Source organism: Oncorhynchus mykiss, chromosome 25 (genome assembly GCF_057628025.1).
Source record: "Oncorhynchus mykiss isolate SJ-2025 chromosome 25, ASM5762802v1, whole genome shotgun sequence".
Lineage (NCBI taxonomy): Eukaryota > Metazoa > Chordata > Actinopteri > Salmoniformes > Salmonidae > Oncorhynchus > Oncorhynchus mykiss.
The window spans coordinates 124295-196383 of NC_143046.1; the positions used below are offsets into that span (position 1 = coordinate 124295).

General features: G+C 44.8%; 2 protein-coding genes across 4 annotated transcripts; both read left to right on the forward strand.

Moving 5' to 3' along the window:
- The first annotated feature begins 10236 nt into the window (after positions 1-10236).
- LOC110504350 (cyclic nucleotide-gated cation channel-like) lies at positions 10237-38638 on the forward strand. Its single transcript, XM_036970113.2, has 11 exons — positions 10237-10352; positions 13251-13361; positions 13807-13986; positions 14199-14306; positions 26252-26358; positions 26631-26890; positions 29898-30107; positions 36214-36492; positions 36851-37065; positions 37175-37406; positions 38150-38638. Exons 1-11 carry the CDS (start codon positions 10237-10239, stop codon positions 38369-38371), a joined length of 2040 nt encoding a protein of 679 aa, XP_036826008.1. The 3' UTR covers positions 38372-38638.
- Positions 38639-43388: 4750 nt separating this feature from the next.
- si:ch211-274f20.2 (calnexin) lies at positions 43389-52981 on the forward strand. Of its 3 annotated transcripts, none has more exons than XM_090220775.1 (12): positions 43389-43519; positions 43822-43883; positions 44492-44565; positions 47087-47145; positions 48877-49018; positions 49489-49570; positions 49750-49942; positions 50800-51065; positions 51282-51401; positions 51572-51683; positions 51759-51832; positions 51925-52981. In XM_090220775.1, the coding sequence occupies exons 2-12, from the start codon at positions 43824-43826 to the stop codon at positions 51931-51933; spliced, it is 1191 nt and encodes a 396-aa protein (XP_090076901.1). In that variant the 5' UTR covers positions 43389-43519; positions 43822-43823; the 3' UTR covers positions 51934-52981. The 3 variants fall into 3 exon arrangements, with proteins under 3 accessions (XP_090076901.1, XP_090076902.1, XP_090076903.1); XM_090220776.1 differs by having other exon boundaries at positions 43447-43519; positions 48810-49018; XM_090220777.1 differs by lacking the exons at positions 43389-43519; positions 43822-43883; positions 44492-44565; positions 47087-47145; positions 48877-49018 and adding an exon at positions 49368-49402.
- The last annotated feature ends 19108 nt before the right edge of the window (positions 52982-72089 follow it).

Consider the following 72089-nt stretch of genomic DNA (forward strand, 5'->3'; position numbering starts at 1 on the left):
GAGCCTTACGGTTGTGGGCGGAGCAGTTGCCGTACCAGGCGGTGATACAGCCCGACAGGATGCTCTCGATTGTGCATCTGTAGAAGTTTGTGAGTGCTTTTGGTGACAAGCCGAATTTCTTAAGCCTCATGAGGTTGAAGAGGCGCTGCTGCGCCTTCTTCACGATGCTGTCTGTGTGGGTAGACCAATTCAGTTTGTCTGTGATGTATACGCCGAGGAACTTAAAACTTACTACCCTCTCCACTACTGTTCCATCAATGTGGATAGGGGGGTGTTCCCTCTGCTGTTTCCTGAAGTCCACAATCATCTCCTTAGTTTTGTTGACGTTGAGTGTGAGGTTATTTTCCTGACACCACACTCCGAGGGCCCTCACCTCCTCCCTGTAGGCCATCTCGTCGTTGTTGGTAATCAAGCCTACCACTGTTGTGTCGTCCGCAAACTTGATGATTGAGTTGGAGGCGTGCATGGCCATGCAGTCGTGGGTGAACAGGAAGTACAGGAGACGGCTCAGAACGCACCCTTGTGGGGCCCCAGTGTTGAGGATCAGCGGGGTGAAAATGTTGTTGCCTACCCTCACCACCTGGGGGCGGCCCGTCAGGAAGTCCAGTACCCAGTTGCACAGGGCGGGGTCGAGACCCAGGGTCTCGAGCTTGATGACGAGCTTGGAGGGCACTATGGTGTTAAATGCCGAGCTGTAGTCGATGAACAGCATTCTCACATAGGTATTCCTCTTGTCCAGATGGGTTAGGGCAGTGTGCAGTGTGGTTGAGATTGCATCGTATGTGGACCTATTTGGGCGGTAAGCAAATTGGAGTGGGTCTAGGTTGTCAGGTAGGGTGGAGGTGATATGGTCCTTGACTAGTCTCTCAAAGCACTTCATGATGACGGAAGTGAGTGCTACGGGGCGGTAGTCATTTAGCTCAGTTACCTTAGCTTTCTTGGGAACAGGAACAATGGTGGCCCTCTTGAAGCATGTGGGAAAAACAGACTGGGATAGGGATTGATTGAATATGTCCGTAAACACACCAGCCAGCTGGTCTGCGCATGCTCTGAGGGCGCGGCTGGGGATGCCGTCTGGGCCTGCAGCGTTGCGAGGGTTGACACGTCGGCTGCAGTGAAGCAGAGTCCGCATGTTTTAGTTGCGGGCCGTGTCAGTGGCACTGTATTGTCCTCAAAGCGGGCAAAAAAGTGATTTAGTCTGCCTGGGAGCAAGACATCCTGGTCCGTGACGGGGCTGATTTTCTTTTTGTAATCCGTGATTGACTGTAGACCCTGCCACATACCTCTTGTGTCTGAGCCATTGAATTGAGATTCTACTTTGTCTCTATACTGACGCTTAGCTTGTTTGATTGCCTTGCGGAGGGAATTCGTATTCGTTCATGTTTCCGGTCACCTTGCCCTGATTAAAAGCAGTGGTTCGGGCTTTCAGTTTCACGCGAATGCTGCCATCAATCCACGGTTTCTGGTTTGGGAATGTTTTAATCGTTGCTATGGGAACGACATCTTCAACGCACGTTCTAATGAACTCGCTCACCGAATCAGCGTATTCGTCAATGTTGTTGTCTGATGCAATACGAAACATATCCCAGTCCACGTGATGGAAGCAATCTTGGAGTGTGGAATCAGATTGGTCGGACCAGCGTTGAACAGACCTCAGCGCGGGAGCTTCTTGTTTTAGTTTCTGTCTGTAGCAGAGATCAACAAAATGGAGTCGTGGTCAGCTTTTCCGAAAGGAGGGTGGGGCAGGGCCTTATATGCGTCGCGGAAGTTAGAATAGCAATGATCCAAGGTTTCTCCAGCCCTAGTTGCGCAATCGATATGCTGATAAAATTTAGGGAGTCTTGTTTTCAGATTAGCCTTGTTAAAATCCCCAGCTACAATGAATGCCTCCGGATAAATGGATTCAAGTTTGCAAAGAGTCAAATAAAGTTTGTTCATGTATGATACAATGTTTAATTAAGTTAAATCAACTCCTAAAACAAACCTTTAATCAGCAATCTAATAATGTCAACCTGTTGATATAAATTTAGTAAAAACGATCCTGATTTTTTTTAACAAATCTAAAATCTTTCAAAAGTCGGCGCTGTCTCATCAGCGTAAAAATCAAAACAAACGTATTATTTTTTCCCACTCATATCCACAAAGCTTTCATTCCCCAAAGGTCAATACTGTTCAGCACATCCATTAATGATCTTCCTTTAGTCTGTACAGGGTCTGAAATTCCAATGTATGCAGATGATACAGTGATAAATTCATGCAAATAACAAACTACACAAGAACTCACCACTATAATGGTTCAGATGACAAAATTGCTCAGAGACTCATGTTTACATCTCAATAAAATAAAACACAGTCTGCGTGTTCCTCACAAAACAACTACTGGTGGAAAAAACTCCTGGTGGTATCTGATTTTAAGTGCTAAGGCATCATACTTGATTCCAACCTTTCTTTTAAAAAACAAATAATAAAGGAACTCAAATAACCAAATTCAACCTAGCTAATTTCCCAAAACATATGAAATTGTTTTGACTATTGCGGTAACAACACTATAATTAAAATCTATGATACTCCCCCACTTAACATATTAGTTTACTAGTTTGGCCCAAGCTTGCTTTTCAACATTCATACCCATTCAGTCTTCTGCCAACAGGCTCTCATACTACTCAATCCAGCAATCACCTTTAATGACCTGACATTGTTCCACATAATGGAAACATACTATAATGTTAGATTACATGAACTTTCCTGCTCAAATGAACTGGTGTTACTTAAACAATCAAACCAAGAATCAATAATCATCAGAATCCATTCTCACAATGTCTTACTCACTCACAACTTTCAGATCTCTCTTTCTTACAGCCAAATAAAACCCAATCAACATCTGGCAATCAAAATTATACTGCTAGAAGTACAGAAAAAGAGTGTACCTGAACAACGGTCAAAACAATTAGAGTAAGGTTATTGTATATTCAAACTAATAACGCAAATGTACGTTATTCTACAACAATCTACCTGCATCCAGCAACTTACCCTGACAATTAGTAGCCAACATAGCAACTAACTCTCTTCCATACTTTCTTTTTTCCCATTGGGCAAAAATATATAACCCCTCTCATTTCAACGTTTTTCCTTACCTCTATGTAAGATTAAAAGCCCAACTTTATAACTTCCTCTTCTCTTTGCTCTTCACACTTATGAAATGTATCCTATTTCTTTAAAAATAACACACGCAGCGCCAAAATTATAACATGCGTCAGTCAATCTATAAGAATGAAAATCCTTTCGGTAATCACTTCCTATCGCCATCCTCTCCCCGCTATTATTCAGAATTTCTTTAACTTAGGTAACTGTCTTCTCTATTGATACAGTAATTTAAATACGACTCAATTCTCAATACATTATTCCAGCAGATAATTTAGTGAACAGACATCGTCTTGCATCAAAATTCGCTTCGTTATTATTTTAAGTTGAATTAGTCTATCAATTTAACCTAAACAATCTTTTGAAAACGTTCAATTGATCTCTTATACAAACACTAGCGACCATAACTTTCCAGGCAAAACATACAAATAGATTATTTACAATCAAAAACTCAGAATTCAGTTAGCACATTAACTGGGAACGGAACCCCGGCCTCCCGCGTGGCAGGCGAGAATTCTACCACTGAACCACCAATACCATGCGAAAAACTGAGATTCTCCGCAAATAAACCCAATTTACAAGTAAAATCAAAACACGTCACTATCGGCAATTCCCAGATGAAAAAATAGCCCAAATCTAAATGTACAAGCGTTACTCCAGCTTTGATTCTCAAATGCCAAATGAATAGATTAGCAATCAAAGAATAAAATCGACAGATAATGACTAGGAAACAGATATTGCGCCTTTTAATAAAAGTAGATTATGTTTACTTATGCAACGTATTTCAATTACTTTACTACATCACATTAATCACGCAATGATAATTAGTTTGATGGAAAACCTTAGGCTTTGTACGACATTATAAATTACGTCGAGATTCCCTCTTAATTCTCTCTAACTTTATTCAGTTTATTCAATAAATCCCGCAACTTCTCTCATATTTGGGAAGAAAAAATATAACATGTTCAGACCTTAAGGGCAGTTTAATTTCAAATGTTTCACCCAGATGGAGATAATCCAATATGCGTTTTATAGTTACATCGTTAGGGTAAAATAACCAAAAGTGGACACACTCTAATCAGTTTCTAGAGCTCAATTTCCCAGATTTTGTAGACTATTTTAATAGTGCTTAAAACCTCATCTTTATCAAATTATCCATTTAAGATACCAACTCAAAACCTACGTACGTCTACGAATGGGTGGTTTAAATTGTATCTAATTATTCTCAGCATTACTTTATCAAATCTCTAGTAATTGATTATACACACATACAATTTATCATAATTTCAAATAATTCACAGAATCCATGTAAAACTTAAGAAATCTTAGGTACTCACACAGAACTTTAAGGATCACCCACACAGGATTGGTCAGAAGTTCACACAGAACTGGTCAGACGTCCACACAGAACATCAGAACATATTTGAAAGGTACTCACACAGAGTTAACCCTACCCCGCTCACACAGAACGGTCCGACAACTATTACCTAGTGATCCCATAACAAAATACTCACACAGAGTAACCCAGGGCATACCTGGCTAGCACATTTAAAATAATTGGAATTCACCACCTCTGAAGGTCACTTAGACAATCACACAGACGCACAGAATGAGGTCCTTCTTCCAATAGGGCTTCACCAAATGCCGTGTTTTCACCTAGAATACACAGTCCTCTTGGCCCCTCACCCCGACAGACCGCATCAAATCCCCACTGTGATCAATTCAGTGTCAGGACGGCTCTTGGTCACTCGCAACCGGACAGTGGCAGAGTATCTTTTGAGTCCACAAACCCTCAGATTACTCTCCCCTGACTCAGCCCTGCTTACACCGCCAAGGTGCCTTCCTTACAAAGGAATTCACGCTCAGAGTATACGTAACAGGCATGATAAAAAAACTCGACTTCAAATCTGTGTGTGGTTCGCTCACCTTTTTCTTTAAAAAAAACTCAGTTCGAGATGTGGTATCCACTCGGCTCGCTTCCTCTCAGAGCAAAGGTTGGTCCATCTGATTCGTTCCCGAAGTGTGGTTTCCCTAAGATCCCAAGTTTAGGGGATCCCTCGTGCACGATTTATTTACCTAGATCGTCAGGAACGGTCACCGAGTGAAGATTCACATCCCCTCCTCGTTGCCAAATGTCATGGAAATTTCCTGTATTTACCAAATCATGAGAGCAAACCACACACAAGTCAGAGTTATCATAAAGTCCATCTTTAATTATATGAGCTCCATCACAACCCTGTGATGTCATTCACCCGCAGATGGATGGGCTCATCGAGCACTTCAATAAAATGCTCAAACAAATGCTGTGGAAGGTTATCAGGCAGGACGGGAACAACTGGGACCAGCTTACTACCCCACCTAATGTTCTCAATCCGAGAAGTACCCCAGTCCTCCACTGGGTTTTCCCCTGTTGAAATCCTCTGCGGGAGGAGGCCACACAGCCTACTGGCCGTCGCTAAGGAGGTGTGGGAAGCCCTACCTACCCCATTACGCAGCGTGGTAGAGCACATGGAGACGATGAGGGAGCGGATGACAGCCATATGGCCAGTCGTGAGGGAACATAAGGGGAAGGCCCAACTCACCAAGCCCAGGTCTACAATCGGGGAGCCCAGCCCTGAGAATTCCAGGTGGGAGACTGGTTGTCGGTCTTAATCCCCACGGCCAAAAGTAAGTTCCTGGCAACATGGCACGGGCCATATGAGATGATCGAGAAGTTGGGACCTGTCAATTACCGTGTACAGAAACCGAGGAGATGGAAACCCTAACAGATTTACCACGTGAAACTGCTGAAGAACTGGCACGAGAGGACAGCCTTGGCCGTGTTATGGCCGGGACCCAGGACGCCAACGGTACCAGTGGTGGTCCCGAGCAATGAGGACCTTGACCCGGCCCAGAAGCAAGAGCTCAGGGATTGATCGGAACACGCCAGGCCGCACAACCCTCATTGAACACCACATCCGTACCCGGCCCGGGGAAATAGTACGAAAGAGGCCATATCAGATACCATTGGCCCAAAGGAAGGCCGTGAAACAAGAAGTGGAGGCTATGCTGAGGATGGGGGTCATTGAAGAGTCCTCGGTAGCCTCCGCTTCTGTAATGATTTCCGGGGTGTGAACGACATAAGCTTATTCCACGCCTACCCCATGCCGAGGGTGGACGAGTTCATCGACCGATTGGGAAAGGCCCGGTACATCAGCACCCTTGACCTGACCAAAGACCAAAGGCAGGTACCATTGGCAGCCTCCTCCCAGGAGAAGACGGCGTTTTCGTTCGGTCCCCACGGAGTCCCGCCCACATTCCAGCAACTGATGAACAGAGTACTTCAACCCCACCAGCAGTACCCAGCGACCTATCTGAATGATATCATCATCCACAGCTGTTACTGTAATTGAATTATTCCAATATGTTTTCATTAATTGAATTCCCTTAATCTATTTTATGAGAATTTGTAAGATTCTTGTTTGCATAAAATAGACGGAGACCAGTCTTATCAATAATAGGTAACAGAATTTATTCTTGGAGCGCGCTGCCACGTTACCACGAGCAACAGTTTATATACAATAACATGATGTCATTTCATTGCTTCTAGAATGAATCCCCTCCTCCCGACCTAGAATTAAGTGAGTTTAAAAGTTCATTCCAACTCACTAACACACTCACAGGTCATACAACATAACTGAATTAACTCTTGATCCCTCACCATTATCGATCACCACTTAGCTGACAGTTCTAATTAACAGAAAACCTAGGAATGCACTCACTGCCTTATCTAAAACACCCCAGAGCTCAGTTTCGTCGGTTCAACCATAGGTTAACAACCCTATCTGCTTACTTAACCCACTCCTCTCCAGACTAGTTTGGAATGGTAATCGTTATATTTAATTACTCCCTGTTCATGCCACATAATCCCTTATTATGAACTCATATTGTTAATCAAATATAATAAAACAGAGTATAAGTTTACTTAGTTTACAGTTCTATTTAAAATGAGGATATTGTTTAGTAATTTATTCATAATATTCCTAACAACAGCCAAGGTCGGGAGGATGTGCCAGGTCTCGACGGGCTCACCGGCCAGGACTAATTGGGACTGATTGGGAGTTGGTGAGTAATCAAGGGAAGATTGCTCACCAGCTGTGCAAGGCCCATAAAGCTGCCAGAAGGGCAGCACACAGGGAGAGTGGGGGAAGAAAGGACTCCCGTATAGTTGGGGACGGCTGCAGAGGTATGAGGAGGGAGTTCAGTTTTTGTGGATAGAGCAAGACACGAAGACGGTATCCCGGAGAGGGTCTCATGGGGGGACCTATCCTTTTCTTTTTTATTTATTATTTAAATAAACACCCTTGAAACTGAGCTACTCCTACTCTGTCCTTGTCTGATCTGTGTAAACGTCTTGACCAAACCCCCTGGTCTGCCACAATATGTAACTACTACTATATCCATATATACCTACCACTATATCATATATACTACATATATAACTACTACTATATTCATATATACCTACTACTATATCATATATACTACATATATAATGTCGTGTCTTTGGCTATGCCGGATTAATTGCTATGACATGCTATTCTATAAAATAATTTCTCCGTAATTAATATCACCTGATTGAGCTAATCATGTAAATGTAATTAACTAGAGAGTCGGGCACCACAAAATAATATTCATAGAGCTGTTATCTTCCGAATAAACTATAAAGAACTAATAATATTTTACATCAATAGCAGTCAACATTAATCCTCATTTTACTTCAGTCTCATAATCTGAAAGTTGTAAATTCTTGGTTATCTGCAAGAATCCTGGCTAACAAGTTGAATCAGCAATACAAAATTGGGTTTAATTATTTATTTACTAAATACCTAACTAATCACACATAATTACATATACAAAGAATTAATTATACCTGGATAATTCTTTACGTCATAGGAAAACGTCACTAGCGGGCGGAACAGATATGACAGCTTGTTACACAAAGGAAAAGGGGCGGGGTTTGAGTGAAAGAGCGGGAGACTGGGGAACAAAGGGAAGAAGCTGTGCTATCGTAAATACAGTATCTTATGCATTCTAAATTACCGCCCATTTGGAAAAGGAAAATGCAATAAATATTTACTCTGAGCTGCGCTTCAGTAGGTTGGTGGTAGATGGAAGGCCGTGTTGCCAAACCGAGTCCTTTGTCCTTTGAAGAATGTCTCTGATGGTCACTTGGATAAGTTGTAGTAACGTCGTTGTGTGGTAGATGGGATACTCTGTCTGTTCCTTCCTAACCTGCGTTTGCAGCTGCGGCCGCTAACTCAATGGCTAGGAGGTATCACTTCTGTCTTGAAATAAGAGTTCAAAGTTCATTCCATTCGCAACCAAAGCTCATGCTGATGTTTATCAGCTACCTGTATCTCTAATATAACCATGTATTTATCAGCTACCTGTATCTCTAATATAACCATGTATTAATCAGCTACCTGTATCTCTAATATAACCATGTATTTATCAGCTACCTGTATCTCTAATATAACCATGTATTTATCAGCTACCTGTATCTCTAATATAACCATGTATTAATCAGCTACCTGTATCTCTAATATAACCATGTATTAATCAGCTACCTGTATCTCTAATATAACCATGTATTAATCAGCTACCTGTATCTCTAATATAACCATGTATTTATCAGCTACCTGTATCTCTAATATAACCATGTATTAATCAGCTACCTGTATCTCTAATATAACCATGTATTAATCAGCTACCTGTATCTCTAATATAACCATGTATTAATCAGCTACCTGTATCTCTAATATAACCATGTATTAATCAGCTACCTGTATCTCTAATATAACCATGTATTAATCAGCTACCTGTATCTCTAATATAACCATGTATTTATCAGCTACCTGTATCTCTAATATAACCATGTATTTATCAGCTACCTGTATCTCAATTACAACCATGTATTAATTAGCAGATCTGAACATGAAACAGAACACACTGAATGGAATTTCTGCACTTAGTCCACACACACATACACATTACCAAACGTTCTCCGCACTTCACACACTTCAAACAAGCTTCCTGAATAATGATGAGCTCATGGTACAATAGGACAGGAGCTGGGAGGGGGTTGAACACACAGACAGAACATTGGAAGACCACCACTCAAAGGAGATGGAGCGATGGAGAGAGACGGATGGATGGAGGGAGAGGGAGGGATGGAGAGAGAGAGAAAGCATTTGTCTTAGTTGAACTGAGATGAAGGGAGGCGTGTGGTGTGTTTCGGTTTGGAGTGGCATATGATTACCCTCTCATTTCCTCTCAGCTCTTCCCACTCTCTCCATCTCTCCGTTTCTCCATCCTTCCATCTCTCCCCTCCTCCCTCTCATCTCTCCCCTCGCCCCTCCATCTGTCTGTGTTTGGATTTCACAGAAATAACCTGTTGCATTCAGGGGCAGACTGACATATAGGCAGACCTCTATAGCATATACACACATCTAAACTGACAGACTTTTTCAACACACAGACACATTCACACAGCTATGGAGAGAGACAGATGATTTAGTCTGTGGTTTACTACTCAATGTTAGTACACAGTGAGTTGGTTTTGAGGTTGTGTGGCTGGTTGACTGGCTGGGACGGGACAATCTAGTGTCTAGCATTCTACAGGGACGGAGGACAACAGGAAGGTGAAGCCTGAAAAAGACCAAATGTGAAGGTATTTGTCTAGGGTTCCTCACTTCACACTTCTCCTCTCTTCATCCCACTAGTCCTTTCCTCTTTACCTCTGTCTCTCCTTCTCTCCTCTCTCCTTCTCTCCTCTCCTTCTCTCCTCTCTCCCTCTCTCTCCATCTCCCTTTCTGTCCCTCACGCTCTCTCTTTCCTCTCTCCCTCTCATTTTCTTTCCTCTTCTCTCCTTCCCCCCCCCCATCTTTCTCCTCCCTCTCTCTCCTTCGTTACTCATCCCTTTCTTTGTTTCTGTGACCAGGCGGTTGCTATGGTGGCCAAGGTTGTCTCCATGGTGATGGCAGCTTGTTGGTTACGTTTGGTTATGTTTCTGGACAATCCATGTCCTGGCTGACCTTCACACTGTGTGTCTAGATGACGGGGCAGGTGTTGGGTGAGGGTACTGAGCTGGCGTCTCAGAGGCTGTCAGTGAAGACATGGCTGGACGAGGAATGCGAGAGAGCAGACAGCAACCTGAGTCACCTGAGTCGGTACGCACGCACGCACGCACACACACACACACACACACACACACACACACACACACACACACACACACACACACACACACACACACACACACACACATTTATTTTCAAGCAGCACACCATCCTATTTTCCACCGCTGGCTTGCCAGTGTTCCAATATTAAAGTGACCTGTGTTCCATATCTATATACAGCATCAGCCTCTGAGAGGCAGGGTAACTGGGTGTTTACCATAGCTACTAACAGGATGTCTGTCAGGTCAGGTGTTTAACATAGCTACTAACAGGATGTCTGTCAGGTCAGGTGTTTAACATAGCTACTAGCATGATGTCTGTCAGGTGTTTAACATAGCTACTAGCAGGATATCTGTCAGGTCAGGTGTTTAACATAGTTACTAACAGGATGTCTGTCAGGTCAGGTGTTTAGCATAGCTACTAGCAGGATGTCTGTCAGGTCAGGTGTTTAACATAGCTACTAGCAGGATGTCTGTCAAGTCAGGTGTTTAACATAGCTACTAGCAGGATATCTGTCAGGTCAGGTGTTTAACATAGCTACTAGCAGGATGTCTGTCAGGTGTTTAACATAGCTACTAGCAGGATATCTGTCAGGTCAGGTGTTTAACATAGCTACTAACAGGATATCTGTCAGGTGTTTAACATAGCTACTAGCAGGATATCTGTCAGGTAAGGAATTTAACATAGCTACTAGCAGGATATCTGTCAGGTCAGGTGTTTAACATAGCTACTAGCAGGATGTCTGTCAGGTGTTTAACATAGCTACTAGCAGGATATCTGTCAGGTCAGGTGTTTAACATAGCTACTAGCAGGATATCTGTCAGGTGTTTAACATAGCTACTAGCAGGATATCTGTCAGGTAAGGAATTTAACATAGCTACTAGCAGGATGTCTGTCAGGTCAGGTGTTTAACATAGCTACTAGCAGGATGTCTGTCAGGTGTTTAACATAGCTACTAGCAGGATGTCTGTCAGGTCAGGAATTTAACATAGCTACTAGCAGGATGTCTGTCAGGTCAGGTGTTTAACATAGCTACTAGCAGGATGTCTGTCAGGGGTTTAACATAGCTACTAACAGCATGTCTGTCAGGTGTTTAACATAGCTACTAGCAGGATGTCTGTCAGGTCAGGTGTTTAACATAGCTACTAGCAGGATGTCTGTCAGGTGTTTAACATAGCTACTAACAGGATGTCTGTCAGGTGTTTAACATAGCTACTAGCAGGATGTCTGTCAGGTGTTTAATGTCTGTCAGGTTCAATGTACATATTCCCAGTGAACATTTGATTAATTGTTCAGCAATCGGATGGCTTGGGGGTGGAAGCTGTTCGGCAGTCTGATGGCTTGAGGGTGGAAGCTGTTCGGCAGTCTGATGGCTTGGGGGTGGAAGCTGTTCGGCAGTCTAATGGCTTGGGGGTGGAAGCTGTTCAGCAGTCTGATGGCTTGGGGGTAGAAGCTGTTCGGCAGTCTAATGGCTTGGGGGTGGAAGCTGTTCGGCAGTCTGATGGCTTGGGGGTGGAAGCTGTTCAGCAGTCTGATGGCTTGGGGGTAGAAGCTGTTCAGCAGTCTAATGGCTTGGGGCTAGAAGCTGTTCAGCAGTCTGATGGCTTGGGGGTGGAAGTTGTTCAGGAGTCTGCTGGCTTGGGGGTGGAAGCTGTTCAGCAGTCTGATGGCTTGGGGGTGGAAGCTGTTCAGCAGTCTGATGGCTTGAGGGTGGAAGCTGTTCAGCAGTCTGATGGCTTGAGGGTGGAAGCTGTTCAGCAGTCTGATGGCTTGAGGGTAGAACCTGTTTGGCAGTCTGATGGATTGGGTGTGGAAGCTGTTTGGCAGTCTGATGGCTTGGGGGTAGAAGCTGTTTGGCAGTCTGATAGCTTGAGGGTGGAAGCTGTTCGACAGTCTGATGGCTTGGGGGTGGAAGCTGTTCTGCATTCTAATGGCTGGTGTTAGAAGCTGTTCAGAAGTCTTATGGCTTGGGGGTGGAAGCTGTTCGGCAGTCTGATGGCTTGGGGGTGGAAGCTGTTCAGCAGTCTGATGGCTTGGGGGTTAGAAGCTGTTTAGCAGTATAATGGCTTGGGGGTAGAAGCTGTTCAGCAGTCTCATGGCTTGGGAGTGGAAGCTGTTCTGCAGTCTAATGGCTTGGGGGTGGAAGCTGTTTGGCAGTTTGATGGCTTGGCGGTAGAAGCTGTTTGGCAGTCTGATGGCTTGGGGGCAGAAGCTGTTTGGCAGTCTGATGGCTTGGGTGTGGAAGCTGTTTGGCAGTCTGATGGCTTGGGGGTAGAAGCTGTTTGGCAGTCTGGTGGCTTGGCGATAGAAGCTGTTTGGCAGTCTGATGGCTTGGGGGTAGAAGCTGTTTGGCAGTCTGATGGCTTGGGTGTGGAAGCTGTTTGGCAGTCTGATGGCTTGGGTGTGGAAGCTGTTTGGCAGTCTGATGGCTTGGGGGTAGAAGCTGTTTGGCAGTCTGATGGCTTGGGGGTGGAGGAGCCTTTTAGACGTGGACCTGTGCTCTGATATGGCTTGCCGTGTCGTAGCACAGAGAATTATGACGGGTGACTGGAGTCTTTGAACATTTTGGTGGCCTTCCTATGAGTGTGCAAGCTGTCATCAAGGCAAAAGGTGGCTACTTTGAAGAACCTAAAATCTGAAATATATTTGATTTGTTTAACACTTCTTTTGGTTACTACATGATTCCATATGTGTTTTTTCTTAGTTGTTATGTCTTCACTATTATTCTACAATGTAGAAAATTGTAAAAATAAAGAAAAACCCTTGAAAGAGTAGGTGTGTCCAAACTTTTGACTGGTACACAGGATGTTTAATAGGATGTCTCTCAGGTGTACACACACGCACGCACGCACACACACACATTTCTTAATCCTTCATGTGTGCGTGTAGAGGCCAGTCTATTTGTGATGACACGTCGTCAGAACTACAACGGATGGCTGTCATTGACCGGAGAGGACTCACCTCCCAGAACTCCTTCAGAGGGAGAGGAGCCATGTCAAGGTGACACAAAACACTGCCATGTTGTCTGTTATATTCACATATAACGTTTATGCAAGGAACAAAATTACAGACGCAACATGTAAAGTTTTAGTCCAATGTTTCATGAACTGAATTTTAAAATCCTGAGGAGTATTTCTGTCTGTAGTAAAGCCCTTTTTGGGGGAAAAACTCATTCTGATTGGCTGAGCCTGGATCCCCAATGGGTGGGCCTATGCTCTCCAAGGCCTACCAATGGCTGCGCCCCTGCCCAGTCATGAAATCCATAGAATCGGGCCTAATAAAATTATTTCAATTGACTGATTTCCTGATATGAACTGTGTTTTATAATTTTTGCTTCGGTATAAATAATATGCCAATATTTTCTAACATAGTACAATACAATGTTATGTCACAATATCCTAATATACATGTGTGTTTGTGTGTGTGTTTCTGTGTGTGTTTCCAGGTTGGTCAGCATGGTGGTGACTTTGAGAGAGTGGGCTCATAAGAGTTTGGTTGAGGAGCAAGAGAGACCTGATTCGTTCCTGGAAAGGTTCCGAGGCCCTGATCTGCAGGCTCCGCCCAGCAGGATCAGCCAATCACGACCGGATGCTGAGCCCACTGACCACAACGACCACATACACACGTATGATACTCCGTATGATTTCCTAATTTCTGATTTACTACAAATAGTGACAATTCATACCACCAGTCAGCTGACAAACACAGCAAAGCAATTCCACTCTTCCCCTCTCTCTCCCACTCTTTCTTTCTCTCTCTCTCTCCCTACCCCTCTCTGTCACTCACTCCCTCTCTGTCACTCACTTCCTCTCACCCCTCTCTCCCCCCTTCCTGCAGTAAGAGTCCAGGTATGTTGATATTATCTCCAGCTGATAATATCTATTACCACTGGCTCCTGATCATCTCGACTGCTGTGCTCTACAACTGGTGCCTCCTGGTGGCCAGGTATGGCAGCACACTTCTTTTCTTTTATACAACATCATTGCTGTGAGACTTCTGAGTCGTTTTACTTAGGTCAGGAATTAATCCAAGGCAATTTTTCAGAGCAGCGCGCTAGACAGCTGACAATCAAGGCATTTTGCTCCACCTTTAAAAGTCTGTTAGGGACGTTATTTATACTGAAAAAAAATATAAAAGCAACATTCAACAATTTCAAATATTTTTCACAGTTACAGTTTATATGAGGAAAGTCAATTTATATAAATTCATTAGGCCCTAATCTATGGATTTCACATGATTAGGCAGTGGTGTAGCCATGGGTGGGCCTGGGAGGTAGCCAGACCCACCCACTGGGGAGCCAGCCCCAGCCAATCAGAATTTGTTTTTCCCCACAAAAGGGCTATATTTCAGCATTCACACCCCCCTTCTTGATGATCACGCAGCTGTGTGTAATTATCATGCTGTTTAATCATCTTGATATGCCAAGTGGCTGGATTATCTTGACAAAGGATAAAATGTTCACTAACAGGAATGTAATCACATTTGTGTACAACATTTTAGACAAATAAGCTTTGTGCATATGGAAGATTTCGGGGATTTTTTAAATTTCAGCTCATTTAACATGGGACCAGCACTTTACATTGTAGCAAGATCAAGGGTGTGGGGTTTCCACGTCACCAAGTTCAATAACAAAACAGGCACCAGTCGCACAAATAGAATGCAAAGGGGAAGTTTATTAGGGATTTTGGTACTGTGATCACCTGGTTTAGATGTGCCTCCCACTCACTCTCATGGATCACAAAATCATCAATGTACGCCACCGCGTACTTCCGATAGGGTCAGAGAACCATGTCCATCAACCTCCGGGGCCCTTTGCAGTTCAAAGGGCAGCTTCTTATAATGGAACAGACCATCCGGGGTGGCTAAAGCAGTTTTCTACCATGCCTTGAGAGCTAAGGGCACCTGTCAATAATCCTTTGTCAGGTCGAGCGTGCTGATCAATCGGGCGGTCCCTAGCCATTCTATTAGTTCATCAAGTCGGGGCATGGGGTAGGCGTCGACCTTTGAGATTTAATTTACCTTCCTAAATCATTACAGAATCGATCATTTCCGGCACCGACAGAGATGGCCGCCTCGCTTCGCGTTTCTAGGAAACTATGCAGTTTTTTGGTTTTTTTACGTGTTATTTCTTACATTGGTACCCCAGGTCAACTTAGGTTTCATTACATACAGTCGGGAAGAACTACTGAATATAAGAGCAACGTCAACTCACCATCAGTACGACCAGGAATATGACTTTCCCGAAGCGGATCCTGTGTTCTGCCTTCCACCCAGGACAACGGAATGATCCCAGCCTGCGACCCAAAACAAAGACGTCGTAAAAGAGGGAATCGTAGCGGTCTTCTGGTCAGGCTCCGGAGACGTGCACATCGCGCACCAGTCCCTAGCATACTACTCGCCAATGTCCAGTCTCTTGACAACAAGGTTGATGAAATCCGAGCAAGGGTAGCATTCCAGAGAGACATCAGAGACTGTAACGTTCTTTGCTTCACGAAAACATGGCTCACTCAAGAGACGCTACCGGAATCGGTGCAGCCAGCTGGTTTCTTCACGCATCGCGCCTTCAGAAACAAACATATTTCTGGTAAGAAGAGGGGCGGGGGCGTATGCTTTATGGTTAACGAGACATTGTGCGGTCACAACAACATACAGGAACTCAAGTCCTTCTGTTCACCTGACTTAGAATTCCTCAATATCAAATGTCGTCCGCATTATCTACCAAGGGAATTCTCTTCGATTATAATCACAGCCGTATATATTCCCTCCCAAGCAGACACATTGATGGCCCTGAACGGACCTTATTTGACTCTTTGCAAACTGGAAACCACATATCCTGAGGCTGCATTCATTGTAGCTGGGGATTTTAACAAGGCTAATCTGAAAACAAGACTCCCTAAATTGTATCAGCATATCGATTGCGCAACCAGGGCTGGTAAAACTTCCGCGACACATATAAGGCCCTCCCCCACCCTCCTTTTGGAAAAGCTGACCACGACTCCATTTTGTTGCTTCCTGCCTACAGACAGAAACTAAAACAAGAGGCTCCCACGCTGAGGTCTGTCCAACGCTGGTCCAACCAAGCTGACTCCACACTCCAAGACTGCTTCCATCACGTGGACTGGGACATGTTTCGTATTGCGTCAGATAACAATATTGACGAATACGCTGATTCGGTGTGCGAGTTCATTAGAACGTGCGTTGAAGATGTCGTTCCCATAGCAACGATTAAAACATTCCCTAACCAGAAACCGTGGATTGATGGCAGCATTCGCGTGAAACTGAAAGCGCGAACCACTGCTTTTAAATCAGGGCAAGGTGACTGGTAACATGACCGAATACAAACAGTGCAGCTATTCCCTCCGCAAGGCTATCAAACAAGCTAAGCGTCAGTACAGAGACAAAGTAGAATCTCAATTCAACGGCTCAGACACAAGAGGCATGTGGCAGGGTCTACAGTCAATCACGGACTACAAGAAGAAATCCAGCCCAGTCACGGACCAGGATGTCCTGCTCCCATGCAGACTAAATAACTTTTTTGCCCGCTTTGAGGACAATACAGTGCCACTGACACGGCCTGCAACGAAAACATGCGGACTCTCCTTCACTGCAGCCGAGGTGAGTAAGACATTTAAACGTGTTTACCCTCGCAAGGTTGCAGGCCCAGAGGGCATCCCCAGCCGCGCCCTCAGAGCATGCGCAGACCAGCTGGCCGGTGTGTTTACGGACATATTCAATCAATCCCTATACCAGTCTGCTGTTCCCACATGCTTCAAGAGGGCCACCATTGTTCCTGTTCCCAAGAAATCTAAGGTAACTGAGCTAAACGACTACCGCCCCGTAGCACTCACTTCCGTCATCATGAAGTGCTTTGAGAGACTAGTCAAGGACCATATCACCTCCACCCTACCCGACACCCTAGACCCACTCCAATTTGCTTACCGCCCAAATAGGTCCACAGACGATGCAATCTCAACCACACTGCACACTGCCCTAACCCATCTGGACAAGAGGAATACCTATGTGAGAATGCTGTTCATCGACTACAGCTCGGCATTCAACACCATAGTACCCTCGAAGCTCGTCATCAAGCTCGAGACCCTGGGTCTCGACCCCGCCCTGTGCAACTGGGTACTGGACTTCCTGACGGGCCGCCCCCAGGTGGTGAGGGTAGGCAACAACATCTCCACCCCGCTGATCCTCAACACTGGGGCCCCACAAGGGTGCGTTCTGAGCCCTCTCCTGTACTCCCTGTTCACCCACGACTGCGTGGCCACGCACGCCTCCAACTCAATCATCAAGTTTGCGGACGACACAACAGTGGTAGGCTTGATTACCAACAATGACGAGACGGCCTACAGGGAGGAGGTGAGGGCCCTCGGAGTGTGGTGTCAGGAAAATAACCTCATACTCAACGTCAACAAAACGAAGACTGGCGGCTCTGGCTGCTCCATGCAGACTGGCGGCTCTGGCTGCTCCATGCAGACTGGCGACTCTGGCTGCTCCATGCAGACTGGCGGCTCTGGCTGCTCCATGCAGACTGGCGGCTCTGGCTGCTCCATGCAGACTGGCGGCTCTGGCTGCTCCATGCAGACTGGCAGCTCTGGCTGCTCCATGCAGACTGGCATCTCTGGCTGCTCCATGCAGACTGGCAGCTCTAGCTGCGCTGGACAGGCGGGAGACTCCGGCAGCGCTGAACAGGCGGGAGACTCCGGCAGCGCTGTAGAGGAGGAAGGCTCCGGCAGCGCTGGACAGGCGGGAGACTCCGGCAACGCTGGAGAGGCGAAGCGCACTGTAGGCCTGATGTGTGGTGCTGGCACTGGTGGTACTGGGCCGAGGACATAAACAGGAAGCCTGGTGCGGGGAGCTGCCACCGGAGGGCTGGTGCGTGGAGTTGGTACTGGATAGACCGGACCGTGCAGGCGCACTGGAGCTCTTGAGCACCGAGCCTGCCCAACCTTACCTGGTTGAATGCTCCCGGTCGCCCTGCCAGTGCGATGTGGAATAGCCCGCACTGGGCTATGCAGGCGAACCGGGGACACCATGCGCAAGGCTGGTGCCATGCAAGCCGGCCCAAGGAGACGCACTGGAGACCAGATGCGTAGAGCCGGCTTCATGGCACTTGGCTCGATGCCCACTCTAGCCCGGCCGATACGCGGAGCTGGTATGTACCGCACCGGGCTATGCACCCGCACTGGGGACAGCGTGCGCTCCACAGCATAACACGGTGCCTGCCCGGTCTCTCTAGCCCCCCGGTAAGCACAGGAAGTTGGCGCAGGTCTCCTACCTGGCTTCGCCACACTTCCTGTGTGCCCACCCCCAATACATTTTTGGGGCTGACTCTCGGGCTTCCTACCGCGCCGCCTTGATTGTCTCTCCAACTCCATTCTCCTATACCCCTCCTCGCACTGCTCCAGCACTGCTCCAGCGAATCCCAGGCGGGCTCCGGCACTCTCCCTGGGTCGACCGCCCACCTGTCTATCTCTTCCCAAGTCGTATAGTCCAGACATCGCTGCCTCTCCTGCTGTTGCTGTTTATCACCACGCCGCTTGGTCCTGTTGTGGTGGGTGATTCTGTAACGGGATTCTTCTGTTGAAGGAGAGGCGGACCAAAACGCAACGTGGTTATTTGGATACATCTTTAATAAAGATGACAATAGAACAATATACAAAAACAATAAACGTGAAGAAACCGAAACAGCCCTATCTGGTGCAACAAACACAGAGACAGGGACAATCACCCACAAACCCCAACACCAAACAGGCTACCTAAATATGGTTCCCAATCAGAGACAATGACTAACACCTGCCTCTGATTGAGAACCATATCAGGCCAAACACAGAAACAGCAAAACTAGACACACAACACAGAATGCCCACTCAGATCACACCCTGACCAAACAAAACATAACAACATACAAAGCAAACTATGGTCAGGGTGTGACAGGTGCTTTTTAGTTAGCTTTGTGACGGTGTCAAAAATAAATGTAGGATTGTTCTTATTTTCCTCAATTACGTTGGAAAAATAGGATGATCGAGCAGCAGTGAGGGCTCTTCGATACTGCACGGTACTGTCAGAAGACTTCCAGTTTGGTGTGGCGCCATTTCCGTTCCAATGTTCTGGAAGCTTGCTTCAGAGCTCGGGTATTTTCTGTATACCAGGGAGCTAGTTTCTTATGACAAATGTTTTTAGTTTTTAGGGGTGCAACTGCATCTAGGGTATTGCACAAGGTTAAATTGAGTTCCTCAGTTAGGTGGTTAACTGATTTTTGTCCTCTGACATCATTGGGTAGGCAGAGGGAGTCTGGAAGGGCATCAAGGAATCTATGGGTTGTCTGAGAATTTATAGCACGACTTTTGATGCTCCTTGGTTGGGGTCTGAGCATATTATTTGTTGCGATTGCAAACGTAATAAAATGGTGGTCCGATAGTCCAGGATTATGAGGAAAAACATTAAGATCCACAACATTTATTCCATGGGACAAAACTAGGTCCAGATTATGACTGTGAGGGTGAGTAGGTCCAGAGACATGTTGGACAGAACCCATTGAGTCGATGATGCCTCCGAAAGCCTTTTGGAGTGGGTCTGTGGACTTATCCATGTGAATATTAAAATCACCAAAAATTTGAATATTATCTGCTATGACTACAAGGTCCGATAGGAATTCAGGGAACTCAGTGAGGAATGCTGTATATGGCCCAGGAGGCCTGTAAACAGTAGCTAAAAAAAGTATTTGAGTAGGCTGCATAGATTTCATGACTAGAAGCTCAAAATACGAAAACATCAGGGGGGGGGGGGGGGTTGTACAGTGCCTTGCGAAAGTATTCAGCCCCCTTGAACTTTGCGACCTTTTGCCACATTTCAGGCTTCAAACATAAAGATATAAAACTTTATTTTTTTGTGAAGAATCAACAACAAGTGGGACACAATCATGAAGTGGAACGACATTTATTGGATATTTCAAACTTTTTTAACAAATCAAAAACTGAAAAATTGAGCGTGCAAAATTATTCAGCCCCTTTACTTTCAGTGCAGCAAACTCTCTCCAGAAGTTCAGTGAGGATCTCTGAATGATCCAATGTTGACCTAAATGACTAATGATGATAAATACAATCCACCTGTGTGTAATCAAGTCTCTGTATAAATGCACCTGCACTGTGATAGTCTCAGAGGTCCGTTAAAAGCGCAGAGAGCATCATGAAGAACAAGGAACACACCAGGCAGGTCCGAGATACTGTTGTGAAGAAGTTTAAAGCCGGATTTGGATACAAAAAGGTTTCCTAAGCTTTAAACATCCCAAGGAGCACAGTGCAAGCGATAATATTGAAATGGAAGGAGTATCAGACCACTGCAAATCTACCAAGACCTGGCCGTCCCTCTAAACTTTCAGCTCATACAAGGAGAAGACTGATCAGAGATGCAGCCAAGAGGCCCATGATCACTCTGGATGAACTGCAGAGATCTACAGCTGAGGTGGGAGACTCTGTCCATAGGACAACAATCAGTCGTATATTGCACAAATCTGGCCTTTATGGAAGAGTGGCAAGAAGAAAGCCATTTCTTAAAGATATCCATAAAAAGTGTTGTTTAAAGTTTGCCACAAGCCACCTGGGAGACACACCAAACATGTGGAAGAAGATGCTCTGGTCAGATGAAACCAAAATTGAACTTTTGGCAACAATGCAAAACGTTATGTTTGGCGTAAAAGCAACACAGCTGAACACACCATCCCCACTGTCAAACATGGTGGTGGCAGCATCATGGTTTGGGCCTGCTTTTCTTCAGCAGGGACAGGGAAGATGGTTAAAATTGATGGGAAGATGGATGGAGCCAAATACAGGACCATTCTGGAAGAAAACCTGATGGAGTCTGCAAAAGACCTGAGACTGGGACGGAGATTTGTCTTCCAACAAGACAATGATCCAAAACATAAAGCAAAATCTACAATGGAATGGTTCAAAAATAAACATATCCAGGTGTTAGAATGGCCAAGTCAAAGTCCAGACCTGAATCCAATCGAGAATCTGTGGAAAGAACTGAAAACTGCTGTTCACAAATGCTCTCCATCCAACCTCACTGAGCTCGAGCTGTTTTGCAAGGAGGAATGGGAAAAAATGTCAGTCTCTCGATGTGCAAAACTGATAGAGACATACCCCAAGCGACTTACAGCTGTAATCGCAGTAAAAGGTGGCGCTACAAAGTATTAACTTAAGGGGGCTGAATAATTTTGCACGGCCAATTTTTCAGTTTTTGATTTGTTAAAAAAGTTTGAAATATCCAATAAATGTCGTTCCACTTCATGATTGTGTCCCACTTGTTGTTGATTCTTCACAAAAAAATACAGTTTTATATCTTTATGTTTGAAGCCTGAAATGTGGCAAAAGGTCGCAAAGTTCAAGGGGGCCGAATACTTTCGCAAGGCACTGTATATTGAAATCTGCTATCGTAAATTATAGCAACACCTCCGCCTTTGCGGGATGCAAGGGGGATATGGTCACTAATATAACCAGGAGGTGAGGCCTCATTTAAATCAGGCTTAAGCCATGATTCAGTCAGGCCAATCACATCAAGATTATGATTAGTGATTAGTTCATTGACTATAACTGCCTTTGAAGCGAGGGATCCAACATTAAGTAGCCCTTTTTTGAAATGTGAGGTATCACAATCTCTTTCAATAATGGCAGGAATGGAGGAGGTCTTTATTCTAGTGAGATTGCTAAGGCGAACACCGCCATGTTTAGTTTTGCCCAACCTAGGTCAAGGCACAGACATGGTCTCAATGGGGATAGCTAAGCTGGCTGTGCTAGTGTCAGATTGTTATGAAAAGCACTATAGAATCAAATCAAAGTGTATTTGTCACGTGTGTCGAATACAACAGTAGTAGACCTTACAGTGAAATGCTGAATACAACAGGTGTAGTAGACCTTACAGTGAAATGCTGAATACAACAGGTGTAGTAGACCTTACAGTGAAATGCTGAATACAACAGGTGTAGTAGACCTTACAGTGAAATGCTGAATACAACAGGTGTAGTAGACCTTACAGTGAAATGCTGAATACAACAGGTGTAGTATACCTTACAGTGAAATGCTGAATACAACAGGTGTAGTAGACCTTACAGTGAAATGCTGAATACAACAGGTGTAGTAGACCTTACAGTGAAATGCTGAATACAACAGTTGTAGACCTTACAGTGAAATGCTGAATACAACAGTTGTAGGCCTTACAGTGAAATGCTGAATACAACAGGTGTAGTAGACCTTACAGTGAAATGCTGAATACAACAGTTGTAAACCTTAGTGAAATGCTGAATACAACATGTGTAGTAAACCTCACAGTGAAATGCTGAATACAACAGGTGTAGTAGACCTTACAGTGAAATGTTGAATACAACAGGTGTAGTAGACCTTACAGTGAAATGCTGAATACAACAGTTGTAGACCTTACAGTGAAATGCTGAATACAACAGTAGTAGACCTCACAGTGAAATGCTGAATACAACAGGTGTAGTAGACCTCACAGTGAAATGCTGAATACAACAGGTGTAGTAGACCTCACAGTGAAATGCTGAATACAACAGGTGTAGTAGACCTTACAGTGAAATGCTTACTTACAGGCTCTAACCAATAGTGCGAAAAAAAGGTGTGTGTGTGTGTAGGTAACTAAAGAAATAAAACAACAGTAAAAAGACATTTGAAAATAACAGTTGCAAGGCTATATACAGACAGCGGACACAATGCATATATAAATATTATTATTAATATTATTATAATATGTCAAAAAGGTAGGCAATAGTACGCAATCCACAGTAAAAAGAGTCCTATATCGACATAACCTGAAAGGCCGCTCTGCAAGGAAGAAGCCACTGCTCCAATACCGCTGTAAAAAAAGCCAGACTATGGTTTGCAACTGCATATGGGGAAAAATATATTACTTTTTGGAGAAATGTCCTCTGGTTTGATGAACAAAAATAGAACTGTTTGTCCATAATGACCATCATTATGTTTGGAGGAAAAAGGGGGAGGCTTGCAAGCCGAAGAACACCATCCCAACCGTGAATCACAGGGGTGGCAGCATCATGTTGTGGCGGTGCTTTTCTGCAGGAGGGTCTGGTGCACTTCACAAAATAGATGGCTTCATGAGGTAGGAAATTACGTGGATTTATCAAAGCAACATCTCAAGTTAAAGCTTGGTCGCAAATGGGTCTTCCAAATGGACAATGACCCCAAGCATACTTTCAAAGTTGTGGCAAAATGGCTAAAGGAGAACAAAGTCAAGGTATTGGATTGACCATCACAAAGCCCTGACCTCAATCCTATAGAAAATGCATGGGCAGAACTGAAAAAGTGTGCGTGAGCAAAGAGGTAACCTGACTCAGTTACACCAGCTCTGTCAGGAGACCTTACACCAGCTCTGTCAGGAGGCCTTACACCAGCTCTGTCAGGAGGAATGGGCCAACATTCACCCAACTTATTGTGGGAAGCTTGTGGAAGGCTACCTGAAATGTTTGACCCAAGTTAAAGAATTTAAAGGCAATGCTACCAAATACTAATTGAGTGTATGTAAACTTCTGACCCACTGGGAATGCGATGAAAGAAACAAAGGCTAGAATAAGTCATATCTACTATTTTTTCTGACATTTCACGTTCTTAAAATAAAGTGGTGATCCTAACTGACCTAATTCAGGTAATTGTACTATGATTAAATATCAGGATTTGTGAAAAACTGAGTTTAAATGTATTTGGCTGAGGTATATTTAACCACAGACTTCAACTGTGTATATACACCTTTTCTGAAAGGCCTCAGAGTCTGCAACACCACTGAGCATCGGCACCACCAAGCAAGCGGCACCATGAAGACCAAGGAGCTTTCCAAAAAGGTCAGGGACAAAGTTGTGGGCTGGGTTATAAAAACACTTTGAACATCCCAAGGAGTACCATTAAATCCATTATTAAAATATTGAAAGAATATGGCATCACAACAAACCTGCTATCAGGTGTGCGCTACTGGTAGCGAAGTCAGGTGCAGGAGAGCAGAGAGTTGTGAATAGGCACACACTTTAATGAGGCAGGAGAAACCAACAGATGGACGCAACTGCGTCTAAACCTCCAGCCCATAGACAAAAGTGAAAAACGCGCAAAAACAGTCACAATTATTTATGTTTAACAATAAACATGTGAACAAACACGGTAAAAGCAAACCAGTCAACAATAAACACGTAACACAAACAATTCCACACAAAGACATGAGGAATAAATACATGTAGATTGATTGGGGAATGAAAACCAGGTGTGCAGAGAACAAGACAAAACAAATGGATAAATGAAAAACGGAGCGGCGATGGCTAGAAAGCCGGTGACGTCGACCGCTGAACACTGCCTGAACAAGGAGAGGAGCCGACTTCGGCGGAAGTCGTGATACCTGCCAAGAGAGTGCCGCCCACCAAAACTCACAGACCAGTCAAGGAAGGCATTAATCAGAGAGGCAACAAAGAGACCAAAGATAACCCTGAAGGAGCTGCAAAGCTCTACCGCGGAGATTGGAGTATTTGTCCATAGGACCACTTTCAGCCGTACACTCCACAGAGCTGGGCTTTACGGAAGAGTGGCCAGAAAAACGTAATTGCTTAAAGAAAAATATAAGCAAACACATTTGGTGTTTGCCAAAAGGCATGTGGGAGACACCCCAAACATATGGAAGAAGGTACTCTGGTACTCTACTCTGGCGCAACCCCAACACCTCTCATCACCCCGAGAACACCATCTCCACAGTGAAGCATGATGGTGGTAGCATCATGCCGGGGACATGTTTTTCATCAGCATGGACTAGGAAACTGGTCAGAATTGAAGGAATGATGGATGGCACTAAATACAGGGAATTTCTTGAGGGAAACGTGTTTCAGTCTTCCAGAGATTTGTGACTGGGACGTAGGTTCACCTTCCAGCAGGACAATGACCCTGAGCATACTGCTAAAGCAAAACTTGAATGGTTTAACAATCCAATTGAGAATCTGCGGTATGACTTAAAGATTGCTGTATACCAGCGGAACCCATCCAACTTGAAGGAGCTGGAGCAGTTTTGCCTTGAAGAATGGGAATAATTCCCAGTGGCTGGATGTGCCAAGCTTATAGAGACATACCCCAAGAGACTTGCAAAAGGTGGCTCTATGAAGTATTGACTTTGGGGGGGATGAACAGTTGTGCACGCTCAAGTCTTATTTCTTGTTTGTTTCATAATAAAAATATTTTGCATCTTCAAAGTGGTAGGCATGTTGTGTACATCAAATGATATTAACAGCCAAAGGCAACAAAATAGGAAAAATGCCAAGGGGGGGGGGGGGTGAATACTTTGGCATTAGGCCTATGGCCTATAGTAATCAACACCACACTAACAGAACTTGATACTGAGCGTCCAGCAGAGAATCAGGGATTGGGGGCATCATCGAGCACACATGAGATACTATAACAAGCAACTCATTATCAACCCCTTAGCGATATGACATTTAATCTAAATTCAAATTTAAAATGGATGACCCTCCCCCATTTTCCTCTGGGTAATTGTGTACATTTCGACCACTCCCTTTTTGTCAACAATGTATATGGATTTGAAGCTACCCCACCTAGCATCAGACTGACTGGTTCATTCTTTACTCACCTTAAAGATATGTAGCGACAGTAATGTAGTGACAGTAATGTAGTGACAGTAATGTAGTGACAGTAATGTAGTGACAGTATTGTTGTGACAGTATTGTAGTGACAGTAATGTAGTGACAGTAATGTAGTGACAGTAATGTTGTGACAGTGTTGTTGTGACAGTATTGTAGTGACAGTAATGTTGTGACAGTAATGTAGTGACAGTAATGTATTGACAGAATTGTTGTGTGTTCTGTGCAGGGCATGTTTTGATGAGCTTCAGACGAGTGGTGCCATCGTGTGGCTGGTGTTGGACTACCTGTGTGACGGTCTCTACATCTTGGACACAGCCGTCAGGCTACGCACAGGTCAGAGGTCAATTCTCCACAATTTGTTTCTGTCGTGTTTCTGTTCTCTTTCCTTGATTCCTCACGTCCCCTGTTGTCACCTCCTGAAAGAGTCTGTCTGCCTACCCTGAGTCTGTCTGCCTACCCTGAGTCTGTCTGCCTACCCTGAGTCTGTCTGCCTACCCTGAGTCTGTCTGCCTACCCTGAATCTGTCTGCCTACCCTGAATCTGTCTGCCTACCCTGAGCCTGTGCCCTAACACTGACTGTGTAACTCTACCTGTTTGTTTATCAGGTTTCCTGGAGCAGGGTCTGTTGGTGAAGGACCTCTCTAAGCTGAGAGACAGTTATCTGAAGACGGTTCAGTTTAAACTAGACCTGTTGTCTATCCTGCCTACTGACCTGTTCTACCTATCTCTGGGAATACACACTCCTCTCCTCCGCTTCAACAGACTGCTGCGGTTCAACCGCATGTTCGAGTTCTTCGACCGTACAGAGACCAGGACCAGTTACCCCAACGCCTTCCGCATCACTAACCTGGTCCTTTACATACTGGTACGTGCACACACACGCACACACACACACTGGTGAGAGATATGTGGTACACACACAAACTAACACATTTACACACACAAGCATGCATGTGTAACCAAGTTGAATTAGTTAAACTAACAGCACAGCTAAAAATACCACCACCTGCGCCATTTTTTGCACAGCTGTCTAAAGTGTTTCAAACAGGGTGGTCACATGGGTTTGCGAGGCTGAGGATTCAACATGGCATACCAGTTTGGGCTCATCAAGAAGGAAGCTATACTGATAAGCAAACAGCATTAAACCAGTATATAAACACACACAGACTCTAACATCAAAAAGGAGCTGATCGTGGACCACAGGAAACGGGGGAGCGAGCACACCCATATCCACATCAATGGGGTTGTATTAGTTTCTCAGTGTCCACATTATTAAGGAATTATCATGGTCCACACACACCCACACAGTTGTGAAGAGGGCACAACAGCGCCTCGTCCCTCTCACGAGGCTGAAAATATTGGCATGGGCCCTCGGATCTTCACAAGATTCTACAGCTGCATCTTGACTAGCTGCGCCACCGCTTGGTATGGCAACTGCAATGCACCCAACCGTAAGGCGCTGTTGTGACAGTAATGATGTGACTTCAAAGGGTGGTGTGAACGGCCCAGTACATCACTGGGAAGGTGGTGTGAACGACCCAGTACATCACTGGGAAGGTGGTGTGAACGACCCAGTACATCACTGGGAAGGTGATGTGAACGACCCAGTACATCACTGGGAAGATGATGTGAACGGCCCAGTACATCACTGGGAAGGTGATGTGAACGACCCAGTACATCACTGGGAAGGTGATGTGAACGACCCAGTACATCACTGGGAAGGGTGGTGTGAACGACCCAGTACATCACTGGGAAGGTGATGTGAACGACCCAGTACATCACTGGGAAGGTGATGTGAACGACCCAGTACATCACTGGGAAGGTGATGTGAACGGCCCAGTACATCACTGGGAAGGTGATGTGAACGACCCAGTACATCACTGGGAAGGTGATGTGAACGACCCAGTACATCACTGGGAAGGGTGGTGTGAACGACCCAGTACATCACTGGGAAGGTGATGTGAACGACCCAGTACATCACTGGGAAGGTGATGTGAACGACCCAGTACATCACTGGGAAGGTGGTGTGAACGGCCCAGTACATCACTGGGAAGGTGATGTGAACGACCCAGTACATCACTGGGAAGGTGATGTGAACGGCCCAGTACATCACTGGGAAGGTGATGTGAACGACCCAGTACATCACTGGGAAGGTGATGTGAACGACCCAGTACATCACTGGGAAGGTGATGTGAACGACCCAGTACATCACTGGGAAGGGTGGTGTGAACGACCCAGTACATCACTGGGAAGGTGATGTGAACGACCCAGTACATCACTGGGAAGGTGATGTGAACGGCCCAGTACATCACTGGGAAGGTGATGTGAACGACCCAGTACATCACTGGGAAGGTGATGTGAACGACCCAGTACATCACTGGGAAGGGTGGTGTGAACGGCCCAGTACATCACTGGGAAGGTGATGTGAACGACCCAGTACATCACTGGGAAGGTGGTGTGAACGGCCCAGTACATCACTGGGAAGGGTGGTGTGAACGGCCCAGTACATCACTGGGAAGGGTGGTGTGAACGGCCCAGTACATCACTGGGAAGGGTGGTGTGAACGGCCCAGTACATCACTGGGAAGGTGATGTGAACGACCCAGTACATCACTGGGAAGGGTGGTGTGAACGGCCCAGTACATCACTGGGAAGGGTGGTGTGAACGGCCCAGTACATCACTGGGAAGGTGATGTGAACGACCCAGTACATCACTGGGAAGGGTGGTGTGAACGGCCCAGTACATCACTGGGAAGGGTGGTGTGAACGGCCCAGGACATCACTGGGAAGGTGGTGTGAACGATCCAGTACATCACTGGGAAGGTGATGTGAACGACCCAGTACATCACTGGGAAGGTGATGTGAACGGCCCAGTACATTACTGGGAAGGTGATGTGAACGACCCAGTACATCACTGGGAAGGTGATGTGAACGGCCCAGTACATCACTGGGAAGGTGGTGTGAACGATCCAGTACATCACTGGGAAAGTGGTGTGAACGACCCAGTACATCACTGGGAAGGTGGTGTGAACGACCCAGTACATCACTGGGAAGGGTGGTGTGAACGGCCCAGTACATCACTGGGAAGGTGATGTGAACGACCCAGTACATCACTGGGAAGGGTGGTGTGAACGGCCCAGTACATCACTGGGAAGGTGGTGTGAACGATCCAGTACATCACTGGGAAAGTGGTGTGAACGACCCAGTACATCACTTGGCCTGAGTTCCCTTCCATCCAGTACCTCTATACCAGGAGGAGAGTCCAGCCACCCAACAGGACCCTGAACAGCTTCTACCCCCAAGCCATAGACCGCTAAATAGCTCATCAAATGGCTACCTCGGACTACCTGCATTGACCCTTTTTCCAGCTAACTCTTTTACACTGACTCTACCCATACACTCACACATACATACACACATACATATACTGACACCCCAACACACACACACTTGAGTAATTTAGCAGACCCTCTTATTCAGAGTGACTTACAAGTGCGATTAGGGTTAAGTGCCTTGCTCATGGGCACATCGGCAGATTTTTTACAAACCAGCAACCTTTCGGTTACTGGCCCAACACTCCTGACCGCTAGGCTACCTATCATCGGATTTAGGGTAAAAGTTGGATGAAAAAAATACTGAAATGCCCTTATGTTGATGACTTTTTGCAAATCCAATGAGTAATCTAATAGCCTGAGTCTGTCTGCCACTGATTCAACGTTATCGCATAGATTTGAGGGTTTGAAATGTCTATTTTTTGCCCAGTGGGTTGTCGGAAAAGGACCCATAAGTTAGCTTTTCCTGTTAGTCTGTTAGTCTGATCACCTGTTGACTAATTCATGTTGATTTGTTTTAACCCTGCTGTCTCTCCTCCAGGTGATCATCCACTGGAACGCCTGTATGTACTACTCCTTCTCCAAGGCCCTGGGACTGGGGTCTGACTCCTGGGTGTATCCCAACCAGACAACTCTGTCGCGGGGTTACATCTACTGCCTCTACTGGTCCACCCTCACCCTCACCACCATAGGAGAGACACCGCCACCCGTACGAGATGAGGAGTTCCTCTTTGTGGTCTTTGACTTCCTGGTGAGTGTATAATGTAACCGTATACCATATACCCTATTCCATAGATAGTGTACCATTTTATTTCTGACAAGGAACCAATTGACCTAGATAGTGGATTACTTTATGTCTGACATTGAACCCTATCCCCTAGATAGTGCACTACTTTGTCTGACATGGAACCCTGTTCCCTAGATAGCGGACTACTTTGTCTGACATGGAACCCTGTTCCCTAGATAGTGCACTACTTTGTCTGACATTGAACCCTATCCCCCAGATAGTGCACTACTTTGTCTGACATGGAACCCTGTTCCATAGATAGTGCAGTACCAAGGCTATTGAGTCAATAAGAATGCAGTGATTGACAGAGTCGAAAGCCTTGGTCAGGTCGATGAAGACAGTTGCACAGTATTGTCTTTTATCGATGGCGGTTATGATATTGTTTAGGACCTTGAGCAGGGCTGAGGTGCACCCATGACCAGCTCTGAAACCAGATTGCATAGCGGAGAAGGTATGGTGGGATTTGAAATGGTCAGTAATCTGTTTGTTGACTTGGCTTTCGAAGACCTTAGAAAGGCAGGGTAGGATAGATATAGGTCTGTAGCAGTTTGGGTCTAGAGTGTCTTGCACTTTGAAGAGGGGGATGACCGCAGCTGCTTTCCAATCTTTGGGGATCTCAGACGATACGAAAGAGAGGTTGAACAGGCTAGTAATAGGGATTGGAACAATTTCGGTGGATCATTTTAGAAAGAGATGGTCCAGATTGTCTAGCCCGGCTGATTTGTAGGGTTCCAGATTTTGCAGCTCTTACAGAACATCAACTGTCTGGATTTGGGTGAAAGAGAAGTGGGGGGAAACTTGGGCAAGTTGCCGTGGGGGGTGATGAAATGTTGGCCGGGGTAGGGGTAGCCAGGTGGAAAGCATGGCCAGCCGTAGAAAAATGCTTATTGAAATGATCGATTGTCGTAGATATATCGTGGTGACAATGTTTCCTATCCTCAGTGCAGTGGGCAGCTGGGAGGAGGTGCTCTTATTCTCCATGGACTTTACAGTGTCCCAAAGAGGTAGAGACCACTTATCTTGGTGCTAGGTGCAGAGGAATCCTCTTATCTTGGTGTACTCTGCAGCGCAGCTAAGACCTGTGTTAACCCTAACAAGCTGCTTATTACTTTGTCTGCTATTCTGTGGTGATGTTCTGGCCCAAACACCACAAAGCAAGCTAAAAAACTATGCCCAAACTGTGGTGAGTCCGTAAGGAAGAATTCAAATGCGGTGGCTAATGACATTTGTGATTTGTTTGCTCTTAAAGTGTGGAGATATCCAACACTTGTTAAATGATGAATCTGTACAGTCTCAAAGTAACATTTAGCTTGTTTGCAATGTATGCTGGGTAAATGTGGTTCCAAACATTGGAATGCTGGACACAAGCAGGGATGATGAGTGAAATCTAGATGAGATAGTCGATGTATCAGCAGTGGGCACAGAAGATGACATGTTTGACTGCTTCAATCAGAGGTCTTCACTTTATCCATGTGAACGCACGGAGCCTGCTGACGAAATTAGAGGAATTAAACCTCCTGGCTTCTAACACCCGGGCTTCAGTAGTTGCTGTGACTGAGAATTGATGGGTCAACTGAGGACAATGAGGTTGAGCCACCAGGTTTTAGTATTTATAGAATTATCTGAAACTGAAACGGTGGCAGTGTGTTTTTAATAGGAAGAATGTGCATTTTAACCCTCGTTCAGATCTGAAAATGGATGGTCTTGAGGTTGTATGTGTAGAAACACTTCTTCCTGAATGTTGTCCTGTACTTGTTGGTCTGTGCTATCGGCCTCCTAAGCAGAATCATTTCCATGATTGAATTGCTGTGATCACAATGTATTGACTGATAGAGAATGTATTCTGCTTGGTGGTTTTAATACAAATGTGCAGTTACCACCACAGAGACGTACACTAGTAAATGCCCTGTATGACTTTAATCAGTTATTTGGACTAAAACAACTGATTGTTGAGCCAGATGTGTATTGACAGTAAATCAACTTTGGATTTGATTATTGTATCAGACCAAGAGAACATCTGTCAGTCAGGAGTCTCAAATATTGGTTTTAGTGATTATATGGTATCCTGCTGTACCCGTAAGACATCCAAAATGCTACTTGAGCCAGGTAATAACTACATGAAGGTACAGTTCATGACACAATACTCAATGGAACGTTTTGTAGAAGGACTTGGAAATTTGGATTGGTCTCATGTACTGTGATGTCACGTACCTCAACTAACCTGTACCCCCACACACTGACTCGGTACTAGTGCCCCCTGTATATAGACTCATTATTGTTATGTTACTGTGTCACTTTTTATGATTTTTTACTTTAGTCTATTGGGTAAATATTTTCTTAACTCTTCTTGAACTGCACTGTTAAGGGCTTGGAAGTAAGTATTTCACGGTTGTTGTATTCGGCGCATGTGACAAATTAAAGTTTGATGTTGATCAAGCTTGGTATCTTTTTAAAGATCTGTTTCTGTCTGCACTCAACTCTCTGACTCCAATGAAACAAATTAGAATCAAACAGCGGTCAGGGAAATGGATCACTTGGAAGATCTTAGACCTCATAAGGAAAAGGGAATAGCCACCTGGCCAGATTCAGAAGGACAAATCTACTTCAAGATGATGATGGTTAAAGTAACTGTAGAAACCAGGCAAGATACAAAATGGATAAGGCCAAATCCTAACATTACATAGACACTGTGAATGATACCTTACATCAGCCTCGTAAAATGTGGAACATTTTCAAAGACATTGGCTGAAAAGCTCCCCAAACGGTAAAATCCTGTAGTATTGGCCTGGATATTGATGATGTTTCATGTTATGACCAGGCAAAGGTTGCTAATTACTTTAACCCATTTTTAACCACTATAGCCTCATCTCTGGTTAAGAAGTAACCCACCTGCTCTGGACACTATGGCCAGTCTTTATTATCAACTTTTACCACAGCAAAGGATCACTAGTGATTTGTTTGAGATGTGCATGGTAACAGAGGACAAAATGTCCAATCTGCTATGCTTAATGAGCACCAACAAAGCAACTGGGCTGGATAACCTTCCTGCAAGATTCATAAAGGATAATGGTGGTGTCACTGCTAAAATTATAACTCATATAGTAAACCTTTCTATTACTAGTGGTATGTTTCCCAAGCATCTCAAAACAGCCCGGATGGTTCCACTCCACAAGAAGGGCAGTAAAACAAATGTAGGAAACTACAGGCCCGTGTCAATCCTCAGAACCTCATCCAAAGTTGTTAGTTTTTAATCAACTTGAAGGATACCTTCTGGAGAACAATCTTCTTTATGAACTCCAGTCTGACTTTAGAACAGCTCATTCCACTGATACTTGCCGTATCCACCTTTTTGACCACATTAAGCAGGAAAGTGAGAAGTGAAACTATACAGCTATGGTCATGCTAGAGTTGTGGAAAGATTTTGACACTGTGGACCAATGATATTCTCCTGATGAAACTGAAATGCATGGGTCTAAATGATGTAGCAGTGAATTGGTTTAGGTCTTATCTGACCAACAGAACACAAGTATGTAATGTTGGTGATGTCAGAGGCCAAAGAAATATCCTGTGGAGTACCACAGGGATCCATTTTAGGGCCTCTCTCATTTCTAATATATGTTAATGATATGCCAGATACAGTAAAGTCCTGCTTTTATGCTGATGACTCAGCCATACTGGTATCAGGGAAGGACACAGGTTACATAGAGGTTTTGTTAGAGGTGGGTTGACTGACAACAAATTGTCACTGCATTTGGGATAAACTGAACCAATTTTGTTTGGAACAAAATGTAGATTGCTTAGGGCTGACAAGATAAAGGTAAACCGTTTAGGCAAGGAGAATGAATCTTAAACAAGTGTAAATTATCGTAGTTTGTCTCTAGATCAATCCCTTTCTGGAGACCTGATTGCTTCTCAAAAGATTTCTAAAATGGCGAACAAATTGACATTTTGATATCGTAACACTAGATATTTCAACATCAAAGTTAAGAAACTGCTTGTCTCAACCTTGATTCAGTGTCAAAGAAATTATGCCTGCTCTGCATGGTATGCTGGGCTATAAAAACAGATGAAAAAGAGAATGCAGGTCATGCAAAATAATATTATCAGGTATACGCTGAATGTCCCCCTCCCCAGGACCCACATAATGTTATCAGGTATATGCTGAATGTCCCCCTCCCCAGGACCCACATAATGTTATCAGGTATATGCTGAATCCCCCCCCCCCCCCCAGGACCCACATAATGTTATCAGGTATACGCTGAATGTTCCCCTCCCCAGGACCCACATAATGTTATCAGGTATATGCTGAATGTCCCCCTCCCCAGGACCCACATAATGTTATCAGGTATACGCTGAATGTCCCCCTCCCCAGGACCCACATAATGTTATCAGCTATAATCTGAACGTCCCCCTCCCCAGGACCCACATAATGTTATCAGGTATACGCTGAATGTCCCCCTCCCCAGGACCCACATAATGTTATCAGGTATAATCTGAATGTCCCCCTCCCCAGGACCCACATAATGTTATCATGTATATGCTGAATGTCCCCCTACCCAGGACCCACATAATGTTATCAGGTAAATGCTGAATGTCCCCCTCCCCAGGACCCACATAATGTTATCAGGTATACGCTGAATGTCCCCCTCCCCAGGACCCACATAATGTTATCAGGTATACGCTGAATGTCCCCCTCCCCAGGACCCACATAATGTTATCAGGTATACGCTGAATGTCCCCCTCCCCAGGACCCACATAATGTTATCAGGTTTACGCTGAATGTCCCCCTCCCCAGGACCCACATAATGTTATCAGGTATACGCTGAATGTCCCCCTCCCCAGGATCCACATAATGTTATCAGGTATACGCTGAATGTCCCCCCCCCCCCCCCCCCCAGGACCCACATAATGTTATCAGGTATACGCTGAATGTCCCCCCCCAGGACCCACATAATGTTATCAGGTATATGCTGAATGTCCGTCCGTCCCCCAGGACCCACATAATGGTTTCAGGTATATGCTGAATGTCCGTCCCCCCCATATAGGGGTGCAGGACCCACATAGGGGTACAGGAGGTGGGCTTGTTGCCTTTGTAGTCCTTTGGACCAACTTAATTATATGTATGATATCATAAATTATCGTACCCCAGGTTATATGAAAAACCACATTGACATGGTCCATAACCAACACAGTCACAATACCAGATCTAGTGTTATGTCTTGTAAAATCCCAAGAGTAAACACTACAGCGAGGAGCAGGTTTTTCTATACAGGCATTTGTCTATGGAATAGCTTCCTCTTGGAGATCAAGCAAAGATAAAGTAGAAATAGCTTTAAAAAGCAGGCAAAGGTTTTCATTTGGACAAGGTTGTCTCAGTAAGAGAAACTGCTCCACTGCCCCTTGTGCCCCTACTGCTGGTCAGGTGTATTCATATGAATGATAGGCAATTATAGATTGTTTTTTAAGGTCGAAATGTGAAATGGATATGGTTGATTTTTAAGGTTAGGGACAATTACAGCGAATAGTGACACTTTTAAACATGTCAATATAAATTAATGTATTTATGTTTATTTGTAATTTAGTCTTGCCTTTTAATCATTATATGTGTTATTGTTTTTACCATCGACGACCACTTTGGAAACAACCGTGTAAATTAATACATTCAAGTGATATCCTCTGGGTCCACATTGTATATTTTGTCATATGTCTGTTACTCAAAATTAATAATATTAAAATCAATATCCTAGATAGTGCTCTCTATGCCCTAGATAGCGCTCCCTATTCCATAGATAGTGCTCTCTATTCCCTAGATAGTGCTCTCTATTCCCTAGATAGTACACCTTATTCCCCAGATCAGATATACTCTTAGGAAAAAGTGTTCCAAAATGGTCCTTTTTGTTTCCAGGGAGAATCCTTTTTTTGGTTCCAGGTAGAACCCTCTGTGGAAACTTTCACATATTGGGTGTCTTAATCCTAGAATATTAACATATTGGGTGTCTTAATCCTAGAATATTAACATATTGGGTGTCTTAATCCTAGAATATTAACATATTGGGTATGTTTATTGTAGGTGGGCGTGTTGATCTTTGCCAGCATCGTGGGGAACGTGGGAGCCATGATCTCCAATATGAACGCTACGCGGGCAGAGTTCCAGAGCCGCATCGACCAGGTCAAACACTACATGCAGTTCAGACACGTCAGCCGTGACCTGGAGCATCGTGTCATTCGCTGGTTCGACTACCTCTGGACCAATCAAAAGGCGGTAGACGAACAGGAAGTTCTGAAGAGCCTGCCCAATAAACTGAGGGCTGAGATCGCTATCAATGTGCACCTGGAAACTTTAAAGAAGGTAGAACACACACATGCACAGACACACACGCACACACACCCACAAACACATACTCGCACACACTTGTTGTCCCATCTCCTCGCCTCCCTCTCTTTCTCTCTCCCCGTCTCTCAAGGTGTGCAACTTCCATGACTGTGAGGAAGTAGAGTTGGTATTGAAGCTGTTTCTGCTTCTCTCTTTCTCTCTCTCTCTCTCACTCTCTCTCTCTCTCTCTCTCTCTCTCTCTCTCTCTCTCTCTCTCTCTCTCTCTGCCTCTCTCACGGCATCTCCCTCGGACTGCCTGCCTGCCTCTCTCTCTCTCCTCCTCTCTCTTCTCCTCCTCTCTCTCTCTGTTCCTCCCTCTCTCCCACTCCTCTAGGTGCGTATCTTCCAGGACTGTGAAGCAGGCCTGCTAGTAGAGTTGGTATTGAAGCTGCGTCCCCAGGTCTTCTCTCCAGGAGATTATATCTGTCGTAAAGGAGATATTGGGAAGGAGATGTACATTATTAAAGATGGCCGCCTGGCGGTGGTGGGAGATGATGGAGCTACTCAGCTGGCCATGCTCACTTCAGGAAGCTGCTTCGGGGAGATCAGGTAGGTGGGGGTGGAGGAGTGGGGGTGGGAGTGTGTGCACGACTGTGGGTGTTTCTGTCTAATTGTTGTTACATAAATACTATAATGTTTGTGTGTTTTCCTCTGTCAGCATCCTGAACATCCGGGGCAGTAAGATGGGAAACAGGAGAACAGCTAACATCCGTAGCCTTGGTTACTCTGACCTGTTCTGTCTGTCTAAGAGAGATCTGACCGAGGCACTCAGCGACTTCCCTCATGCTAGAACCCAGTTGGAGCAGAGGGGGCGGGATATCCTCAGGAAGGAGGGGCTACTGGATGAAGTGGGAGGAGATAGCCTGGGAGTGGAGGAAATGGAGGAGAAGGTGTGTGTTTGTTTGTTTGTAAGGAAGCACAACATGCATAGCAAGATGATTGAGGTGGACACATTAAAGACCTATGTGTTTCCTGAATGCCCCCATAGAACTCTAACCTCAAGGAGTGCCGCCATAGGACTCTAACCTCAAGGAGTGCCCCCATAGAACTCTAACCTCAAGGAGTGCCCCCATAGGACTCTAGCCTCAAGGAGTGCCCCCATAGCACTCTAATCTCAAGGAGTGCCCCCATAGAACTCTAGCCTCAAGGAATGCCCCCATAGGACTCTAACCTCAAGGAGTGTCCCCATAGGACTCTAACCTCAAGGAATGCCCCGATAGAACTCTAACCTCAAGGAGTGCCCCCATAGGACTCTAACCTCAAGGAGTGCCCCCATAGGACTCTAGCCTCAAGGAGTGCCCCCATAGCACTCTAATCTCAAGGAGTGCCCCCATAGCACTCTAATCACAAGGAATGCCCCCATAGGACTCTAGCCTCAAGGAGTGCCCCCATAGCACTCTAATCACAAGGAGTGCCCCCATAGAACTCTAGCCTCAAGGAATGCCCCCATAGGACTCTAGCCTCAAGGAGTGCCCCCATAGAACTCTAACCTCAAGGAGTGCACCGCTAAGAGTATACGGAATACAAATTTTCCTCATGGGCCTCACATGGAAGAGTGTGTGAACCGAGAGTTTGAACTGGGTACAGAATTATAATACTAATCATCATCATCTTAACTACTGTCCTCTTATAGGTGGAGAAGTTGGAGGCGTGTGTGGATCGTCTCCAGACGCAGTTGGCACGTTTACAAATGGAGTATGCCACCGCGCAGCAACGTCTGAAGCAGCGAATCACGGCTCTGGAACACAGCGTCGGCACCACGGTTACCGTCGGAAGCGGTTTCCTGTCCGACGCCGATGGCAATGAGAGTGGTGGTGACGACGGAGCACGCAGTGAGATCAACATCAGACTGTGACAACAACGCTGTATCGCCATAGAGACAGCTGGAAGAGCGTTTATCTTATTTACTCTGTTTTATTTAGTTAGATTTAATATTTTGTGGCAATTTGATATCTGTTGTTGTTGTTGTTTTTGTCTGTCAGCAGGGTGTCGCTGTGCTTAATGATGGTGTAACGCTGAGTCTACCTGTAAGCTACTGTATGTTCAACATTGTAAAAACGAAACTGTCTCTTGAAAAACATGTTGAAAAAATTATTTCACCTTAAATTCCTGTTAATGACAACCCAAACAATAACTTCCAATAGTTTTTTTTTTACTTGATGGTTATTTTTTTAAATAACAGAGCTCTCTACCAGGCGGTTGAGAAGTCAACAGGAAATAACAGAGCTCTCTCTACCAGGCGGTTGAGAAGTCAACAGGAAATAACAGAGCTCTCTACCAGGCGGTTGAGAAGTCAACAGGAAATAACAGAGCTCTCTACCAGGCGGTTGAGAAGTCAACAGGAAATAACAGAGCTCTCTACCAGGCGGTTGAGAAGTCAACAGGAAATAACAGAGCTCTCTACCAGGCGGTTGAGAAGTCAACAGGAAATAACAGAGCTCTCTAACAGGCGGTTGAGAAGTCAACAGGAAATAACAGAGCTCTCTAACAGGCGGTTGAGAAGTCAACAGGAAATAACAGAGCTCTCTCTACCAGGCGGTTGAGAAGTCAACAGGAAATAACAGAGCTCTCTACCAGGCGGTTGAGAAGTCAACAGGAAATAGGGTGCCCCCATAGCACTCTAATCTCAAGGAGTGCCCCCATAGGACTCTAGCCTCAAGGAGTGCCCCCATAGCACTCTAATCTCAAGGAGTGCCCCCATAGAACTCTAGCCTCAAGGAATGCCCCCATAGGACTCTAGCCTCAAGGAGTGCCCCCATAGAACTCTAATAACAGAGCTCTCTCTACCAGGCGGTTGAGAAGTCAACAGGAAATAACAGAGCTGTGATACAGCCTGGATTTGAACCGGGGATTGTAGTGATGCCTTTTTCACTGAGATGCAGTGCCTTAGACCGCTGCTCCACATACATATCAGTACATACACACAACAAGTAGGTCACATGGAGGAGAGTCGTTGTGCCATGAGGGAAAGGGGAAGGGGGATACCTTGTCAGTTGTACAACTGAATGCATTCAACTGAAATGAGTTGTTGTTTTATTCATTTTTGAAACCAGGTATGCTGTTCACTATATGAAGGGAGTCCCATGCACTCATGGCTCTGTATAATACTGTATGTTTCCTTGAATTTGTTCTGGACCTGGGGTCTGTGAAAAGACCCCTGGTGGCATGTTTGCTGGGATAAGTGTGTGTGTCAGTGCTGTGTGGAAGTTGACTATGCAAACAATTTAGAATTTCCTTCACATGAATGTTTCTTATAAAAACAAGATGTGACGCAGTCAGTCTTCCTCAACTCTTAGCCGAGAGAGACTGGCATGCACGGTGTTGATACAGTATAGCCATCTGATTACGATGAAGAGCAGGACGTGCAGCTCTATTCTGGATCAGCTGCAGCTTAACTAGGTCTTTTATTGCAGCACTTGACCATATGACTGGACAATAATCAAGATAAGATAAAACTAGAGCCTGCAGAACTTGCTTTGTGGTGTGTCGTGTCAAAAAAGCAAAGCATTTTTTCTCCCCATCTTTACAACCATTGAATCAATATATTTAGACCATGACGGTTTACAATTTAAGGTAATATCAAGTAATTTAGTCTCCTCAATTTGTTCAACAGCCACACCATTCATTACCAGATTCACCTGAGGTCTAGAACTTAAAACCAGTTAGAGATAGGGGGCAGTATTTCCACTTTGGATGAATTGCGTGCCCATAGTGAACTGCATCAAAATCTGTCCTAAATTGCTAATATATGCATATTATTATTAATATTGGATAGAAAACACTCTGAAGTTACTAAAACCGTTTAAATTATGTCTGTGAGTATAACAGAACTCACAGGGCAGGCAATCTTCCAAACAAGTTTTGAAATCCTGAAAGTTGGGGCAACTTTGACGTCATCGCCCCCTCCCTTCCCAACAAGTTATGGATCTGGAAACACTTCCTACGTCTTCCACTAGATGTCCTCATTCAGTAGAAAGTATAATGGAGCATTTGCTGTGAACTTTGACCTAATGGGAAGGAAAGTAGTTGGTGTCGCAAAAGGAATATTTATGTTGTAATTTTGTATTTCTGTTGACTCCAACATGGCGGAGAAATATTGTTACGTCTGAGCGCCATCTCAGATTATAGGTATGTTAGGCTTTTTCCGTAAGTTTAAAAAGAAATGTGACACAGCGGTTGCATTAAGAACCAGTGTATCTTTAATTATATGTAGAACATGTATCTTTAGTCAAAGTTTATGATGAGTATTTCTGTTATCTGGCGTAGCTTTCAATAATTCCTCCGGATATTTGTATTTGTATTTGTCAATGTAAACTGAGATTTATGGATATAAAATGCATATTATCGAACAAAACATAAATGTACTGTGTAACATGTCATATGACTGTCATCTGATGAAGATTTTCAAGAGGTTAGTGATTGATTTTTTTTTAAATCCTGCTTTTGTGATTTTTATCTTTTGCTGGAAAAAATGGCTACGTTTTTTCTTTGGTTTGGTGGTGGTCTAACATAAATATATGTTGTGTTTTCGCCGTAAAACATTTTAAAAATCTAACACGCTGGGTAGATGAACAAGGTGTTTATCTTTCATTTGAGGTATTGGACTTGTTAATGTGTGAAGGTTAGATATTTCTAAATAATATATTTGCATTCCCTGCGCCACCTTTTCAGCTGAACGGGGGGGTGGAGTTCCTGTAGGGGAACCCATCGCCTTAACAAGTTTTAAGGAATTATTTGTACCAAATACAATACTCTTAGTTTTACAGATGTTCAGGACCAATTTATTACTGGCTACCCATTCCAAAACAGACCTCAACTCTTTGTTAAGGGTTTAAGTGTCTGCGGTTGCTGATGGGTATATGGTTGAATCATCAGTATACATAGACACACCATGCTTTGTTTAATGCCAGTGTCAGGTCATTGGTAAAAAATAGAAAAGAGTAGAGGGCCTAGAGAGCTGCCCTGCGGTACACCCCACTTTACATGTTTGACATTAGAGATGCTTCCATTAAAGAAAACCCTCTGTTCTATTAGATAGCTCTCAATCCACGATATGGCAGAGGTTGAAAACCCATAACACACGCTTTCTCATTATTGACCATAGGTTATAGTATATTGTCGACAATTCAATAATACTTTTCACCAAAATAAGTATATAAAAAAATAAAAGTACCTTATTCTTAGTCTACCTTTTATTGACATATCAACCACTTGTTTGAGCACAGATTATTTTTTATCTATCTTTTTTCTTTTTAGTCTTTTAAATTGGTACTTTTTATTTTAATATTCATACTCTTCAGGATCTCTACTAACAGGAATGGTTTTGCTAGCACAGACTGGAATATGTTCTGGGATTCTTCAAATGGCATTGAGCAGTACATCACATCAAGCACTGGCTTCATCAATAAGTGTGTCGATGACTTTGCACACACAGTGACTGTACGTACATACCCCAACCAGAAGCCATGGATTACAGGCAACATTCGCACTGAGCTAAAGGGTAGAGCTGCCGCTTTCCGACAAACCATCAAACAGACAAAGCGTCAATATAAAACTAAGATCGAATCGTACGACACCGGCTCCTACTCTCGTCAGATGTGGCAGGGCTTGCAAACTATAACAGACTACAAAGGGAAGCACAAAGAGAGCTGCCCAGTGACACGAGCCTACCAGACGAGCTAAATAACTTCTATGTTCGCTTCGAGGCAAGTAACACTGAAACATGCATGAGAGCATCAGCTGTTCCGGACGACTGTGTGATCCTGCTTACCGCAGCCAATGTGAGTAAGACCTTTAAACCGGTCAACAGTCACACAGCCGCTGGGGCAGATGGACTACCAGGACGTGTACTCCGAGCATGAGCTGACCAACTGGCAAGTGTCTTCACTGACATTTTCAACCTCTCCCTGACTGAGTTTGTAATACCAACATCCTTCAAGTAGACCACCATAGTATTCTTGGGCACAGGGACTAAGGTAACCTGCCTAAATGACTACCGACCCATAGCCATGAAATGCTTTGAAAGGCTGGTCATGGCTCACATCAACACCATCAACACCATTATCCCAGAAACCCTAGACTCGCCCCAACAGATCCACAGATGATGCATTCTCTATTGCACTCCACACTGCCCTTTCACACCTGAGAATGCTATTAATTGACTACAGCTCAGCGTTCGACACCATGGTGTCCTCAAAGCTCATCACTAAGCTAAGCTTCTTATGGCTAGGGGTTCCGCTCGACAACATTCCGCTGAAAAGGCAGCGTGCGAAATTAAAAAATATTTTTTTGAAATATGCAACTTTCACACATTAATAAGTCCAATACACCAAATGAAAGATAAACTTCTTGTTAATCTCCCCATCGACTAATCTGGTACGGGTATACCAATAAATTGGAGTGATCCAATATAGTGAAACATAATGAAGGTTATGTATGTAACCACGGTTATGAGCTATATGAATCACTCCAATCCTCTACGGTGCTAGAGGCGCCTCAATGATGTGGAGAACGTGTGTCGCTGCCATGGGGTCTATACATAGGGGCGGACCTAACCGTGACACAGGTGTACACGGGAGTAAATCGGTAAATCCTCACCTCGGATGTATCCCTCCGCCGCGGAGTGACACAAATATAATGGAGTGGTCCATATAGCTCACATAACCTTGGTTTCATACGTAACCTTTGTTTTACATCACTAAATAATGATGACCAATACAGATTAAACTGGTTTTACTTTACTAAATAATGATGACCAATACAGATTAAACTGGTTTAACATCACTAAATAATGATGAACCAATACAGATGAAACTGCAGCACCTGATGTCAATCCCACAGTGCATTGCTGCTCTTAATCCCTTAATGGTGACAAAGCTCATTGGTTGCTAAGAGATGGCTGACTGACTGAGGAGGGGTCAGAGTCCAGCTGTAATTACACGAACACTTTGAGGAAGTCTGTTTCCCACCGAGCAACCAGTCTCTGAGAACCTCGTCTGACCAGGTAAACACTCACAATTATTATAAGTGTATTAACAGGTAAACACCTGTATGTTTTTTTTTACACACGTGGTGATTACGTACTGTATCTTTTTGGAGTAGCGGGTTTGTAGGTTATAGGATCTGTTGTGTTGATACAGTATCTGTTATCTAGTAGCTAGCGACGTAACCCTTGACGAGAGGGAAACATGGTTATGTATTGTGTGTCTGTGTGTCTGTGTGTGCGTGCGTGCGTGCGTGTGTGTGTGTGTGTGTGTGTGTCTGTGTGTCTGTGTGTCTGTGTGTGCGTGCGTGCGTGTGAAACAGACATGATGTTCGGCCGCCTGCTGCTTGCCTGTGTGTGTTTAACCCCGGCGGATCCAGTTCAGGTCAGGCTCTGCTAATATCATTCAAACTAGATATATGGCCTGGATTACTGTCATTCAAACTAGATATATTGCCTGGATTACTGTCATTCATACTAGAAATATGACCTGGATTACTGTCATTCATACTAGATATATGACCTGGATTACTGTCATTCATACTAGAAATATGACCTGGATTACTGTCATTCATACTAGATATATGACCTGGATTACTCTCATTCATACTAGATATATGGACTGGATTACTGTAATGTCTACTACATGTGCCATATTATAAGAGATATTGAGTGCTGTTCTCCTGTCGTTGTTTTATTAACTGAGGTGACACTGACCTCTTTACTCTTTAACTACCCTGTTAACCTATAAACTGTTGTTTGCCCCTCTCTCTCTCTGTCTCTCTCTCTCTCTCATCTCTCTCTGTCTCTGTCTCTCTCTCTTTCTGTCTCTCTTATCTCTCTCTCTGTCTCTGTCTCTCTCCCTTCTCTCTTTCTCCCTTCACTCTCTCTCTCTGTCTTTCTCTCTCTCTCCCTTCTCTCTCTCTCTCTCTTCTCTCTCTCTCGCTCTCTCTCACTCTATTCCCCTCTCTCTCCCCCCTCTCTCTCTTTCAGGCTACCTACAGACTTGTTCAGGTTCCAGAAGAAGCACATTTTGCAGAGACGTTTGACTCAGATCCTCTAGATAGGTGACGTGATCTGTTTAAATCTATATTCTACATTCACCATATAGTAATGTCTTAGTAATATTAATGTCTTGGTAATAGTAGTTAGTAATAGTAGTAAGTAATAGTATTGTCTTAGTAATAGTAGTTAGTAATAGTAATGTCTTAGTAATAGTAGTTAGTAATAGTATTGTCTTAGTAATAGTAGTAAGTAATAGTAATATCTAGTAATAGTACTATCTTAGTAATAATAGGTAGAATTAGTAGTTAGTAATAGCATTGTCTTAGTAATAGTAGTTAGTAATAGTAATGTCTTAGTAATAGTACTTAGTTATAGTATTGTCTTAGTAATAGTAGTTAGTAACAGTATTGTCTTAGTAATAGTAGTTAGTAATGGTATTGTCTTAGTAATAGTAGTTAGTAATAGTATTGTCTTAGTAATAGTAGTTAGTAATAGTATTGTCTTAGTAATAGTAGTTAGTAATAGTATTGTCTTAGTAATAGTAGTTAGTAATAGTATTGTCTTAGTAATAGTAGTTAGTAATAGTATTGTCTTAGTAATAGTAGTAAGTAATAGTAATATCTAGTAATAGTACTATCTTAGTAATAATAGGTAGAATTAGTAGTTAGTAATAGTATTGTCTTAGTAATAGTAGTTAGTAATAGTAATGTCTTAGTAATAGTAGTTAGTAATAGTATTGTCTTAGTAATAGTAGTAAGTAATAGTAATATCTAGTAATAGTACTATCTTAGTAATAATAGGTAGAATTAGTAGTTAGTAATAGTATTGTCTTAGTAATAGTAGTTAGTAATAGTAATGTCTTAGTAATAGTAGTTAGTAATAGTATTGTCTTAGTAATAGTAGTAAGTAATAGTAATATCTAGTAATAGTACTATCTTAGTAATAATAGGTAGAATTAGTAGTTAGTAATAGCATTGTCTTAGTAATAGTAGTTAGTAATAGTATTGTCTTAGTAATAGTAGTTAGTAATGGTATTGTCTTAGTAATAGTAGTTAGTAATAGTATTGTCTTAGTAATAGTAGTTAGTAATAGTATTGTCTTAGTAATAGTAGTTAGTAATAGTATTGTCTTAGTAATAGTAGTAAGTAATAGTAATATCTAGTAATAGTACTATCTTAGTAATAATAGGTAGAATTAGCAGTTAGTAATAGTATTGTCTTAGTAATAGTAGTTAGTAATAGTAATGTCTTAGTAATAGTACTTAGTAATAGTATTGTCTTAGTAATAGTAGTTAGTAACAGTATTGTCTTAGTAATAGTAGTTAGTAATGGTATTGTCTTAGTAATAGTAGTTAGTAATAGTATTGTCTTAGTAATAGTAGTTAGTAATGGTAATGTCTTAGTAATAGTAGTTAGCATTAGTATTGTCTTAGTAATAGTAGTTAGTAATAGTATTGTCTTAGTAATAGTAGTTAGTAATAGTATTGTCTTAGTAATAGTAGTTCGTAATAGTACTATCTTAGTAATAATAGGTATAATTAGTAGTTAGTAATAGTATTGTCTTAGTAATAGTAGTTAGCAATAGTAATGTTGTAGTAATAGTAGTTAGTAATAGTAATATCTTGGTAATAGTAGTTAGCAATAGTAATGTCTTAGTAATAATATGTAGAATTAGTAGTTAGTAATAGTATTGTTTTGGTTAACGGTAGTTAGTACATGTAATATCTTAGTAATAATAGGTAGAATTAGTAGTTAGTAATAGTATTGTCTTAGTAATAGTAGGTTGTAATAGTAATGTCTTAGTAATAGTATTGTCTTAGTAATAGTAGTTAGCAATAGTAAGGTCTTGGTAATAGTAGTTAGCAATAGTATTGTCTTAGTAATAGTAGTAAGTAATAGTAATATCTAGTAATAGTAATATCTTAGTAATAATAGGTAGAATTAGTAGTTAGTAATAGTATTGTCTTAGTAACGGTAGTTAGTAATAGTAATATCTTAGTAATAATAGGTAGAATTAGTAGTTGGTAATAGTAATGTCTTAGTAATAGTAGTGAGTAATAGTAATATCTTAGTAATAATAGTAAGTAATAGTAATATCTAGTAATAGTGCTATCTTAGTAATAATAGGTAGAATTAGTAGTTGGTAATAGGATTGTCTTAGTAATAGTGGGTAGTAATAATATAGTCTTGGTAATAGTAGTTAGTAATAGTATTGTCTTAGTAATAGTAGTTAGTAATAGTATTTTCTTAGTAACAGTAGTTAGTCATAGTAATATCTTAGTAATACTAGGTATAATTAATAGTTAGTAATAGTATTGTCTTAGTAATAGTAGTTAGTAACAGTAATATCTTGGTAATAGTAGTTAGTAACAGTAATATATTGGTAAAAGTAGGTGGTAATAGGAATATCTTGGTAATAGTAGGTAGTAATAGTATTATCTTAGTAACAGTAGTTAGTAATAGTATTGTCAAGGTAATAGTAGTTAGTAATAGTATTGTCAAGGTAATAGTAGTTAGTAATAGTAGTGTCTTAGTAATATAACTAATATCGTATCAGTAAGACAATGTGTCATGTGTTTTACAGGAGATGGGTCCAATCCAAGGCTGTGAAAGAGACAGATGCTGAGGCTCTCAAATACGATGGTATGTAGACTACAATGTGACAGTATGATGGAGGTAGATAGAGTACTGACAGTATGATGGAGGTAGACAGAGTACTGACAGAATGATGGGAGGTAGACAGAGTACTGACAGTATGATAGGAGGTAGACAGAGTACTGACAGTATGATGGAGGTAGATAGAGTACTGACAGTATGATGGAGGTAGACAGAGTACTGACAGAATGATGGGAGGTAGACAGAGTACTGACAGTATGATAGGAGGTAGACAGAGTACTGACAGTATGATGGAGGTAGACAGAGTACTGCAGTATGATGGGAGGTAGACAGAGTACTGACAGAATGATGGGAGGTAGACAGAGTACTGACAGTATGATGGAGGTAGACAGAGTAGACATTATGATGGAGGTAGACAGAGTAGACAATATGATGGAGGTAGACAGAGTAATACAGTATGATGGGAGGTAGACAGAGTACTGCAGTATGATGGGAGGTAGACAGAGTACTGACAGTATGATGGGAGGTAGACAGAGTACTGCAGTATGATGGGAGGTAGACAGAGTACTGACAGAATGATGGGAGGTAGACAGAGTACTGAGAGTATGATGGAGGTAGACAGAGTACTGCAGTATGATGGGAGGTAGAGTACTGACAGTTTGATGGTAGGTAGACTGAGTACTGACAGTATGATAGGAGGTAGACAGAGTACTGACAGTATGATGGGAGGTAGACAGAGTACTGAGAGTATGATGGAGGTAGACAGAGTACTGCAGTATGATGGGAGGTAGACAGAGTACTGCAGTATGATGGGAGGTAGACAGAGTACTGACAGTATGATGGGAGGTAGACAGAGTACTGCAGTATGATGGGAGGTAGACAGAGTACTGACAGAATGATGGGAGGTAGACAGAGTACTGAGAGTATGATGGAGGTAGACAGAGTACTGCAGTATGATGGGAGGTAGAGTACTGACAGTTTGATGGTAGGTAGACTGAGTACTGACAGTATGATAGGAGGTAGACAGAGTACTGACAGTATGATGGGAGGTAGACAGAGTACTGAGAGTATGATGGAGGTAGACAGAGTACTGCAGTATGATGGGAGGTAGAGTACTGACAGTTTGATGGTAGGTAGACTGAGTACTGACAGTATGATAGGAGGTAGACAGAGTACTGACAGTATGATGGGAGGTAGACAGAGTACTGACAGTATGATGGGAGGTAGACAGAGTACTGCAGTATGATGGGAGGTAGACAGAGTACTGCAGTATGATGGGAGGTAGACAGAGTACTGCAGTATGATGGGAGGTAGAGTACTGACAGTTTGATGGTAGGTAGACTACACCAGGAGCTGTCACCGACGTTAAGTGTACAATTTCAGGGGTTAAAAGTCATCGATGTGTTTTCCTACAGGGCAGGAGGCAGTAGAGTATCCAGAGGTTAGAGCCAGGGGTTAAAGGTCATCTGTGTGTTTTCCTACAGGGCAGGAGGCAGTAGAGTATCCAGAGGTTAGAGCCAGGGGTTAAAGGTCATCTGTGTGTTTTCCTACAGGGCAGGAGGCAGTAGAGTATCCAGAGGTTAGAGCCAGGGGTTAAAGGTAATCGGTGTGTTTTCCTACAGGGCAGGAGGCAGTAGAGTATCCAGAGGTTAGAGCCAGGGGTTAAAGGTCATCTGTGTGTTTTCCTACAGGTCAGCAGGCAGTAGAGTATCCAGAGGTTAGCGTTAGAGCCAGGGGTTAAAGGTGTGTTTCCTCCAGGCCAATGGGTGGTGGAAGAGCCAGCGGCTGCAATGTATCCTGGGAATAGAGCACTGGTGATGAAGTCATCAGGACGACACCATGCCATCGCTGCCTACCTACACACACCCTTCAACTTCATACACACACCTCTCTGCCTGCAGTGAGTACACACACCCTTCACTGTCATACACACACCGCTCTGCCTGCAGTGAGTACACACACCCTTCACTGTCATACACACACCGCTCTGCCTGCAGTGAGTACACACACCCTTCACTGTCATACACACACCGCTCTGCCTGCAGTGAGTACACACACCCTTCACTGTCATACACACACCTCTCTGCCTGCAGTGAGTACACACACCCTTCACTGTCATACACACACCGCTCTGCCTGCAGTGAGTACACACACCCTTCACTGTCATACACACACCTCTCTGCCTGCAGTGAGTACACACACCCTTCACTGTCATACACACACCGCTCTGCCTGCAGTGAGTACACACACCCTTCACTGTCATACACACACCTCTCTGCCTGCAGTGAGTACACACACATATGTATGCTCGACACGCCCACATCAGTTGAGTCTTTTTCAAACTACTTACTACTGTGTGTGTGTGTACAGGTATGAGGTGAGGTTCGGGAGAGATGTAGAGTGCAGTGGAGCCTACATCAAACTGCTGACTCAGACCCATCTGCTACGACTGGTGAGTTGACCCAACTGCTGCTGCTCAACATCTACTCGTCCTCTATAACGATGCTCCTTGTTCTGTTCTTGTTTCGTATGGAGGAAGTTGTATGATGTTGTGTGTGTGCATGTGTCAAAGTGTGTGTGTGTGTATTTATATATATATATATATGTATATATCTCTGTGTATGTGCGTAGAGCCAGTTCAGTGAGTCCACTCCGTACTCTGTGATGTTTGGTCCTGATAAGTGCGGCACCAGCCACCGCCTCCATCTCATCGTCAGGGTAACGGACTCTAGCAACGGCCGTAACCAAGAGATACACGCACCCCAACCCGTCGATGACCTGACGGTGTACTTCACCGACCGACAACCACACCTCTATACACTACGTTAGTATGCAGCCTAACCACTAAACCCTACCTCTACACACTACGTTAGTATGCAGCCTAACCACTAAATACTACACAGTAAACCTCACATCTGTGTGTGAAACACATGGCTTTCCTATAGAAAGTTCCATTCAGGATTGCTGCCACTCTACTCCATTTCCCTGGATCTCCGGGGGAGACAAACATGGTTTTCTCCTGGAGCAGTTTAGTGTCTAGGATTTTTCTCATGAGTCTGCAATTGTTTCCATTCATGTTGCGACAGTCGATGTTCATACCCAGAGAAATGACTCTCACATGACTGGCTTGCTGACCTGATAGCCAGCGAGGTGAGAAAAGTGGTCTCACCAACAGCACACATGCATGAACATTTTTGTGTAAAGGGAAGCTGGTGTGATGTTTATGATGTGTTTTTCCAGATATTGTTGTTGTGGGGGGAGGCCAGGGGGAGGTGCTCATTTTGGAAGTGGGCTGCTCATTGGATGGCTACATGGAAAAGGCCTTGGCAGAGAATCTGCTTAAATACCAGCCCCTCATGGCACTCTGGGACAGCCTCGGGTGGAGGTGCAGGCAGGCTGGAACAGCCTCGGTGGAGGTGCAAGCTGGAGGTGATGATATGTGGCAGTCTCTGCCACGCTCACAGGCTTGCAGTGTGTGGCCACCAGACTGTGGGCCTGACAACAACTAGGGCAAAGCAGTTGGCTGGGTACTGCTCTGTTTCAGCTGCCGTGGGTATCCTAGCTGCTTGGAGAAGGAGGTGCTCTCTGGACCCTTGAGGGACATGCAGACAGAGATCTTTGATTGGTGGAGTCAAATAAAGTATTTAACGTGTGTGTGTGTGTGTGTGCGTGCGTGTGCAGAATTGTATCAAGACAGCAGGTATGAGATTTTCATTGACCAATCGCTGATCAGTCAAGGCCGCCTGCTGACAGACGAAGTCCAGTACACAGAATCCCCTGACAGCCAACCAGAGTCCCCGGTGTCTGGATTAGGGGTGGGGTCAGTCGCGGCGCTGGGTCTGGAACTGTGGTCATTGTCGGGGGAAGTTATGTTTGACAATTTCCTGTTGACTGATGACCTGAAGCTGGCTGAGAGATGGACACAGGACACCTGGGGACGGAAACAAGTATGTCTCTCTCTCTCTGTTTCACTCATCTCTCTCTCAATCTGTACGTCTCTCTTTGTGATACTCCACTCGGAAATAACTGTGTGCGTGCGGTTTGTGTGTGTGCGGTTTGTGTGTGTGTGCGTGCGGTTTGTGTGTGTGTGTGTGCGTGCGGTTTGTGTGTGTGTGCGGTGTGTGTGCGCTTGTGCGGTGTCCGTGCGCTGTGTGTTCTCCCAGCCCGGCCTGTTGGAGCGACTACTGATAGCAACTAACTCTCGTCCCTGGCTCTGGGGTGTCTACATCTTCACGGTGGGATTACCCATCATCCTCTTCATCAGCTACATGTGGCCGGACAAGGTACAAACACACACACACACACACACACACACACACACACACACACACACACACACACACACACACACACACACACACACACACACACACACACACACACACACACACACACACACACACACACACACACACACACACACACACACATCCAATAGTACTATGTTTGTCAGAGATTCGGGCCCCCTGACCAGGACTACTACTATAAGAAGTTTGATGAACCTCAGCCAGACAGACAACCAGAGAGAGACCAGCCAGACAGACCAACCAGCCTCTCAGACTATGGTGAGACACACACCAACACACTGTATGTGCAGGCAGACACATTACACGTTTAAGATGTGTTGTATGTGTGTGTAGGTGCGGTGAGCAGAGAGGGGGCCAGGAGGAGAGAAACTCAGAAGGTTCAGAGGAAGTCAGACCTGGAGGTTGAGGTGAAGACATGACCTTTAACCTCTCACCTTTATGTGTTAGATGTCTTTCTACAGACATCACTGATGTGATGTGTCTTTGTGTTTGTCTACAGAATGAGTGAAAATCCCTGGCCAGCCTGAGGACTAACCAACCCTAACCAGCCTGAGGACTAACTAGAGCTGTGGCGGTCACGGAATTTCGTCAGCCAGTGATTGTCAAGCAAATAACTGTCGGTCTCACGGTTATTACCGCTGACACAGACCTTTGGAACGTCTACATTTTAAAATGTCTAATACATCCATATAATACAGCCTACACCACAATAAATCCATATAATATAGCCTACACCACAATAAATCCATATAATACAGCCTACACCACAATAAATCCATATAATACAGCCTACACCACAATAAATCCATATAATACAGCCTACACCACAATAAATCCATATAATACAGCCTACACCACAATAAATCCATATAATATAGCCTACACCACAATAAATCCATATAATACAGCCTACACCACAATAAATCCATTATTTATTTTAGACAGGTCTAAAGAAGCATAATATAAGAAAATGTAGTCTATTTCAGAAGAACAGAATAACATACTCTGTGTTGTCCTCATGTTAGGCCCTGATCTGGCTGTGCCATATGGCTGTGGGCTACACTAGTTCATTCAGCAGACAAGATTTTCTTGGAATTCCATTGCATTATTTTATAATATGTTATAGTATGAAGAATACAGTTGAACAAAGCTGAATAAAATAGAAAGGATATGTTCTCCAAACAGTTTGATGGAGTGCAACTATTCTGTGTTGAGTGGTTAACAAAGAAATAGGTCCTCCTAGATGCTACATTTAGAGACATTAATGTAACTTTAGTTGTTCTACAAACGTTGGCCTGTATGTTTTGATTTAATACATTGTAAGGCTGCATGATGAGACTCTAATGATGATTTGAAACAAGTTGCTTGAAAGGCAGGAGCTCTGCTTTGTATTTTGAGAAGGCTGTACACCAGGGGTTCTTAAGCCTGAGACCCAAATGAGAAATTCTATGTTTTCCTGGGACACAAGCTTAGGAAAATGTGCAACTATACGTAAATATCGGAACATTTCATTGCCCTTATGCCTAAAAAAATGCAATAAAATACCCATAAACATATTTACATGTCTATTTTTATTTAGTTTATTCTTATGTACCAGGTTGGAACTGTTTCTGTTAAAATACAAGACATCATTTCATTCTGACCTGGAATAAATGGATTGATCACATCACACAGATGTAGACCAGAACACACAGTCCTGATGAGAGGTGTGTGGCTGGTTGACGTTTTAAACAAGCAGATCTATTCTGGGCTCTGCTTTAGACAGTGCAACACGGAGGTCATGCTCAGCATTGAAACTGTTTCTGTACTTGAGAACCCTGACTTGCATAGGTGTGTGGTGCCAAACTGGATCAGAACATCTACTGCTTTTTCAGTCAGGCAGGAGACCACTTCCTGCTGTAGATGAACAACCCAGAACTGTGTGAGTCAGGCAGGAGACCACTTCCTGCTGTAGATGAACAACCCAGAACTGTGTGAGTCAGGCAGGAGACCACTTCCTGCTGTAGATGAACAACCCAGAACTGTGTGAGTCAGGCAGGAGACCACTTCCTGTTGTTGATGAACAACCCAGAACTGTGTGAGTGGGTTCTCAGTCAGGAGACCACTTCCTGTTGTAGATGAACAACCCAGAACTGTGTGAGTCAGGCAGGAGACCACTTCCTGCTGTAGATGAACAACCCAGACTGTGTGAGTCAGGCAGGAGACCACTTCCTGCTGTAGATGAACAACCCAGAACTGTGTGAGTCAGGCAGGAGACCACTTCCTGTTGTTGATGAACAACCCAGAACTGTGTGAGTGGGTTCTCAGTCAGGAGACCACTTCCTGTTGTAGATGAACAACCCAGAACTGTGTGAGTCAGGCAGGAGACCACTTCCTGCTGTAGATGAACAACCCAGAACTGTGTGAGTCAGGCAGGAGACCACTTCCTGTTGTAGATGAACAACCCAGAACTGTGTGAGTCAGGCAGGAGACCACTTCCTGTTGTAGATGAACAACCCAGAACTGTGTGAGTCAGGCAGGAGACCACTTCCTGTTGTAGATGAACAACCCAGAACTGTGTGAGTCAGGCAGGAGACCACTTCCTGTTGTAGATGAACAACCCAGAACTGTGTGAGTCAGGCAGGAGACCACTTCCTGTTGTAGATGAACAACCCAGAACTGTGTGAGTCAGGCAGGAGACCACTTCCTATTGTAGATGAATAACACAGAACTGTGAGAGTCAGGCAGGAGACCACTTCCTGTTGTAGATGAACAACCCAGAACTATGAGAGTTATTGCCTCAAAAAGCATCTTGCTTCAGTTTATTCCAGTTCAAAATAAAAAGTATTACTTGTAACAGCAACCGCTCCAACCTAGACTTGTTTTCACCCATAATTTCTACAGTAATATGTACAGTAGGCCTGGTCATTTCTACAGTGAGATGTACAGCAGGCCTGGTCATTTCTACAGTAATATGTAAAATTGGTCTGATCATTTCTACAGTGAGATGTACAGTAGGCCTGGTCATTTCTACAGTGAGATGTACAGTAGGCCTGGTCACTTCTATAGTAGGCATGGTCATTTCTACAGTAAGATGCACAGTAGGCCTGGTCATATGTACAGTAGGCCTGGTCATGTCTACAGTAATATGTACAGTAGGCCTGGTCACTTCTATAGTAGGCATGGTCATTTCTACAGTGAGATGTACAGTAGGCCTGGTCACTTCTACAGTAGGCATAGTCATTTCTACAGTAAGATGCACAGTAGGCCTGGTCATATCTACAGTAAGATGTACGGTAGGCCTTATAATTTATACAGTAAGATGTACAGTAGGCCTGGTCATTTCTACAGTGAGATGTACAGTAGGCCTGGTCACTTCTACAGTAAGATCTACAGTAGGCCTTATCATTTTTAATCTGTACTGTTACTTAGGGTTGCACTATCAATAGCTAGTTAGCTTGCTTCGGCTAACGTTAGCTATTAGCTGTGTACCGTTACAAGGCCAGGGGATTGTTTGAAAGAGGAACTCACATCTACTACTATGAGATAGTACTCCCTTATTTCTGCTGATCATCACCTGTTAAAAAATGACAACAATGCCTTGCTAGTTGACTTACTTTTCCACAGTCAATGCCCTGTTTCCTGAAGCATTCTGCCCTGTTCTGAAAGTCCTCCCTGGGTTTACCGGCATGTTGTGGATGTTTTGTCAGGACGTGTTGTTTTATTCATTTGTTCTTTTTGAGACACTCATTACTAAGCACTTCCCCACACAAAACACATTGTGGGCGCTCCTAGTTATTTCTCAACGTTTGTATGAAATAGACAAAAAGTAATCACTGTATTTGCGTTTCATGCCGACTGAGCTCAGTCAGAACTTGTGGCTAGCATGAGTCTATTTCATGACAGCGGTGAGTGATGGCGAGAAGGAATAACAAGTCAGTGGCTTGAACAACAGTGCTGCAGCATGTGGGTGGTGGAGTGATCTTCAAGAAAACTGCAGGAAAAATATCCGGTAAACCGTGAAACACAGGGGCATCTCCCTTTACAACCTCTCCCACTCACACAGCTGCCAAACTGAGCAGAGACCCCTGATAAGCAGCACTGAACCAGGAGCGCACTTGGCCAAATCAATTCCAGTAATGAATGAAATATACATTTACGTCGCGACCCACATACTTTAAGAAATGCAGGCTGTACACATTACATCAGTCACTCATCCACAATTGGACAAGCACTTGATTATACTGCGTATTTCAGGGTGGTATCCCCTTTGTGTGGCAGGAACCTTGGTATCAAACTCTTTAGTAATAAAATGCAATTGCAGACAGAGATTCACATACAGAGTAACTCAGTAGTCTAAAGTAAAGATCTGTGTGGTGAAACAGGAGACAACGCTCTTTATACAACCTACCGTCAATCATATCTTAACATTGTTGCATTGGATCAGATACAAAGTATCTAAGATGAGTAAAACATGTGCAGACTGTGGTTTCTCTCTCTGCTACCTCGTCCTTGAGGCTGGGTGACTATCAGCAGGTGCAGGCAGCTCTCAGCCTGAGAACTGAAGCAGTACATCTCCATTTCCCAGTACTTTTCCACCACTGGAAGCATACAAAGGTTATCACATATATACAGTAATCATGGCATTGTTTTTTATTTACCACATAACCTTACTGATCCTGTAAAACAGTTAGTTCTTCAGGGCTTTGGTCTTGCCCTTCATCTTTTTCAAGTCTTTGGTCTCAACTCACATCTGCTTCTTGTTTCAGGCTGTCTGGCTCCATCATCTCCTGTGGGCTGAACACCTTCTGGCAGTGGGACAGATGGTGCCAGCCGGACCGTTCCTGAACTCTGACCGCCCGTTGGTGTTGCCATGGTTACCTTGAGCATTTTCTCTTGTGGACCCGAATTTTGAGCCAGTCTCCAACCTCCACAGGCAGGTAGTCGGGGTCCTCACCTAGTACCTCCTCCTGAGCTTTCCTAGTGTGAGAGTGCTTGAGATCTGACAATAGTAGTTCGCTCTTTCATGTACTCCCAAGTGTTCAACTTCAGCTAGTGAGGTCTATTTGTCTGTCAGTCATGGGGTCTGTGTACGGGAACATTCATGGGTCTTCCTGTCAACATTTCATGTGGTGTAACACCCCAGGCCTTTAATAACACCCCAGGCCTTTAATAACACCCCAGGCCTTTAATAACACCCCTGGCCTTTAATAACACCCCAGGCCTTTACTAACACCCCAGGTCTTTACTAACACCCCAGGCCTTTACTAACATACTAACACCCCAGGCCTTTACTAACACCCCAGGCCTTTAATAACACCCCAGGCCTTTAATAACACCCCAGGCCTTTAATAACACCCCAGGCCTTTAATAACACCCCAGGCCTTTAATAACACCCCAGGCCTTTAATAACACCCCAGGCCTTTAATAACACCCCAGGCCTTTACTAACACCCCAGGTCTTTACTAACACCCCAGGCCTTTAATAACACCCCAGGCCTTTACTAACACCCCAGGTCTTTACTGACACCCCAGGCCTTTAATAACACCCCAGGCCTTTACTAACACCCCAGGTCTTTACTAACACCCCAGGCCTTTAATAACACCCCAGGCCTTTACTAACACCCCAGGCCTTTAATAACACCCCAGGCCTTTAATACCACCAGCGGTAAACAATCCACCCAAGATGTCTTGGTGGATTGGCATGCCTTAGCTAAACCTAGTTTAATGGATTGGTTAGCTCTCTCTGTAACCCCATTACTCTGGGGGTGGTAGATGGACACAAATGTCTGGTCCAGTCCCATCATTATGGCTAACTGCTTGACTACATCACCAGTGGAGTGGGTAACATTGTCTGCAGATAAAACCTCAGGAACAACAAATCTAGGTATTATCTCCCTCACTAGTAGCTTTGCTACTGTCTTAGCATCACAGTGTGTGGTGAGAAATGCCTCCACCCACCTGGTGAACCTGTCAGTAAGGACTAAACAGTACCTTTTCTTTTCTCATCTTTCTGAAAGATCTATACAATCCATTGTAAGATGGGAGAATGGTCCTCTTGACGTAGGGACATGACCTGGTTTCAGAGGTGTCCCTTTGGCAATGTTAATTTGCGTGCACATCGAAACAGAAACTGTTTCACATGCTGAGTCAAAATTTGGACAAAACAAATCCAAAGAAATTGCCTCTATCATATCCCCCCTTGACAAATAAGCCATACCATGTGCCATTTGGCAATCAGAGGCGATAAGACAAGCGGTCTGCCAGACAGAGTCTGTCTCAAATTTTTTTGAAACGGGGTCAAGTTTCCCCGCTGTTGCCATACCAAATGAGAACCAACATCTAAAGCCTATTTAGATGCCAAATCATCAGTGTCTTTCCCAACAGTAGCAGAGAAGAACATGGAGTGGCTATGACACTTGGAGGCAGCCAATTTAGCAGCCTCATCTGCCATGGTGTTACCCATACTGACAAAATCTTTCCCCTACTCCTCCAGACACCACACCAGGAGAGACAAACCCCCTACTCCTCCAGACACAACACCAGGAGAGACAAACCCCCTACTCCTCCAGACACCAGGAGAGACAAACCCCTACTCCTCCAGGCACCACACCAGGAGAGAAAAACCCCTTACTGCCCCAGACACCACACCAGGAGAGACAAACCCCTACACCTCCAGAAAACACAACAGGAGAGACAAACCCCCTACTCCTCCAGACACAACAACAGGACAGACAAAACTCTACTCCTCTAGACACCACACCAGGAGAGACAAAAAACCTTACTCCTCTAGACACCACACCAGGAGTGAGAAACCCCTAATCCTACACACCAGGAGAGACAAAACCCCTACTACTCTAGACACCACACCAGGAGAGACAAACCCCTACTCCTCCAGACACCACACCAGGAGAGACAAACCCCCTACTCCTCCAGAAACCACACCAGGAGAGACAAACCCCATACTCCTCCAGACACCAGGAGAGACAAACCCCTACTCCTCCAGACACCACACCAGGAGAGAAAAACCCCTTACTCCCCCAGACACCACACCAGGAGAGACAAACCCCTACTCCTCTAGACACCACACCAAGAGAGGAAAATCCCCAACTCCTCCAGACACCAGAAGAGACAAACCCCTACTCCTCCAGACACCAGGAGAGACAAACCCCTACTCCTCTAGACACCACACCAGGAGAGACAAACCTCCTACTCCTCCACACACCAGGAGAGACAGACCCCTACTCCTCCAGACACCAGGAGAGACAAACCCCCTACTCCTCGATACACCAAGAGAGACAAACCCCTTCTCTTCCACTCCAGGAGAGACAAACACCTACTCCTCCAGACACAACACCAGAAGAGACAAACCCCCTACTCCTCTAGACACCACATCAAGAGAGGAAAACCCCCTACTCCTACAGACACCAGGAGAGACAAACCCCTACTCCTCCAGGCACCACACCAGGAGAGAAAAACCCCTTACTCCCCCAGACACCACACCAGGAGAGACAAACCCCTGCTCCTCTAGACACAACACCAGGAGAGACAAACCCCTACACCTCCAGACACCACACCAGGAGAGACAACCACCTACTCCTCCAGACACCAGGAGAGACAAACCCCTACTCCTCCAGACACCAGGAGAGACAAACCCCTTCTCTTCCACTCCAGGAGAGACAAACACCTACTCCTCCAGACACAACACCAGAAGAGACAAACCCCCTACTCCTCTAGACACCACATCAAGAGAGGAAAACCCCCTACTCCTACAGACACCAGGAGAGACAAACCCCTACTCCTCCAGGCACCACACCAGGAGAGAAAAACCCCTTACTCCCCCAGACACCAAACCAGGAGAGACAAACCCCTGCTCCTCTAGACACAACACCAGGAGAGACAAACCCCTACACCTCCAGACACCACACCAGGAGAGACAACCACCTACTCCTCCAGACACCAGGAGAGACAAACCCCTACTCCTCCAGACACCAGGAGAGACAAACCCCTTCTCTTCCACTCCAGGAGAGACAAACACCTACTCCTCCAGACACAACACCAGGAGATACAAACCCGCTACTCCTCCACACCAGGAGAGACTCACCCCCTACTCCTCCAGAAACCACACCAGGAGAGACAGACACCTATTCCTCCAGACACCACACCAGGAGAGAGAAACCCCTACTCCTACACACCAGGAGAGACAAACCCCCTACTCCTCTAGACATAACACCAGGAGAGAAAAACCCCTACTCCTCTAGACACAACACCAGGAGAGACAAACCCCTATTCCTCCAGACACCACACCAGGAGAGACAACCCCCTACTCCTCTAGAAACCACACCAGGAGAGACAAACCCCTATTTCCTCTAGACACCACACCAGGAGAGACAACCACCTACTCCTCCAGACACCAGGAGAGACAAAACCCTTGTCTTCCACTCCAGGAGAGACAAACACCTACTCCTCCAGACACAACAACAGGAGAGACAAACTCCCTACTCCTCCACACCAGGAGAGACACACCCCCTACTCCTCCAGACACCACACCAGGAGAGACAGACACCTACTCCTCCAGACACCACACCAGGAGAGACAAACCCCTACTCCTCCAGACACCACACCAGGAGAGACAAACCCCTACTCCTCCAGACACCACACCAACTCCTCCAGACACCACACCATGAGAGACAAACCCCTATTCCTCCAGACACCACACCAGGAGAGAGAAACCCCTACTCCTCCAGACACCTCACCAGGAGAGACAACCCCCTACTCCTCTAGACACCACACCAGGAGAGACAAAAAACGCTACTCCTCTAGACACCACACCAGGAGAGAGAAACCCCACTCCTACACACCAGGAGAAACAAACCCCTTACTCCTCTAGACAGAAAAAAACAGGAGAGAGAAACCCCTACTCCTCCACACCAGGAGAGACAAACCCCTGCACCTCCAGAAACCACACCAGGAGAGACAAACCCCCTACTCCTCCAGACACAACAACAGGACAGACAAACCCCTACTTCTCTAGACACCACACCAGGAGAGACAAACCCCTACTCCTCTAGACACCACACCAGGAGAGACAAACCCCTACTCCTCTAGACACCACACCAGGAGAGACAAACCCCTACTCCTCCAGACACCAGGAGAGACAAACCCCTTCTCCTACACACCAGGAGAGACAAACCCCCTACTCCTCTAGACACCACACCAGGAGAGAGAAACCCCACTCCTACACACCAGGAGAAACAAACCCCTTACTCCTCTAGACACAAAACCAGGAGAGAGAAACCCCTACTCCTCCACACCAGGAGAGACAAACCCCTGCACCTCCAGAAACCACACCAGGAGAGACAAACCCCCTACTCCTCCAGACACAACAACAGGACAGACAAACCCCTACTTCTCTAGACACCACACCAGGAGAGACAAACCCCTACTCCTCTAGACACCACACCAGGAGAGACAAACCCCTACTCCTCTAGACACCACACCAGGAGAGACAAACCCCTACTCCTCCAGACACCAGGAGAGACAAACCCCTTCTCCTACACACCAGGAGAGACAAACTCCCTACTACTCTAGACACCACACCAGGAGAGAGAAACCACTACTCATCCACACCAGGAGAGACAAACCCCTACTCCTCCAGACACCAGGAGAGACAAACCCCCTACTACTCTAGACACCACACCAAGAGAGGAAAATCCCCAACTCCTCCAGACACCAGGAGAGACAAACCCCTACTCCTCCAGACACCAGGAGAGACAAACCCCTACTCCTCTAGACACCACACCAGGAGAGACAAACCCCCTACTCCTCCACACACCAGGAGAGACAGACCCCTACTCCTCCAGACACCAGGAGAGACAAACCCCCTACTCCTCCATACACCAGGAGAGACAAACCCCTTCTCTTCCACTCCAGGAGAGACAAACACGTACTCCTCCAGACACAACACCAGAAGAGACAAACCCCCTACTCCTCTAGACACCACATCAAGAGAGGAAAACCCCCTACTCCTCCAGACACCAGGAGAGACAAACCCCTACTCCTCCAGGCACCACACCAGGAGAGAAAAAACCCTTACTCCCCCAGACACCACACCAGGAGAGACAAACCCCTGCTCCTCTAGACACAACACCAGGAGAGACAAACCCCTACACCTCCAGACACCACACCAGGAGAGACAACCACCTACTCCTCCAGACACCAGGAGAGACAAACCCCTACTCCTCCAGACACCAGGAGAGACAAACCCCTTCTCTTCCACTCCAGGAGAGACAAACACCTACTCCTCCAGACACAACACCAGGAGAGACAAACCCGCTACTCCTCCACACCAGGAGAGACTCACCCCCTACTCCTCCAGACACCACACCAGGAGAGACAGACACCTATTCCTCCAGACACCACACCAACTCCTCCAGACACCACACCATGAGAGACAAACCCCTATTCCTCCAGACACCACACCAGGAGAGAGAAACCCCTACTCCTACACACCAGGAGAGACAAACCCCCTACTCCACTAGACATAACACCAGGAGAGACAAACCCCTACTCCTCTAGACACAACACCAGGAGTGACAAACCCCTACTCCTCCAGATACCACACCAGGAGAGACAACCCCCTACTCCTCTAGAAACCACACCAGGAGAGACAAACCCCTACTCCTCTAGACACCACACCAGGAGTGAGAAACCCCTACTCCTCCACACCAGGAGAGACAAACCCCTACTCCTCTAGACACCACACCAGGAGAGACAAACCCCTACACCTCCACACCAGGAGAGACAAACCCCTTACTACTCTAGACACCACACCAGGAGAGACAACCACCTACTCCTCCAGACACCAGGAGAGACAAACCCCTACTCCTCCAGACACCAGGAGAGACAAACCCCTTCTCTTCCACTCCAGGAGAGACAAACACCTACTCCTCCAGACACAACAACAGGAGAGACAAACTCCCTACTCCTCCACACCAGGAGAGACACACCCCCTACTCCTCCAGACACCACACCAGGAGAGACAGACACCTACTCCTCCAGACACCACACCAACTCCTCCAGACACCACACCATGAGAGACAAACCCCTATTCCTCCAGACACCACACCAGGAGAGAGAAACCCCTACTCCTCCAGACACCTCACCAGGAGAGACAACCCCCTACTCCTCTAGACACCACACCAGGAGAGACAAAAAACGCTACTCCTCTAGACACCACACCAGGAGAGAGAAACCCCACTCCTACACACCAGGAGAGACAAACCCCTTACTCCTCTAGACACAACACCAAGAGAGAGAAACCCCTACTCCTCCAGACCAGGAGAGACAAAGCCCTGCACCTCAAGAAACCACACCAGGAGAGACAAACCCCCTACTCCTCCAGACACAACACCAGGAGAGACAAACCCCTACTTCTCTAGACACCACACCAGGAGAGACAAACCCCTACTACTCTAGACACCACACCAGGAGAGACAAACCCCTTCTCCTCCAGACACCAGGAGAGACAAACCCCTTCTCTTCCACTCCAGGAGAGACAAACACCTACTCCTCCAGACACAACACCAGGAGAGACAAACCCGCTACTCCTCCACACCAGGAGAGACTCACCCCCTACTCCTCCAGAAACCACACCAGGAGAGACAGACACCTATTCCTCCAGACACCACACCAACTCCTCCAGACACCACACCATGAGAGACAAACCCCTATTCCTCCAGACACCACACCAGGAGAGAGAAACACCTACTCCTACACACCAGGAGAGACAAACCCCCTACTCCTCTAGACATAACACCAGGAGAGACAAACCCCTACTCCTCTAGACACAACACCAGGAGAGACAAACCCCTACTCCTCCAGACACCACACCAGGAGATACAACCCCCTACTCCTCTAGAAACCACACCAGGAGAGACAAACCCCTACTCCTCTAGACACCACACCAGGAGAGAGAAACCCCTACTCCTCCACACCAGGAGAGACAAACCCCTACTCCTCTAGACACCACACCAGGAGAGACAAACCCATACACCTCCACACCAGGAGAGACAAACCCCCTACTACTCTAGACACCACACCAGGAGAGACAACCACCTACTCCTCCAGACACCAGGAGAGACAAACCCCTACTCCTCCAGACACCAGGAGAGACAAACCCCTTCTCTTCCACTCCAGGAGAGACAAACACCTACTCCTCCTGACACAACAACAGGAGAGACAAACTCCCTACTCCTCCACACCAGGAGAGACACACCCCCTACTCCTCCAGACACCACACCAGGAGAGACATGCAAAATGACCTCCAGCAGGCCACAAATGTGCATGTGTCTGCTCAAACGGTCAGAAACAGACTCCATGAGGGTGGTATGAGGGCCCGACGTCCACAGGTGGGGGTTGTGCTTACAGCCCAACACCGTGCAGGATGTTTGGCATTTGCCAGAGAACACCACAATTGGCAAATTCGCCACTGGCGCCCTGTGCTCTTCACAGCTGAAAGCAGGTTCACACTGAGCACGTGACAGACGTGACAGAGTCTCGATACGCCATGGAGAACATTCTGCTGCCTACAACATCCTCCAGCATGACCGGTTTGGCGGTGGGTCAGTCATGGTGTGGGGTGGCATTTCTTTGGGGGGCCGCACAGCCCTCCATGTGCTCGCCAGAGGTAGCCTGACTGCCATTAGGTACCGAGATGAGATCCTCAGACCCCTTGTGAGACCATATGCTGGTGCGGTTGGCCCTGAGTCCCTCCTAATGCAAGACAATGCTAGACCTCATGTGGCTGGAGTGTGTCAGCAGTTCCTGCAAGAGGAAGGCATTGATGCTATGGACTGGCCCGCCCGTTCAGACCTGAATCAAATCAAATTCAAATCATCTCAAATTTATTTATATACAGTGCCTTGCGAAAGTATTCGGCCCCCTTGAACTTTGCGACCTTTTGCCACATTTCAGGCTTCAAACATAAAGATATAAAACTGTATTTTTTTGTGAAGAATCAACAATAAGTGGGACACAATCATGAAGTGGAACGACATTTATTGGATATTTCAAACTTTTTTAACAAATCAAAAACTGAAAAATTGGGCGTGCAAAATTATTCAGCCCCTTTACTTTCAGTGCAGAGAGTTTCTCTCCAGAATTTCAGTGAGGATCTCTGAATGATCCAATGTTGACCTAAATGACTAATGATGATAAATACAATCCACCTGTGTGTAATCAAGTCTCCGTATAAATGCACCTGCACTGTGATAGTCTCAGAGGTCCGTTAAAAGCGCAGAGATGGGCCTCCCGGGTGGCGCAGTGGTTAAGGGTGCTGTACTGCAGCGCCAGCTGTGCCATCAGAGTCCCTGGGTTCGCGCCCAGTCTCTGTCGTAACCGGCCGCGACCGGGAGGTCCGTGGGGCGACGCACAATTGGCCTAGCGTCGTCCGGGTTAGGGAGGGCTTGGTCGGTAGGGATGTCCTTGTCTCATCGCGCACCAGCGACTCCTGTGGCGGGCCGGGCGCAGTGCGCGCTAACCAAGGTTGCACGGTGTATCCTCCGACACATTGGTGTGGCTGGCTTCCGGGTTGGAAGCGCGCTATGTTAAGAAGCAGTGCGGCTGGTTGGGTTGTGTATCGGAGGACACATGACTTTCAACCTTCGTCTCTCCCGAGCCCGTACGGGAGTTGTAGCGATGAGACAAGATAGTAGCTACTACAACAATTGGATACCACGAAATTGGGGAGAAAAAAGGGGTAAAATTTTATTTAAAAAAATAATAATTAAAAAAAAAGTTTTTTTTTAAAAGCGCAGAGAGCATCATGAAGAACAAGGAACACACCAGGCAGGTCCGAGATACTGTTGTGAAGAAGTTTAAAGCCGGATTTGGATACAAAAAGATTTCCCAAGCTTTAAACATCCCAAGGAGCACTGTGCAAGCGATAATATTGAAATGGAAGGAGTATCAGACCACTGCAAATCTACCAAGACCTGGCCGTCCCTCTAAACTTTCAACTCATACAAGGAGAAGACTGATCAGAGATGCAGCCAAGAGGCCCATGGACTCTGGATGAACTGCAGAGATCTACAGCTGAGGTGGGAGACTCTGTCCATAGGACAACAATCAGTCGTATATTGCACAAATCTGGCCTTTATGGAAGAGTGGCAAGAAGAAAGCCATTTCTTAAAGATATCCATAAAGTGTCGTTAAAGTTTGCCACAAGCCACCTGGGAGACACACCAAACATGTGGAAGAAGGTGCTCTGGTCAGATGAAACCAAAATTTAACTTTTTGGCAACAATGCAAAACGTTATGTTTGGCGTAAAAGCAACACAGCTGAACACACCATCCCCACTGTCAAACATGGTGGTGGCAGCATCATGGTTTGGGCCTGCTTTTCTTCAGCATGGACAGGGAAGATGGTTAAAATTGATGGGAAGATGGAGGGAGCCAAATACAGGACCATTCTTGCAGAAAACCTGATGGAGTCTGCAAAAGACCTGAGACTGGGACGGAGATTTGTCTTCCAACAAGACAATGATCCAAAACATAAAGCAAAATCTACAATGGAATGGTTCAAAAATAAACATATCCAGGTGTTAGAATGGCCAAGTCAAAGTCCAGACCTGAATCCAATCGAGAATCTGTGGAAAGAACTGAAAACTGCTGTTCACAAATGCTCTCCATCCAACCTCACTGAGCTCGAGCTGTTTTGCAAGGAGGAATGGGAAAAAATGTCAATCTCTCGATGTGCAAAACTGATAGAGACATACCCCAAGCGACTTACAGCTGTAATCGCAGCAAAAGGTGGCGCTACAAAGTATTAACTTAAGGGGGCTAAATCAATTTGCACGGCCAATTTTTCAGTTTTTGATTTGTTAAAAAAGTTTGAAATATCCAATAAATGTCGTTCCACTTCATGATTGTGTCCCACTTGTTGTTGATTCTTCACAAAAAAATACAGTTTTATATCTTTATGTTTGAAGCCTGAAATGTGGCAAAAGGTCGCAAAGTTCAAGGGGCCCGAATACTTTCGCAAGGCACTGTATATATGTATCTATGTGTATCTATGTCAGTGTATCTATCTACCTCAGTATATAGACCTAGTGGTACTATCTATCTATCTATATATGAGGTCAGGCTGAGCAAAAACAGTGGGATCCAGTGTCAATGGGATAGTTCTTCCATGTACCTGAAGTTTGATTTTTGGGTCCATCTTTCCCATCTTTGAATATGTACATGGGGACGTTGGAGAAAAAGTTCCTGGCCTCTTCATTGCTGATCGTCAGGAAAATAGGAACTGTTGGTGTTCTGATTTCCTTGTGGCCAGACACCTCCTCTTCCCCCTCTCTGTGGTTGATTTCCTCCGTGTCCTTCTTGGTGGCCAGGACCAGGCTGGTAACCTCCTTGTGCCTGCTGGGGAGGTCCTCCATAGGTTAGGGTTGCTGCTGATATCCACCTTGTTGTTGGTATTCTCCTCTATGTCCTACTCTGAAATTTCCTCTCCCTCTTCGGTTCACTCCAGGTGTTGTGGCCCATACTTGATATTGAGGATTTTGTCGACATTGATTCCTCATGTGTCCACACCCTCAGCATTGCATAGGTGGCATTCTGGGTGAGCCCCGTGGTTGTGGGTTCCAATACGTCTGAGGGAGAAATTGTACATAAGGCACTGGCTGGCTGGCTGTGGACTCAGCGCAGGTCCACTTGGGGGCGCTGTAGGAGCAGGAGTGTTCATCACCATGTCAGGCTCACCTCCTTTATTCTATATTCTTGTTTGTTTGTAGACCCCTCCTTCATAAAACTCTTTAGTAATAAAACGCAATTGCAGACAGAGATTCACATACAGAGTAACTCAGTAATCTAAAGTAAAGATCTGTGTGGTGAAACAGGAGACAACGCTCTTTATACAACCTACCGTCAATCATATCTTAACATTGTTGCATTGGATCAGAGACAAAGTATCTAAGTTGAGTAAAACATGTGCAGACTGGTTTCTCTTTCTGCTACCTCGGCCTTGAGGCTGGGTGACTATCAGCAGGTGCAGGCAGCTCTCAGCATGAGAACTGAAGCAGTACATCTCCATTTCCCAGTACTTTTCCACCATTGCAAGCATACAAATGTTATCACATTTACAGTTGAAGTTGGAAGTTTACATACACTTAGGTTGGAGTCATTAAATCTAGTTTTTCAACCACTCCACACATTTCTTGTTAACAAACTATAGTTTTGGCAAGTTGGTTAAGACATCTACTTTGTGCATGACACAAGTCATTTTTCCAACAATTGTTTACAGACTTATAATTCACTGTATCACAATTCTAGTGGGTCAGAAGTTTACATCTACAAAATTGACTATGCCTTTAAACAGCTTGGAAAATTCCAGAAAATGTCATGGCTTTAGAAGCTTCTGATAGGCCAATTGACATAATTTGACTCAATTGGAGGTGTTGGATGTATTTCAAGGCCTGCCTTCAAACTCAGTGCCTCCTTGCTTGACATCATGGGAAAATCCAAATAAATCAGCCAAGACCTCAGAAAAAAAATTGTAGACCTCCACAAGTCTGGTTCATCCTTGGGAGCAATTTCCAAAAGCCTGAAGGTACCACATTGACCTGTACAAACAATAGTACGCAAGTATAAACACCATAGGACCATGCAGCCGTCATACCGCTCAGGAAGGAGACGCCTTCTGTCTCCTAGAGATGAACGTACTTTGCTGTGAAAAGTGCAAATCAATCCCAGAACAACAGCAAAGGACCTTGTGAAGATGCTGGAGGAAACAGGTACAAAAGTATCTATATCCACAGTAAAACGAGTCCTATAATCGACATAACCTGAAAGACAGCTCAGTAACAAAGAAGCCACTGCTCCAAAACCGCCATAAAAAAAAGCCAGACTACGGTTTGCAACTGCAGATGGGGACAAAGATCGTACAATTTGGAAAATGTCCTCTGGTCTGATAAAATAAAAATTGAACTGTTTTGCCATAATGACCATCGTTATGTTTGGAGGAAAAAGGGGGAGGCCTGCAAGCCGAAGAAAACCATCCCAACCGTGAAGCACGGGGGTGGCAGCATCATGTTGTGGGGGTGCTTTGCTACAGGAGGGACTGGTGCACTTCACAAAACAGATGGCATCATGGGGAAAGAAGATTATGTGGATATATTGAAGCAACATCTCAAGACATCAGTCAGGAAGTTAAAGCTTGGTCGCAAATGGGTCTTCCAACTGGACATTGACCCCAAGCATACTTCCAAAGTTGTGGCAAAATGGCTTAAGGACAACAAAGTCAAGGTATTGGAGTGGCCATCACAAAGCCCTGACCTCAATCTTATAGAACATTTGTGGGCAGAACTGAAAAAGTGTGTGCGAGCAAGGAGGCCTACAAACCTGACTCAGTTACACCAGCTCTGTCAGGAGGAATGGGACAAAATTCACCCAACTTATTGTGGGAAGCTTGTGGAAGGCTACCCAAATAGCTTGACCCAAGTTAAACAATATAAAGGTAATACTACCAAATACTAATTGAGTGTATGTAAACTTCTGACACACTGGGAATGTGATGAAGGAAATAAAAGCTGAAATGAATCATTCTCTCTACTATTCTGACATTTCACATTCTTAAAATAAAGTGGTGATCCTAACTGACCTAAGACAGGGAATTCTTACTAGGATTACGTGTCAGGAATTGTGAAAAACTGAGTTTAAATGTATTTGGCTAAGATGTATGTTCCGACTTCAACTGTATATAGCACATAAGACAGGCATGCTTCTCTGACATGTAGAGTAATGAAGCATGTCAGTTCTATTCAAGACATTTCTGTCAGTACGTTAAGCCTTTCCAACTGCGTGCCAGGTCCCACTGTCAAGACATTTCTTTCAGTACGTTAAGCCTTTCCAACTGCGTGCCAGGTCCCACGGTCAAGCTCAGCTCTGTACAGTACTATTGCAGTCCTACAAGAGCAAAACTATAGTACCGTACTCCTGAGTCAAGGCCAGGTGGCTGAACCAGAATGGAGGCTGTGGACGAGATGCTGAGCTGAAGTGCCCTATCAGAGTAAGGGAAGGGTCAGCCTATCATAGAGGATGAAGGGAGACAGTAGCCTATCAGGGAAGAGGGAAGGATCTGGTTAGAAGTATAAACTATTTTATTTAACATAATTCAATATTGGCTATTGATTCGTAACAGACTTTTCTTCAATCAATCTTATTTCTAATCTAATTTCCTGTAACAACTGAACAGAGAGACATTGTAACTGTGTCTGGATAATAACTAAACAAGCCATCACAGCAGAGTGTGTATAGCACAGGGGAGATACACCTGTAATGTACCATGTCCTGATCTCCATGGTGATAAGACATTACAGGTGTAGTTTAGTATCACTAGGTATGTAGGTAGGTACAGACTGAACCTTACAGAGTAGGTACACAGAGACGGACAGATACATATTATACATGTCTCTGTCTGGGTACAGACCTTACAGAGTAGGTACCCAGAGACAGACAGAGACATATTATACATTTCTCTGTCTGGGTACAGACCTTACAGAGTAGGTACCCAGAGACAGACAGAGACATATTATACATTTCTCTGTCTGGGTACAGACCTTACAGAGTAGGTACCCAGAGACAGACAGAGACATATTATACATTTCTCTGTCTGGGTACAGACCTTACAGAGTAGGTACCCAGAGACAGACAGAGACATATTATACATTTCTCTGTCTGGCTACAGACCTTACAGAGTAGGTACCCAGAGACAGACAGAGACATATTATACATTTCTCTGTCTGGGTACAGACTGAACCTTACAGAGTAGGTACCCAGAGACAGACAGAGACATATTATACATTTCTCTGTCTGGGTACAGACTGAACCTTACAGAGTAGGTACACAGAGACGGACAGAGACATTTTATACATGTCTCTGTCTGGGTACAGACTGAACCTTACAGAGTAGGTACACAGAGACGGACAGAGACATATTATACATTTCTCTGTCTGGGTACAGACTGAACCTTACAGAGTAGGTACACAGAGACAGACAGACAGAGACATATTATACATGTCTCTGTCTGGGTACAGACCTTACAGAGTAGGTACCCAGAGACAGACAGAGACATATTATACATGTCTCTGTCTGGGTACAGACTGAAACTTACAGAGTAGGTACAGAGTAGGTCCGTCGACCATGCACATGGAGACACTTGTGATCAGTCTGCATGGTCGATGCAGCACATGGAGACACTTGTGATCAGTCTGCATGGTCGACGCAGCACATGGAGGCACTTGTGGTCAGTCTGCATGGTCGGCGCAGCACATGGAGACACTTGTGATCAGTCTGCATGGTCGATGCAGCACATGGAGACACTTGTGATCAGTCTGCATGGTCGATGCAGCACATGGAGACACTTGTGATCAGTCTGCATGGCCGATGCAGCACATGGAGACACTTGTGATCAGTCTGCATGGTCGATGCAGCACATGGAGACACTTGTGATCAGTCTGCATGGTCGATGCAGCACATGGAGACACTTGTGATCAGTCTGCATGGTCGATGCAGCACATGGAGACACTTGTGATCAGTCTGCATGGTCGATGCAGCACATGGAGACACTTGTGATCAGTCTGCATGGCCGATGCAGCACATGGAGACACTTGTGATCAGTCTGCATGGTCGATGCAGCACATGCAACTATTTTGATGACAACAATGTTGTATCTACTTTGATCTTAATATAAATCCACAAGCGTTCTATAATTACAATATTAGTTTGTGTTTCTTACATCTGCAAACAGCTAGTTTGTATTTTATTAGCAAGTTAAGCTAAATCGTGTTAGCCACTAATGCTACTCGCTAGTTAGCTGGCTAGAACCTGTTATGGATGATGCAAATTTTCGCAGCTTTTTGTAAAAAATCACGCAACATTTCAAAGTCCGGCTACTCATTCCAGGAATATAGTATATGCATATGATAAGTATGTGTGTATAGAAAACACTCTGAAGTCTCTAAAACTGGTTAAATCGGGTTTGTGGCTATAAGAGAACGTGTTTAGGAGTAAAAATCCCTGGTAAAACTGTTTACCAAAAACACAAAAAAAATATTAGTGTATTGTTTAAGGCGACCTAAAATAAATTTCTGACTCATTTATCCTTGGTTACAACACGAATAGACCCCTCCTTTCTTGAGGCGCACCACAGTATGTTGTGAAACTGAAAAAATGGACGATGATTTCCAGACTTGATGCTATCGAATACAGATCGCCCCGTGATCAATTTGATACATCATTAACGTTTATTAATACCTAAAGTTGGTTTAGAAAAGTCGTTTGAAGTGATTTGTAAAAGTTTATAGGCGACTTTTGTAATTTTAAAAAGTGACGTTGCGTCTTGTAAATGGGCTTTTTGCAGCATCAGACTGGCCTTCAGCAAATGACATTTTGGGTATACAATGACGGATTTAATCGGGAAAAATACCCAATTGTGATGTTTATGGGACATATAGGAGTGCCAACAAAGAAGCTCGTCCAAGGTAATGAATGTTTTATATTTTATTTCTGCGTTTTGGGTAGCGCCGGCTACCGCAAAATCTGTTGTTTACGTGTCGTGCTGGTATTTTGGGGGGTTGCATGCTATCAGATAATAGCTTCTCATGCTTTCGCCGAAAAGCATTTTACAAAT

Bases quoted from the DNA above. Each gene is read 5' to 3' on its own strand.
- LOC110504350 (XM_036970113.2), top strand. From the start codon at position 10,237: ATGACGGGGCAGGTGTTGGGTGAGGGTACTGAGCTGGCGTCTCAGAGG. The intron at 37,066-37,174 runs GTAGGTGGGGGT...TTCCTCTGTCAG, and splicing joins AGCTGCTTCGGGGAGATCAG to CATCCTGAACATCCGGGGCA. The intron at 37,407-38,149 runs GTGTGTGTTTGT...GTCCTCTTATAG, and splicing joins TGGAGGAAATGGAGGAGAAG to GTGGAGAAGTTGGAGGCGTG.
- si:ch211-274f20.2 (XM_090220775.1), top strand. From the start codon at position 43,824: ATGATGTTCGGCCGCCTGCTGCTTGCCTGTGTGTGTTTAACCCCGGCG. The intron at 44,566-47,086 runs GTGACGTGATCT...TGTGTTTTACAG, and splicing joins GACTCAGATCCTCTAGATAG to GAGATGGGTCCAATCCAAGG. The intron at 49,943-50,799 runs GTTAGTATGCAG...GTGCGTGTGCAG, and splicing joins ACCACACCTCTATACACTAC to AATTGTATCAAGACAGCAGG.